The sequence below is a fragment of the Vanessa cardui genome, chromosome 6 (assembly GCF_905220365.1).
Source record: "Vanessa cardui chromosome 6, ilVanCard2.1, whole genome shotgun sequence".
NCBI classification, from domain to species: Eukaryota; Metazoa; Arthropoda; class Insecta; order Lepidoptera; family Nymphalidae; genus Vanessa; species Vanessa cardui.
Window position 1 is genome coordinate 15,335,814 of NC_061128.1, and position 72,089 is coordinate 15,407,902.

General features: G+C 32.8%; 2 protein-coding genes across 9 annotated transcripts; both read left to right on the top strand.

Moving 5' to 3' along the window:
* The first annotated feature begins 9,513 nt into the window (after positions 1–9,513).
* On the top strand, positions 9,514–16,444 carry LOC124530579 (alaserpin-like). Its single transcript, XM_047104799.1, has 9 exons — positions 9,514–9,744; positions 12,477–12,571; positions 12,639–12,782; positions 13,261–13,464; positions 13,920–14,018; positions 14,336–14,476; positions 14,806–15,015; positions 15,460–15,604; positions 16,258–16,444. The coding sequence occupies exons 1-9, from the start codon at positions 9,720–9,722 to the stop codon at positions 16,392–16,394; spliced, it is 1,200 nt and encodes a 399-aa protein (XP_046960755.1). The 5' UTR covers positions 9,514–9,719; the 3' UTR covers positions 16,395–16,444.
* A 9,172-nt stretch (positions 16,445–25,616) lies between these two features.
* On the top strand, positions 25,617–51,243 carry LOC124530580 (alaserpin-like). Of its 8 annotated transcripts, none has more exons than XM_047104807.1 (10): positions 25,617–25,758; positions 36,560–36,651; positions 36,745–36,888; positions 37,232–37,435; positions 37,519–37,617; positions 37,711–37,851; positions 37,932–38,141; positions 38,389–38,533; positions 46,405–46,533; positions 51,038–51,243. In XM_047104807.1, exons 1-9 carry the CDS (start codon positions 25,734–25,736, stop codon positions 46,521–46,523), a joined length of 1,179 nt encoding a protein of 392 aa, XP_046960763.1. In that variant the 5' UTR covers positions 25,617–25,733; the 3' UTR covers positions 46,524–46,533; positions 51,038–51,243. The 8 variants fall into 8 exon arrangements, with proteins under 8 accessions (XP_046960763.1, XP_046960764.1, XP_046960759.1 ...); XM_047104808.1 differs by lacking the exon at positions 51,038–51,243 and adding an exon at positions 49,255–49,460; XM_047104806.1 differs by lacking the exons at positions 46,405–46,533; positions 51,038–51,243 and adding exons at positions 27,813–27,814; positions 45,452–45,717 and having other exon boundaries at positions 25,709–25,758.
* Positions 51,244–72,089: the final 20,846 nt, after the last annotated feature.

Sequence of the window (72,089 nt, forward strand, 5' to 3'; positions counted from 1 at the left end):
CTATTTAGATACCACTATCATTTTCCTAGGAGGCCATCTAAGACAGTCTGGACTATGGCAGACCCGCCATAGGCGGAGGAGTGCTATGACTCGGGATTGGTTCCATGTTTATTGATATATGTTTTGAAGTCGGTGCCACCAAAGTAAATAAATTCCTATATTGAAATCATTTAATTTGTATCAATAGTAAGGTTTGTCTAATGGTGTCATCTATACAATAAATAGATTTAGGTTTGTATGTATGTATTATGTATTATGTACCTATATTAGCAATTTTGGCACCGACTTTGAGAGGTGATTAAAAAATCGTAAATTGGATATGGATGTAACTGATTATTTTTTTCTTTTTAGTTCATTTTTGAAGGCGGTTTTTTTTTATTTATAAAAATTTATATTAATTATGTTTACATTTATTTTATTTCCTACATATAAATCAAAGAATTACGGTTTTATAGTAATCTTTATGTTTATATATGTATATAATGAGGTGACCGCAGCTCGCGAAATTATTCAGCTAATTATATCATTGTTTTGGCATTAATTGTCACATCAGACGAGACATCGGGCGAACAACTGCAAAGCGTAGGAAATCATATAATTAATCACACTAGAATAGTAATTAAATTAATGAACATAACCCGTAATGATAGTAGACAATGTTATGAAAATATCTTAATTTTCCAAATTATATTGTAAAATTATGTGAGCATGTATGGCCACGATTGTCACCTGTTCATTTGAGATACAACAATTCATTTGATAGAACTATGAAGCACGTAGGCTGTTCTTCTCAGGTTGTTTTGAATAAAAGTAATTAAAAACAAAGTATTAGCTTCCATGCTCTACTAATATTGAAATACTATCAGCCGTTTGGAGTCGGATATTTATATTTTGCTTTATGCAATAAGATATATATTTTAATATCGCGCTAATTTATTAAATATGAAGATAATTTCGACCGAATTTTGATGGTGATCATTGATCAAATAACAAGAGAAAATCACGAGAGTTGAAGCAAATATTCATTTAGACTTTATTCTATAATTCTCATAATCCAATGGAACATAAAAAACAATACAAGAAAGTTCAGACGCAAGACGAACGAGGCTACATGCAATCGTGATACGGGAACGTACTCTACGAAGAAAGGATCATTCCTCTTTTCATGATTGTATCTCCGCAGATGTATTGTCCGTCTTTGATGTATCTTATTATTTTATTTTTAAAGATTAGTAGCAATGCCCCATTATCGCATTATCGGGTATTACTAATATTCTATTTATCCCGTCATTTAAGCTTAGAACTTCTTTAAGGAGTGGGGAGAACAATAATCCAAGGTCATCCATACTTTCCACATTACTAAGAGACCCTGAGATGAGAGAATGTGTTTTTTTTTTAATACACAGCATAATAATGCAAATAGGAATATTAATGCCTTCTTCGTATATGAATATATATATATATATATATATATATATATATATATATATATATATATATATACGCTGATAATCAGCACTTTCTTTAGAAGATAAGATTTAAACCCCTGGCCTCTGTTTGCAACTATATATTCTAGTAAAACACTTAAGACATTATTAGCTGTAGCTGTAGCTGTTGTATTTACGTTTTGCGAATGGAAACTTTTTTAGAAAACTTTAATCATATCGTTTTATTAACCTTAGCAAAAACTCTTAGCAATGACTTGTCTGTTTCCTGATCCGACATTCAATCAAGACACGCCAGTCTTGCTTAAATGAGGAAAACTATAAATAACACTATCAATAAAATTCAGCTATTATATTATTTTAGTTATTCTGTTGACCCTTTCGTTAATCCTGGCAGAAAATAAAACAAAATATGTATATATACATTTAAATAAAAGAAAAATGATTTATCTAACCTTATTTATTTCTAGGAATGGACAAAATATCTTAAAAATCTTCCTGTTATGCCTCTAAGTTACAAAACTGAAAATCTCCGCTAATTTTACTTATCAATTTCTTCTAGTTAAAGCCGTCTTTGATAGTCAGCCTGTCAATTAATTGCGTTTTACATATAGTCATACATAAGATAAATAGATATATTGATATTATAAAAAAATATATAATAATATATAGATCCCGCTGAGTTTCTTTCGCCGGTTCTTCTCAGGTCTGAGGTATTATATTCCGAACCGGTAGTAGATTTTCGACTATCAATAAGAAAGTGCAAACACTTCCATTTTGAATAAAGGTTTTTGACTTTGACTTTGAGACAGTATATTTAATGCACTGCAACATTAAGATATGTTCCAAAAAAAATCGTTCATCTGTTGCATCAGACCAGATCCTAACCTCGAGCTATATCTTAACTAACAATACCAAAGGGATAATTAAAATCAAATAACACAGCATCATTACTCTCTAATAATCCATTCGAATCTAAGACTTAAACATTGGACTTGAACGTAACTGCGCTATTAAAACGACCGAAATCACTTTACGGTCAAATGTCTGGAACATTTAATCAAGATGAGCACACTGCATTACTTCCTTTAACAGAGAAGACTTAACCTACTGCTAGGACACTCCTTACCATATTCCTATCAATGTTTTTCTTCGATGTCAAATAGGTGGTAGGGCTTTGTGCAAGCCCGTCTGGGTAGATACCACCCATTCATCAGATATTATACTGCTAAAAAACAATACGCAGTATTGTTGTGTTCCGGTTTGAATGGTGAGTGAGCCAGTGTAACTACAGGCACAAGGGAGATAACATCTTAGTTCCCAAGGTTGATGGCGCATTAAAGATGTAAGGATTAGTTAATATTTCTTACAGCGTCATTGCCTATGGGTGATGTTGACCACTTACCGTCAGGTGGCCCATATTCTCGTCCGTCGCCAAACGAAAAAAATATATACGTACAAGGACTTCAACACATTTTATATTCCAAATTTAATGATAAAGTAAGTAAAATAAGTTTTGTTGTTTTTTTTTTCTTAATTAAAATTAATCAAAATTAAATATAACATCAATTATAAATCTACTTAATATAGTTTAATAGCTTAAATTTACATGACACGATAATTGTGAAATGGTATTGTTGTTTCCAGCAATATATTTCAGACAACTTTTGAAGTGACATGAAGCATAGCTATCTCCTATCTTAAACTTAAACCTTCTCTGAAACGTTGTATTTTCTGATATAAGTTATATATATATATATATGTCACTGTAAGATTACAAAATTCGTTAGATTACAATCTGTCTCTGATTGTAAACTTTCGAACTTTCTTTTACGTATAATCATAATAATCAATGTACATAAAGCACACACAAAACTGAATCAATATATAACACGAAAATCGTATCTGTTGACCAATTTATCTTAACCTTATCTCTCCTCGGCGCACTGAGAGGTCGAATTCCTTTTTAACCTCTTTGAACTCACTCTAAGCCGTTCATTTCAAACCTGTGACTGATACGTAAGACAGTAACGTTGAAAATGTGATATCGACATGAGACAGTAATGTTAAAAATGTGATATCGAACTCAAAATATATTTTATTCCAGTTGGCTTATGAGTCCAAGTCAAGAATTAAAGCAAATGTAGCGCTGCCTCTGTTTTAGAATTTCGTTTCCACTTAGAGCTGATGAAGTTTAGTAGCTGTACTTAAATACATCCTCAAATTCAATATAAAATTATATACATTTTACTTTAGTTATAAAATTTTAAACTCGCCGCAATACACGTGTGATGTCAGAAATTGTGGTGCAACATAGACTTTGATCTTTTTTACAAAATTTAACTTATCCATGCATCTTAATCGATGATTTCGGGTTCAAACCCAGGCAAGCACCTCTATACGTATATATATGTGCTTAACTTGTGTTTACAATTCATCTCGTGTTCAACAGTGAAGGAAAACATCGTGAGAAAACCGTCGTGTGTCTAATTTCATCGAAATTCTGCCACATATGCATTCCACCAGCCCGCATTGGAAGCGTGCTGGAATATGTTCCAAACCCTCTCCTTAACGGGAGAGAAGGCCTTAGCTCAGTAGTGGGTAATTTACAGGCTGTTACTTTACTTTTTTTTACACGCATCCAAATAGCGTAGTATTGTGTGCACGTCAGTTTTCAATTTTTCACGAGTGATTAGAAATCCTCCTCCGCTTTTTATAAACATGCTTGTGTTATCTTTTGCTTTTGACGTAAAATTAACATTTATAATGTTTTGATATAACATTTAATTTTGATAACAAGCAATGTTATTGTGTAATTATAATCTTCCCTGTAATACCCCCAATTAACTTCTTCATTACTCATAGGAAAACATCTTAATATTACGAATAATAGATCATTACACATGTTTTATTAAGACATATTCGGAGCTGATATTCGTTTTTCCTTTTCTTATTTTTTTCATTAAAAAGACCATCCTTTTCATGGTTAATGCGCTGGCCCCTGGCCTTGAGAACTAAGGTGTTATGTAGTTACATTGAACCAATCACACTTTAAACAGGAATACATTTATACCTATGTTTTTGTGGTAGACGAGCGAATATACACATTCGCGTTATATTATTACAGCGTTTTTGGATATTCTTTCCCAAATAGGGTGAAAGTTAGTATTAGAGTTCGCCAGTTTTGAAGTTCCATGCAACTTTATTTTTGGAATACTAATTAGAATGGGTAGATACTAATATAAGTGTTTCTGCATAATCTACCCCTAAAGGGGTGAAATAAGGGTAAAGAGTTAGAATGGAAGTCTAATATGAGTAAAGGTAGATCCATGACAATTTATTTTTGGGATACTTATTAGAAATCATTAGATATATATTCTACCCTAATGGGGGGAAATAAAAACATTACTTTTAGGATGATGATTAAAAATGAGTCAGGCCTTATTTAAGCGTTTCAGAATATTCTACACATAAGTGACTCCAATAAGGGTTGAAATTTAGTATGGAAATCAGTAATTTTTTAAAGATAAAACATAAACCTTTATTTTTGGGATTTATTTATACGTTTCTGGATATTCCATAAAGGGGTGAAATAAGGCTTGAAATTTTTATAGTAGTCAGTATTTTTTTGTGTCGAAAAATAAAACTTTACTTTTTGGATACTTATTAAAAATTCTAAAAAACGTTTTAAGTTTTCTGGCTATTTTAGCCCAAAGGCGTGAAATAGAGGTTGCCATTTCGAAAAAAGGTACATTTGGAAGTCCGGCATTTTGAAGTTAGAAACATGAAACTGTATTTTGGGTACTGGTTAGAATTGAGTAGATATAGTATTTGAGCATTTTTGAGATATTCTACCCCTAAGGGTTGAAGCAGAGGTTAATATTTCATATATTGACGACCTCTGTTGTTGAATAGTGTGTACACCGGTTTTCGGTTCGATTCCCAGCCAAGTCGTTGTAGAAAAAAACATTAGTTTTCTATGTTGTCTTGGGTCTGGGTGTTTGTGGTACTGTTGTTACTTCTGATTTTCCATAACACAAATGCTTTAGCTGTTTACATTGGAATCAGAGTAATGTGTGTGATGTTTTCCAATATTTACTTATAAAAAAAGATCGTATATAAGTTATAATTAAGGTCATTTTTTAAGTTAGAAGATTATCGTATACATAATGTTTTGGGATTTAAGACCTCCAAAATTAAGCAACGATACCAGAATGATGGTTACGGCACTCCATCGTAATATCATAGGGGCTACAGTTATCACGGGATAATGGAGGGATGGATAAGAAACTGTAAATTCAACGAATATATAGATACCTTCAGAAAACCTTTTTAGTTTAAAAGTGTACAGTCTACGCCTAGAGTCAATTAATAAAACACAAGACCAAATCTTTAAAATGGTCGGAGTAAAACTTAGAGAAGAGAGGCTTAGCTTGGAAAATTCCTAATAGCCCGGTCGAGAATGAGCTTTACGTGCAGTCTGGTGGTTCTGGCCCACGAAATTTGAACCACATAATAGGTTGGGGAAAAAGTTTCTTCGTATTTTATATGAAAATTCAAAAAGTTTTTTTTACAGTTTATTTACATTTGACTAAAGTATGTAGGTGCCATTTTGGTCCATAACTTTTTGCCATCTTGTTGGTAGTGACATGATAACATTGCTGTAAAAATTTTGGGGCTTCTGATCGAAAAACTGCGACAAGTGGTTTTGGCAGTCCTCTCGTGATGTTAACCTGACACTGCCTAAGGAATTCTGCCTCTGCAGAAATTCGGTCTCACCGAAACAGATGAAAATCTGAAGGTGCAAGGTCAGGACTATCCGGCGGATGCATTAATACCTCCCAGCCAAACTCACGTAATTTTTGCTGAGTGGCTAAAGATGTGTGAGGTCTAGCGTTGTCATGGTGAAAAACCACACTCCTTCTGTTGATCAATTCTGGCCGCTTTCTCTCAATTTCTTGCTTCAATCTCATCAATTGTTCGCAATACAGTTCTGAATCGATGGTCCTGCCGGGCGGTAACAGCTCATAATGAACGATGCCCTTCCAATCCCACCATACACACAGCATTACCTTGTTGCGAGTTAATCCGGGTTTTGCCACAGTCTGTGAAGCTTGACCGGCCTTTGACCACGATCTTTTTCGCACGTTCTTGCCGTATGTGATCCACTTTTCATCACCAGTTATCAGCTTCTTCAAAAATGGTTCGGTTTCATTACGTCGTAATAAAGAATCACAAATGAGTACACGGTTCATTAGGTTTCTTTCAGTGAGCTCATGAGGCACCCATATATCGAGCTTTTTTGTGTACCCAGCTTTATTCAAATGAGTCAAAACCGTTATGTGGTCAATTGCCAGTTCTTCAGCTACATCGTAACTACTAATATGCCGATCTTACTCCACTTTTTCAAAAATGGCATCAATTTTGTCCGTAACAGGGCGACCAGAGCGAGATGCATCTTTGATATCAAAATTTCCGGCTTGAAAACGCTTAAACCAAACTTGCGCTACTCTCACAGATACTGCATTAGGTCCACAAACATCACAATTTTTTTTCGCGGCTTGAGTTGCATTTTTACCTTTTTTATAGTAAAATTTTAAAATGTATCGAATTTCTTCTTTGGATTCACTCATTTTAACAACAACAAAAACAAATGAAAATAACACAAATTCCTAATTTGAATTTGGAAGTGCCTTCTTTAAAATCAAAACTTTTTAATGATACCAAAACCAGCCAGATACAAATGGTATAGCCAAAGAGATTTTATTACAAGTTCATACATACTATATGCGAAAAGACTTTTTCCCCAACCTAATATTTACTTAAATTGGCGTAATATTTTAAATTAGTCTGTTACCTTATTTATATAATTTCTACGCGAACAAAGGTGCGGGCAACAGTAGTTAATTAATAATATATTCAATATGGTATAGATGGCCCAGTGGTTAGAAAGAGTGCATCTTAACCGATGATCGCGGGTTCAAACCCAGGCAAGCACCACTATATATATGTTTGCTTAATTTGTGTTTATAATTCGTCTCGTGCTCGACGGTGAAGGAAAACATCGTGAGGAAACCTGCATGTGTCTAATTTCATCGAAATTCTGCCACATGTACATTCCACCAACCTGCATTGGAACAGCGTGGTGGATGATCCAAACCTTCTCCTCAAAAAGAGAGGAGGCCTTAGCCCAGCAGTGGGAAATTTACTGAGTGTTACTTTACTTTTTTTTAGGATATTTAAATTTTTAGTTATATTATAATTCACCTTTACAATTTAACAAGGAAAAAACGAACTTATTACGACTAAAATGTAAATCCCCTTAATATATAAATCTATAGAGTTATAAGTGTCAAATTAAAAAAATTAACAAAGTCGATAAGAAGTAACATCACGCCCTGCGCAATAGATAAACTCTTCGACGATATGTCATTAAACATAACAAAAAAAATCAAGATGAAATCATGTTCGGTCCGCAATAAAACATATATATATAATATTACATTAGGATATCTCAATAAGAAAAAAAAGCAATTTTGTCTAAGATCGTATTAGTTCTTTTCTTTAGTCTACAACAATATTGTTACAAAAGTCTGGTCTGGCCGAGTGTATAAAATTTCAGCTCAATTTAGATGGATATATTTTTTATCTGTTTTTTATCAAAATGTGAGTCTGTGGCATCATCGTTTTTAGAACCGAGTTAGCTCAATTGTTAGAACGTGTGCATATTTACCGATCATTGCGGATTCAAACACAAACGTGAAGGAAAATATCTTAAGGATTTCTGTATGTCTAATTTTTAGGGAATTTAGGCCACATATGCGGGTTGATGGGTACACAATTAGCAATCTTCTCCTCAAAGGTAGAGAGAGTCTTAGCTTATCAATGGGACATCCCATTGATTCTTTACATATTTTTGATTGGATCAAAATAGATACTAATATAAAAATAAACGGATCAACAAACACCGTCTATTTATAACTCTTAAGATGTATATTTGTGTGGCGGTTTATTTAAAATTTTAATTATCTACTGAATGTTGCGTCCGCCCTTTTCGAGTTTCCTTTTTGTGTTATACATATTGAATAGTGAGATATTATTACTTCATTACCTTATTTTTGTTGATGAAACTAACATATACTAATCTATATTAATATAATAAATTTGACTGTAACTCTATCTATCTGTCTGTATATTTAAATTACAATCAATATATTATTATATTTACGTTATAATAATATATTGATTGTGATTTATTATTATTATTTTATTACGCCTGACGTATAATATATACGTCAGGCGTAATTTCGAAAACTGATTATCCAAAACAAAAAACAAAGTGCAAAGAGCACTGGTAGAAATGTATTGAGTATTTGAGTGTACAACTGTATAAATCGCACCCATGCGCAGCCGCGGCGTATCGCTAGTATACACATACTACATAGTTTCTCGATGTTAACGATTCCTACTTTGTAATACTGAACCGTTTATTAGTTCACTGGTCAGACGTGTTCCCCGTCGTATCTTTGTTTAGGAAACTTTATTTGTTTAAATATAAACTTGTAATTAAAAACATTGACTCCACATCAAACAAATTGTATTTTATATTTGAAATTTTGAATAAAAACTATGAATTATTTTTATGTCAATGGCGCTGTAAGAAATATTAACCATTCCTTTCATCGCCAATGCACCACCAACCTTGGGAACTAAGATGTTATGTCCCTTGTGCCTGTAGTTACACTGGCTCACTCACCCTTCAAACCGGAACACAACAATACCAAGTACTGTTGTTTGGCGGTAGTATATCTGATAAATGGATGTTAACTACCCAGACGGGCTTGCACAAAGCTCTACCACCAAGCATGTCCCGTCATAATGATAGTGTTACGATAGAATGTTGCAATGGTCTGTGTGTGGTGAAGTTGTTAAAGTACAGAAGTCTTACTTGATAAAAAGTGATTACCACCGCACATTAATAACTGCGTCACCGGAATCCCCCGGTGATGCATATGACTCTCCTACGTTGCCCGCCTTTAAGAAATGTGTACCATCTATTATTGTATTTTTGAAATTAATCAAACAACTTGCATTTATATAAAGTGAGTTTAAATTAGTATGCAATAAAACCTTTTCTAATTCGCATACTAGCTCATTGTAATTCGCGTTTTTGGGTGCGAAAAAAATCGTTGTATGATTTGTTTATAAGATCTTCACTGAGAGACCGCTGATCAGTTAGTGTGTTTGAGGCGGACGCGTGCGACGTGTTACATTATGAAGCTGTATATAATATTATGTTGTGAGTTATACTTTATACAAAAAAATACCGTTGAATAAAAAAGTAATTTTATCTTAATAATTACATACTGTAGATACTGCAATAACACAAAAATAATGTTACATGATTTCAAATAATCAATTATATACTACTTTGTATATAATTGTTAACATAATAATGTTAAGTTAAAAAATGTAAACATTTAAGATTGTATAACGCTAATTTTACTTAGAGTAGTACCTTTATAATAGTATCTTTGTTTTTCTTTCTGAAGGGTGAGTTTGCCTGTGTAAATGCACCCAAATGGGACAGTATATCTTAGCTCCCAAAATTAGTGACGCATGTCAATGGTATGTGGTGACCACTAACCATCAAGTCTATGCGAAATTCCACCTAGCTACGTAATATAAAAATCATTTAATATACTATACTATAACTTATATATTATTAAATTTACCGTACATTATTACTAAACAGAGAAAAATTAAATCTAATCTAAATTATTATTACTTTTTTTTAAATATGATGTACAACCCATTCCACTGATATCTGATGTCCTACTGATGGACCTTTTCTCATCATTGAAAAGTTTTGAAGCTCACCACGCTTATCGGGTGGACACATGTCATATACCTCTTCTCAAGATGTCTTCCACGAAATGAATTATAAACACTAATTAAGCTCGCGTTGTGTTGAATCGGCAATCTTCGGTTAAGATTCGCCTGCCCTAATACCTTACCTTATTTAAAGTATAGCCTCAGAGATTCCAAATTATTTACACGAAAGATTAATTGCATTAAGCGATATCAAATTAAAGCGACATTTTGCTTGAATTTATTTAGACTACTGAAATTAGTCATAACCTTATCTCAGTTCAACATGCGAAATTATTCGGGAGTTTTTTTATAGATAAAATATAAATGAACGTTGGTATATATATTTGAAGTTAATAGTTATCGTTTAACGTTTGACAGTTCACCGTGAAAATTGGGACAAATATGCCTTTGCTTACTTATATACGGTATGAAAAAACCTATATTTTGCCATCGATAAATAAATAATAAAAAAAAGTTGTAGTAAAAATACTTTTATTTTTTTATGAGGCAAACGGGCAAGATTCTTCTCACCTGATGGATAGTTCCTACAGGTAGAAACCATATCATGGTACCATGGACATCTGCAACTAGGGGGCTTGCAGATGCTTTATCGGCCTTTAAAGAAGGTGTACGCTTTTTTCTTGAAAGTTCCACAGTCGTTTCGGTTCGGCAAAACCGAAGGCAAAAGCTGGTTCTACAGAGTACATAATGCGAGGCAGAAAATGTCTTAAAAATCTTGCTGTTGTGGATTTTCAGACATCTAAGTGGTAGTGGTGACATTTACGCGATGTGGTGGTAGGTATTCATTCGTTTGACACTCCCAACTATTTGATGAAGCATATAAACTTCTGCTCAACCGTTTAATATGACTGTAAAGAGGTGTAATTATTTTAGTTAATGACGTCACCACTTTTTGACATTTCACGATCGTGTTGTATTGTAAGCTGTTTCGTAACACATGATTCTAGGAACAAATTTTGGCTGTCAAAATACGATAACTGATTGTACAAATTATCAGGAAACAGATAAGGCCTTCGTAAATAATATTTATATGTAAGTATAAAGATAAGGCATATTAAAGAATTACCATTAATACAATGACGTTATTGTTAAACGATAAACAAACGAGTGTTCCTTTTTTGAATAATTACAGAAATTGAAATGCACTCTGCATGTCATATATTGTGTCATAACATAGTAGTCATACAGTGTAGTGTAGTGTAGTTATTGTTATATGAGATTGGTTTTATTCTATTAGGCGTTGTCTTGGTTAACAGAAAACAACTGTGTATTTGTGTGCTATAAATAAATTACACTTTATTTTACATGAGTACTTTTAAATTAAAAATTTGAACAACGTAAGAACATATGTATGGATAAAGCTATTATATATATATATGTATTTTTGTAATTCTTAGCTTGTTTCATCTTATAACTTTGAATTAAAGTGTGAATGTGTTAAGGAAGAGCGACTTCTTCTGGCACGGGAGCTATTGTACTGTCTTGGTTATTGATGAAATAAACATTTATTTATTTATTTATTTATTATATGAGTACGAGATACTACTGAGTTTATTTTTATTCCAGTTACAATTTTTTTAATGATTTTATTTATTTTTTTAAATTGTTACATTCTAATTTTAAATTAAGAAACCTTTTTGTTTGACTCGACCCAAAGTTTGAGCCTAGAACTTAGTAGATTTAGTTCTGGGTTAGTCTAGGTAGGTCTTTTAACTAGGTCTAGCAATAAAATATACACATATTTTTACTTTATGTAATAAACCGAATACATACACAAATGAAAAACAGAGAATTTACTCTGTTAATAGAAATTCATTATGTCAAAAGTTTTCGTCGCTATATATCCGTCAGTTCAACCCAAGAAAGCAAGTGCATGTTAATCGACGTGTCAAATTGACGAATATAATATATTAGATCATGTGATATTACAAGTTATTACGTTTGTGTTAAGATCATATTCACGTAAGAAATAATTATTTATAATTTGGGATAGCGTACTCAATTCGGATGTGATCGGTTTTACGAATTTTGCCGGTGCTACATCTAAGTTGTGGCGTACTATATGCATATATCATGAGTTTTTTAACACTGAGTTTCATTTTTACAAGTAATTTATATATTTTCTAATTATTTCAGTGTTTTCTCTGTCTATGACAACAATGGCGGACGAAACTAATCTCGACCAAGTACTCTACAATGGCAGCAAACAATTTACCGCGAAAATATTTTACGTGAGTATTTTTAATTTTTAAACTAAGATTTTGTACGATAATAATAAGGACTATGTTTGATTTGCAGGAAGTGGCGAAATCAAATAGAAACCGAAGTATGATCGTGTCAGCTTTTTCTGTGATGCCGCCTCTAGCGCAGCTCGCTCTGGCTTCAGTTGGCGAATCGCACGATGAAATTCTTAATGCTATCGGAATGCCTAATGACGATATTGTAAGCATTTTCTCTACCGTAAATCTCAAAGTAAAAATATATACATAGGCGATGTAAGAATTCTTTACAGCGCCATTCTACCAGTCTATGAGAAAAAAAAAATTCTGTATGAGCGATACCACTTACCATCAGGTGGCTGATATGCTCGTCCGCCCTTCTATAGCATACAAAACAAAATAAAGTGAACCAGAATATATATTATTATCTAGACTTCGATTTCGAGAATTTTGTGACAACAATATTCACTAACAGTGACAATAATTAGTACCTTTTACTGGTTCGTTTTGATTCGACCCCAGATGCTCGAAGCCTCTAGAGCTATACTAAGCCTATATATAACCTCTAAACTATTGAGTTAGTAGACGAGAAAGTAATTGATATAAAAATAACGCTCCTTTGTAGATTAAATCTCAAACCAAACAGGTTTCTCAATTATTTTTATTACTAAGACTATATCATATACATCTCTGTTTTTCAGTCAAAAGCCGCATTTTCATCAATAACTTCGAAATTGCGTTCAGTAAAAGGCGTAACACTGCAGACAGCGAATAAAATATATATTGGAAAAGATCTAGAATTAAACAAAAATTTTGCGGCCGACGCCCGAGAGTCATTTGATTCTGAAACAGAGAACATTGATTTCTCGAAAGGTGAAGAAGCTGCCAAACAAGTCAATGCTTGGGTAAAGTTTCAAAGTTTTTAATAATTATTTAATCTAAGAGCGAGATGGCCCAGTGATAGAACACGTGCATCTTAACCGATTTCGGGTTCAAACCTAGGCAAGCACCACTGATTGTTTATGTGCTTAATTTATGTTTATAATTCATATCGTGATCGGCGGTGAAGGCCTGAACCTGCATATATCTAATTTCATAAGAAATTCTGCCATATGTGTATTCCACCAACCCGCATTGGAATAGCGTCGTGGAATATCTTCCAAACCTCCTCATCAAAGTGAGGCCTTAGCCCAGCAGTTAGAAATTTACAGACTGTTGTTTTTGTTTATCACTTATACCGAATATAAAAAAAATAAGTAATTAAGCATTGCCTTCGAATATGTCTGTTTTTGTGTACATATTTAGAGAACATATTATTTCAAATATTAAACACCTATCAGCTGAATTCTTATTATTGTAGGTGGAAGATCATACAAATCACCGTATAAAGAATTTGGTCGATCCAAAGAAACTTACCATGGACACTCGAGCTCTTTTAGTCAACGCTATTTACTTTAAGGTAAGCACTTTATATAACGTCACACACAGGCTATATGTTTTTAATATTCACTATTACCTTTATTATTGTTGTTACATTACGAAGCACATTTTTTTTCCCGCTGGAAAAACTCGTTACGCGCTTTCCTCACGTATTGGAAAGTGGGGGGATGGTACTGCCCGGTACCTTGGACGCCGAGTGTGTCCACTAAAAACCAGCGGTACCCTCTTATTCTTTTTGGTGGGCGCCACGGGATCACTTTCGCATGCTACCGTGACGACATTACGTCGCACTTAGGCTATATGGTTTTAATATTCACTTTTACTTTTACATTATAGGGTACATGGAAAAAATCTTTTGACAAAAGTGAAACCAGACCAAAACAATTTCATTTATCTAAAGAAGAAAAAGTTTATGTACCAACCATGCATAATAAAGGTCAATACAAATACACAGATAACCAGGATCTTAAGGCTCAAGTAAGTTAACTTATCTTGTATGCAAATTAAAGTTCACACGGAGTAAATCATTACATGGTATAAAACAAAGTCGCTTTTTCTGTCCCCATAACCCTATGTATGCTTTAAACTTGAAAACTACGCAACGGATTTTGATGCGGTATTTTTTAAAATATAGAATGATTCGAGAGGAAGTTTTTTGTTTATAATACATGGACGACGTAGTAAAGAAACACTGATAATTTTAGAAATTTCTAGTGTGATGTCCTAAATAAACAAATTCTGTATTTAGTATTATTTTTGCATCCGTGCGAAGCCGGGGCGGATCACTAGTTATTAATATATTTCAGATCCTCGAAATTTCATACGAAGGAGATGAGTCGTCATTCGTCATCGTATTACCACATGCAATCGATGGCATTCATGAGTTGGAAGAGAAACTCAGTGACCCATCAGCTCTCGACAAAGCCATGAATGATTTGAAAGAGACTGAAGTTGAAGTATACCTACCCAAGTTCAAAATTGAAACGACTACAGATTTAAAGGATGTTTTAGAAAAAGTAAGTTTAAAATAGAAAGCTATTCTGTCCATTACAAATATAAACTAAAGCAAATTTTACAAAGCCGCAATTATTATTTTTTAAGAGCCGCGAAGGCCCAGTGTTTTGTACGCGTGCATCTTAACTGAAGATTGCTAGTTCAAACCCAGGCAAGCATCACTGAATATTCATGTACTCATATTGTGTTTATAATTCATCTCTTGCTCGGTGGTTACGGAACACATCGTGAGCAAACCTGCTTATGTCTAATTTCGTGGAAATTCTGCCACATGTGTTTTTCATCAACCGGCATTGGAACTGCGTGGTGGAATATGATCCAAACCTTCTCCTCAAAGGGTAAGGAGGCCTTAGCCTAGCAGTGGGAAATCTGTTATTGTTGTTAATTTTTACAACAAAACAAAATGTATGCCATTTAATTTACACCTTTACAAATAATTATTACAGATAAATGTTAAAAAGATGTTTATCAAAGGATTGGCTAAATTAGAGAAGCTTATTATAAACCGAGGCGACTTATACATAGATTCAGCTGTACAGAAAGCCTTCATCGAAATTAATGAAGAAGGTGCTGAAGCAGCCGCTGCGAACGGTAAGTGCAAAATTATAAACATATAATAGTCTAAACAATTATTTTCATTTAATTCCACTACAGGTGTTTTGCAAACATTTCAAGGAGAATTTATTGTATATAATGTATGCATGGATTTGAAAATAGAATAGAGACGATCCTAAAAATATTTAGTGAACATTTCAACTAAATTGTACATTATATATATCTATAATGACATGATGATGAGTATCATTAAATATTACTTTAACACTTAAAATTATTTTGGTTTTTTTTCTCTTACACTTAAAGAATGGAATTTTTTCCGAATAATTTCAAGACGATTGAATATTTTCCCAATTATGTTAATACTACTTGTGCTCCAAGATTTTTTTTAAATATCACATACATTACTCTGATCCCAATGTAAGTAGCTGAAGCACTTGTTTTATGGAGATCAGAAGTAACGACGGTACCACAAACACCCAGACCTGAGACAACATAGAAAACTAATTATAATCTACATCGACTCGGCCGGGAATCGAATCCGGGACCTCAGAGTGGCGTACCCATGAAAACCGATGTACACACCACTCGGTTCGGTCGTCAAAAGGAGGTTTTCTATAACATCTAATTGTTAATGTTAAGCTTAGGTATGAAATAAATTGTATAACTATAATTTTCTTATATTTCAGCATTTTACGTCTATGAGATCACAAGTGTTAATCATCACAGAAAGATGACACCTCAGTTCGTCGCGGACAGACCATTCTACTTCGCAGTAAAAACAAAATCATTAACTCTGTTTAACGGAGTATTGCGTAACTTTTGAAACGACATTTATGGTATAAGTTTGGTAAATAAAATTTGATAAAGATATTATTCTTACCTTTTATTTCATGTAATACCTCACACTCGTAAAACACACGTACAGTTTAAAATCGTTTAAAAATGTATCGCAATTAAATTCTATACTAATATTTTAAATGTGGAAGTAAATTTGTCTGTCGTTCTTTCACTAAAAAACCACTGAACCCAATTTGAAGATATATGATATGAAGCAAATTGGAAACCCAAGGAAGGACACAGGCTATTTCTTTTGCCCTAACACAAGACAACCAAACCCCTAAAATGCGAGCCAAACCGGGGGTGACAACAAGTAACATACCCCGCCACTTGTAACAGAAGGCATTTTTATCCAAAGGATTCAAATTTGCCCGCAGTCATTAAACTAATTTTAAACCGTATTTTTTGTTTTTTTTTTATGAAATAGGTGGTAAACGAGCAGGAGGCTCACCTGATGGAAAGTGACTACCACCGCCCAAGGACATCTGCAACACCAGGGGGCTTGCAGGTGCGTTGCCGGCCTTTAAGGAAGGAGTAGGCTCTTTTCTTGAATGTTGTATCGGTTCGGAAAAACCACCGGCGAAAGCTGGTTCCACAAAGTGGTTGTGCGAGGCATCCTTATTTGTACATCGTTAATACCTTAATTTTAATAATTCTTATATTCTTTCCCGTAGTGTATAATTATTTGATCTTATTTCTTTAGTATGTAACAATATTATTCACTTCAAATAAACTAGAGATGTAACATGAAGCTATGAATTATTATAAAGTAATTACTCACACGAGTTTCTTGATTACCTGTTCATAATTTTGCCTCATAGACTCGGGGTTTTACCGGAGCAGACAACACAATGTAATGCTTATCGTTTCAATTCCTGTAATGCATCAATATAAAAATATACTCTATTCAAGTACTCTCTTCTCTTCACTGAGGTACTCTTTGTTATAAATCATTACTATAATAATAAGTTCGTGATGAAGATTTGTCTTAATTAAATTACCAGAAAATTACTTACTTGGTGGTAGCGCTTTGTGCAAACCCGTCTGGGTAGGTACCACCCACTCATCAGATATTCTACCGCTAAACAACAGTACGCAGTATTGTTTTTTTCCGATTTGAAGGGTGAGTGAGCCAGTGTAACTACAGGCACAAGAGACATAGCATCTTAGTTCCCAAGGTTGGTGGCGCATTGACGATGTTAGGAATAGTTAATATTTCTTACAGCGTCATTGTATATGGGTGATGATGACCACTTATCATCAGGTTCGCTAACCTATTTCATAAAATAAATAAATAAATAAACATTAGTGGAATTTGAACCCACAATCATTAGTTAGTGACATTTAAAAAATAAATTAATATATTTTACGTACCCAACTACATCAATGAATGATCAATAAAACTAATTTATATTATTAAGTCTATATATTATGTTAAAGAAAGAAATGATAATATTAATATGTATTAAAAAAATGATTACATTGACTCATAGACATGATCTGTTAGAGTTATATAAATATAATGAAACGACACAAAATCCTACGTCGATTTAATATAAGATAATAATGTAATATTTAATATAATATACAATTTTTCGAAATCCTTTGGTCGTTCTTTTTTTATTTAATGCCAAGCGAAGTGCACAAAAAAATATCTTTCAAATCCATGACAAAACCGCCATTTCAGACACAAAGTATTAACGAAATAGGTCATTATTATTAATTAAAATAAAAGTAATTAAAGATGTAACGAATAACGAAGCTAGACAATTAAGTATTAATATCTACGAAAAAATGTATATCATTAGTATTCATTTAATGTAATAATTAATAATAAAAATAACAACACAAAAAAACCGTTTCGTCCTACGAATCTCTTCGAGAACCCAATTTATTTATATTATGCCTTGAGGCAATATTGCTTATGAACAAATCTTAATTTGTTATATCAGTCTTCTTATGAATAACTAAGAAAAAAATAATCTAAAAGAATATTAAACACTAATTATCAAACGCGGCTTGTTGTCCTACACCAATCCACCAATCAAATGTTTTCCTACACCTCCGAGCACGAGATGAATTACAAATATAAATTAAGCACACACAAAGTAATCAGTGCACACAAACACAGAGTACTTAGTGGTGCTTACCTGGTTTTGAACCCGAAATCATCGGTTAAGATGCATGCGTTCTAACCGCTGGGCCATCTTTGTTCATTAAAAAGATGATAGCGGTAAGTGATTTGTAAGCTATCATTATTATCTCAAATATTATTATAATAATCGCATACACGTTGTCAATGTAAGGGAAAGGTCACGGGATACCTAACGTCTGACCTTGTCCGAAACAACGACCCCTGGAGGGACGCCATGAGCAGAAACTACTTTAATGATATGTTGATGTTTAAGAATTCTTTACAAAATAAATTAAATTGTCTGTTTGTGACGACCAATATAAATATTGTTTTTATTTTTGTCTGTCTGTCCGTTTTTAAAAATTGAATTATTGTAGGACCTCATATGTACCCAATGGCCGTTCGAGCAGAGTGGTGACATACCCTCCAAACTTCCTCCTCACGAGGAGAGGAGGCCATTTCACACTACACTAAAATTTTGTTTACACAATATATGTATATATATATATATATATATATATATTTTAGTGTAGTATAGTATTATAGTAGTGTGTACAAAATTTTAATAGTGTAGTGTGAAAAGGCCTCCTCACGAGGAGAGGAGGCCTTTTCACACTTTGAATATATATAACGCTTAACCCTGCCTGTCCCTATGTATGCTTAGATCTTTAAAATTTCCCAACGAAATTTGATGCGGTTTTTTTAATAGATTGATTGATTCAATAGAAAGGTTTATTTGTATAATACATGCACAATGTAATAGAGTAATGCTGATCATTGGAGGTTTTAAAATGGTATCATAAATACTTTTAGTATATTTAGTATCAGTATTGCACCCGTGCAAAGTCGGGGTGGGTCACAAATAGATAATAAGTCAGATTTAATCATTATTAAAAGTAAGAACAGAACAAAACAGCCCCTTACAATTTATACTACCGACCTTTACATAGTAACTACCTCATATAATAGATAGTTACGTGTAAAACCAAATACTTATTCATAAACACCTATTTCATACATTTATTCTAAGACATCAATAGGAAAACATTGCGTAATAACAATTTTCCAAATGTAATTTCCTTCAGTGGAGGAAAATACGCCAGAAAATACGAGTACACGTAACTTGACCTCCAGTATCAATGGAAGAAAATGATACGTTAAACATTAATTACTAATTAATTGTTTCGTGGTAGTTTGTTTAGCTTGTAAAGACGTATTTCCCTGGGTTCGAGCCCCGGGTCAGGTCAATAAAAGATATGATATTTCTTATGAGGTTATTGCTCCGAGGAAAATTTTAAGTCGTTCGTTATGCTCTATAACGGCTATTCCCTTCCCTTTCTACAGTATGGCAGTGAAGATATGCACCTTTTACTTGGTGATAGCGTGTTGTTCCAGCTCGTCTGGGTAGGTATCACCCATTATCATCATCAGCAGTAGCAGAGCAGCCCATATTTGTCCACTTCTGTACCTCTCAGATGCACGCCACTGTGGACTTTCTTCGTCTATCAGCCCCTCATCAAATATTCTTCCGCCGAACACTAATTTAAATGTGTTCCGATTAAAGGTGTAAGTAAGCTATTTATTACAGCGGTAGTGTCAGTGGTGAGCACTTACCATAAGGCCCATTTTTCTTCCCAAATGTTATAAAATACCTTTTTAGGAACTCCCTTGTAAACTCCCTTGGTAAATTCAACGGAAATCATCAATTATTTTTATTAATGAGTGCCGTCATGTATTTTGGCCGTCTAACAATATCCGATATCAAATGTATTGGCATCGTTAACAAAATGTACTTATTTATTAAAATACAATTTTATAATTGATTCGCAGGAATTAATAAGTATAATTATTGATAATTGATTAATATTAGTTCGTTAGCATATTATTACAATTAACCAAAAAAAGAAGATTGACTTTTATTTTTTTTTACCGTTCCGTAATCGTAACCGCTCCGGTTTCGCACGGGTGCAATACTGATACTAAACAAACTAAAAATTTTTTACAACAACAAATTAGAAACTTCTAAAATAATAATCTTTTTTTTACTCTATTGTCTATATATTATATACAAAAACCTTAAATAAAATCTTAAAAAATATCAAATTCCGTTGCGTAATTTTAAAGATCTAAGCATACATAGGGACAGACAGCGACAAGGGACTTTGATTTATATGTAATGATGATAATGTTGATAATGCAGATCTTTTCTATGGTGTTGACGTATGGAGTTCTTATGTGTGGAGCCGATGCAAATTGAAAAATCGCGTATAGTACAACACAGTTTAAATTTAGCATTGACAAATTTAAAAAAAAACAATAAATCATCAATATGTGAAATAACAAATGATTACGTTTGCATAGAGCTCTTTTTAAAACAAAAAAATATATAGATTTTGAATACGCATTTAATTCGGATGTGATCGGTTATACGAATTTTGCCGAATGTACATCAAAGCTGTATAGAAATATAACTCTTTAAAAATTGCATTGTTATTGGAAATGAACTATCATGTAAAATTCTCATTCCTTAAGATTCTTATTTAGTTTGCAAGATCTGGCTAGTAGTTACTCTTATTGGACATTGTGAAGTTAACATCAAAACATGAAGTTTTTTATAAGACTTACTTGGTGGTAGGGCTTTGTGCAAGCCCGTCTGTGTAGGTACCACCCACTCACCAGTTATTCTACCGCCAAATAACAGTACTCAGTATCGTTGTGGTCCGGTTTGAAGGATGAGTGAGCCAGTGTAACAAAAGTGTAAAGAGTGCCTGTAGGCACAAGGGACATAACATCTTAGTTCCGAAGGTTGGTGGCACATTGACGATGTAAGGAATAGTTAATATTTCTTACAGCGTCATTATCTATGGGTGATGCTGACCACTTACCATCAGGTGGCTCATATGCTCGTTCGCCAACCAATACCATAAAGAAAAGAAACGCCATACATTACTTAAAAGCATTTCGTTAATAAAGCTATAACTCAATAATAGTAAATTATCATAAATATTCGTTAAAAAAATGCCCAAAGGAACATGCTAAACGATTTATGCTAAAAAAATTAAAACGTTGAATAAGAAATAAATATAAATCCTAACAATCAAGCTTATGGACGTTGTTGGTTAGTTTTTGTTTCTCAGTTCAATCAACGTAGTGAACCGGTCCCGGCGTCGATAAACACTTAACACGTTTTTTGTGAACAAACCGGTCAAAGCTTGCCGATATTGAAGGAGCTAAGTGTATCAAATGGAATAAATATTACAATATGCTATCTGCGGGATTGAGTTTATTCAATAACATTATTTAAAAAAAACTGTCATTTAATTTGTGGTTGAAACAATTAGGTATAACTTAATACTAATAATTCCTGTAAAATATTGTCTCGTATCTCACTTTTGTTTGATACGGCCTGGCCTCGTATTACATGGTATTAAAACAAATGTATGGAAATTATACATGTAATAAAAATTGAAGTGTCAAATACATATATATGTTTACACGGTAAATAATATACCAAAATAACATTTTTTCAATTTCTGTTCGGAAAGACTGTCCCATCAAATTCGGTCGAATTTGATGGGACATTCACTCAGCAGAAAGCAAAAAGCAGAAAGCTCGTGTAATAAGGAGTGTCTTAGGCTACAACCATAACTTTTTCGTTAAATTTTGTCGCGCGCGAAGTCGTGGGCACAGCTAGTCTATTTTATTTTAAATGTGAAAGTAGTACTGTTTCTCTACCTGTCAAACGACCACCGAATTTGATAAAATTTGGTGTGAAGCTAACTTAAACTTTAAGAAAGGACATAGGTTACGTTTTTTGCTTAACACATGACAACCAACTCCCAAATCGTGAGCAAAGCCGCAGGTGACAGCTAGTATATTATAAAAAGCATGCCATGAACAGCGAGAACCGGTGACGCGAACCGCGAAGGATGCCCACGGCCGTCTGGCGACGCGACGGGAACACGCGTTGGAAACAAATAGCATTGGATTAATCACTACGGACACGTACTATTAAAGAGCATTGTTTAAGAACAAACTCGTTTAGCTCTAAGTAACAGCCTGTAAATTCCCACTGCTGGGCTAAAGGCCTCCTCTCCCTTTGAGGAGAAGGTTTTGGAACATATTCCACCACGCTGTTCCAATGCGGGTTGGTGGAATACACATGTGGCAGAATTTCTATGAAATTTGTCACATCCAGGTTTCCTCACGATGTTTTGAACCTGCAATCATCGGTTAAGATGCACACGTTCTAACCACTGGGCCATCTCGACTCTTCGTTTAGGTCTAATAATACTAATAATTAATACTGGACGTCAAAACTTTGCTTCTGGAAAACTAGTCAAGCCAGATTTGAATGTCTTTTAAATCTGCCAAACATTGAAAATAATGGATTTAACTTAGGCGTTCATAGATTACCGCGAACATATACACAGACAGAAATTGTGGAGACAGAGGGACATGTTTCTCTAATTAGTATGAAGAAATAAAAAAGTATGTGTAATACAATAATTACTGCTCCGAGCGATGCCGGTCTTCCCAGTGCTATTAATACTTCACCTTTACGACATTTTTATTGCAAGTTCTTTTAGATAAATTTTATTATCTCTAAAACCTACAACTACGTATTCAACTGCAATAAGTATCGAATGTTTTAAAATAGACACAGCCTACTCTGATGAGTGCTGCGATGAACGAAACCTTCGAAGCTTAAATTTTTAGATAAATAAATACATATAAATATGAGACAACATCACATACATTACTCTGATCCCAAAGTAAGTAGCTAAAGCACTTGTGTTATGGAAAATCAAGTAAGGACGGTACCACAAACACCCAGAACCAAGATAACATATGTATAATACAAATGTTAATTTAAAATGTTATATTGTATGAAGCAATCTTGACTTCAAAGAAAGTACATTACTTTTTGTCTAATACATGATAACCAAAACCCTAAAACGCAAGCAAAGCCGCGGGCATCAACTAATATATTACTAATCAGCAACCACTTGATAGTTTTTTGTAAACTAAATATTATATTAGGATAATCGTACGGCCTTAAGTGATACAGGTTTATACAAAAAAACGTAAGTATAATGTACATTACTTTGAGGATTACGCTACTTAACATATGTACGTTCGCAAATACCGAACCTGTTACTTCACTTTAGTTAAAAAAAACGCTAAGCAAATAACAAGCCATAGACAAATACAATCGTATTACACGCAACTGTCATTAATACAAGTGTTATTTTTCTAATTGTATAAATGATTAAACTCGACAATCAAAATATGATAATTAAAATTTTTGGATACAATTATAATATTTGTCTTATAATGTAATAAAATAAATTTTAATTATTTTTACAATTTATGGAAAATATATTTTGTAATCTTCAAACCCTACATGGCAGCAGGTGGCCTATATGGCAGTATACATATATGTAGACTGCCATATAGGCCACCTTATGAAAAATGATCACCACTGTGGAACACCCAGGTACACAACGCCGCTGTAAGAACTTACTAACTTCAGACCATCTCTTAAATCGTCAGAATATCACTGACCTTGAGAAATTAAACATGATATCGCCTATGATACATAGGTATCAAAACAAACACAAAATACCAAGAAGCAGTAGATTATTTCATGGAGAGATGGTACCATGTGTGTATTTTATGATAATCAAAGATATTCAAAAGATAAAGTCATCACAATATCAGGGAGTTCAAAATGTGTTGATAACATGTAAAATTATAATAAAATCATTGAAAAAGTAAAAAATAATAATATGTACATGTACACAGCTGGGCAAAGACCTCCTCTCCCAATGCTAGTTCGTGAATTCACGTATAGGTTTCCTCACGATTTTTTCCCTCACCGCTGAGCTCAAGGTGAATTAATTATAAACAATAATTAAGCAAATGAAAATTCAGTGGTGCTTGCCTGGGTTCGAAGCCGCATTCATCGGTTAAGATGTACGCGTTCTAACCACTGGGCCATGTCAGCTTCCTATTAAGTAATCTAAAAAATATGAAAAATAACGTTGATAGGATATGATAACCAAATAGATTTCGATATCCTTAACGACCATAATGATAACCGCTATTACACTTGATATTAGATGTTTGTAAAAAATCACTAATTGACAAAATAAAAGGAAAAAAGGATGCGCTGAGTTTCGTTTCTTTCGCCGGCTCTTCTCAGGTCAGAGTATAATCTTATATATTTTAATGATTTTATATTGAATAAAATAATTTGATTTGAAAAGTTTTGAGTTTAAGATATTCAAATATAATATAAATAATCATGAAATCTGTCTTAGTGTTAAATACCAAAATTATGATCTTAATTGTAAATCGATCACACATTCAACGTCAAAAATGTTTATTTTATATTTTATTTTATAGAAATACGCAAGAGCATATGTGTCACCTGATGGTAAGTGTTTACCACCGTCGATAGACAATAGCGCTGTAAAAAATAATAACCATTTCTTAAATCGCTAATGTGCCAACTTTGGGAACTAAGATGATATGTCCCTTGTGCCTGTTACACTGGCTGTAACCCTGCAAACCAGAACACAACAACACTGCATACTGCTGTTTGGCGGTAGAATATCTGACGAGTAAGTGGTACTAGCCCAGTTGGGCTAACACAGTAGTCCTACCAAGGAAACATTTCACAGGTCTTCAGTGTTTGTTGTAATTTAAGTATAATAAGTGGATTTGGTTAAAAAATAACTTATTCTTTATTCTCTTAACGCTATTGCAATTACGTTTTATGTAAGTTTGATAACACTTATTTAACGCCACTTCAATGAAGACTTACATATTAAATATCGGTTACACTATTATTCCTTGAGTTGTATTCTTATAATTATATCACATCGTAACTGCATGGCTTAAATAATAACTCATTCTACCTTTAAAATAAATCTAAATAAAAAAAATACAAATTAAAAAAGTCACCGAAGTCAATCAAATAGTAAAATTATTGGGAATAACAAAACATAAACTAAATCGCTTGCAAAGAGGAAAAATACATCAGATCATAACTTCTCCGAAATCTTCGATAACCCGTCGCTTGTTTGCTATGGTAACAGAACACGATCTGTGAAGTATTTAAAAGACCACGACCTTCGTCAAAAGCAGTCAGTGAGTGATCGCCAACCACGCGCGACGTCCACAATGAAGCTACTATTATGTATATCTTGTAAGTATACATATACAAAATTAACATATAAATATATTTTCAAATTATATCACTTTTCATATCAGCTTTCAATTCTAAATATAAAGTAATCACATCATTTGTCAGGAATCTACATTGTATGTTTAAAACTATCATACATAGAGATGTGTAAAACGATCGCCCTTGACCCCGTGTTTTACATTGATATTGTGCTTATAAACATTGTCAACAAATATATTACTTTAATGATGCATAACAATATTTATATTATAATTACATGTAATCTTTACACTTAATAAAATTTGAGTGTCTGTTTGTAATATTAAAATAGCCCTTTTGTACTCAATGCATATACACGGTACATACTCGTATACCAAAATAACATATTTCTACAATATCTTACAATCTTGTCTGTTTGTTTCGGATAATTTCTAAAACGGCTGGACCGATTTTGACGGAACCGTCACTGGCAGTTAACTGATATAATAAGGAGTAACTTAGGCTACAATATTTTTTCTTTATTATTAAATTCAAACGCGTGTAATGTCACAGGCTCAGCTAGTCGTAAAATATAAATGTAATTTAACAATATTATTTATTGGGAGACAAATGTAAGTGCTTATAATATGTATAAAGTATTTACATTTTAAAATACAGGAAAAACCAGCTCAACCGAACGATAGCTTGTTGTTTTGACAATAAAAAAAAAAAAACTCAAATGTCAAAAAAGCGAAATTGGTTTTTAAATTTGACATGACGTGTTTTAAATATGAAAGTAAACTATGAATATTGAATTTTATTCAATACATTGTATTTGTAACGCATGATATTTATATATTAAAGTTTTCTGTGCGGATTACGTTTTAAATTAATGAATGAATAAATGGATATAGAAATTAATTAAAATAACTTTATTCAAACAGTAATTTTAAAATAGTTTTCGTTTATTGTTCTTGTGTTTGAACAAGTAAATTTAAATAGAGTTAATGTGAAATTAACTGCTGTGTTAAGTTAATTTGATTGATAAGGTTTAACATTAGTGATAATAGCAATAATATAAACTCATAAATAATAGTGAGATTGTTTTGGTTATTTACATAAAAACTTATCTATATCTATAATAAAATTGAAGTGTCTGTTTGTAATATTAAAATTACTTTAAGTATATTTATATTTATGTATACACGGTACATATACTAAAATAACATTTTCGTCTGTCTGTTTGTTCCGGCTAATCTACCGACCGGCTAGACCGATTATTAAGGGATTGTCACTGTAACTTAGGTTACTTTTATTTTTAAATTATCCATAAAATTTTAGTTCAAACGCGCAAAAATATTTTGTCAATGTGGTGTCAGCACTTAAGTGTTGTAACGAATGGTACACAGTCTCTCTACTCTCCTACAGTTCCAGTATTAGTGGCAGTGGTCACCACTTACCATAATGCATAACAAAAATATTATATAGCCAATGGAATTAGGGTAGAAGTTAAAAAAACCTTGAATTTTATTTCATGCGATATTATAACTCGACTCTATTTACTGAGATTTTATGATTGTTTAAAATATAACACTATTACACTTAACTACTTATTTCCACTTCAATTTTACTTCCTATAACAATTTCGTTGACGTTCAAAACGTATTTTCGCAAAATCACAGTGATTATTATAAATACTTGGTGGTAGGGCTTTGTGCAAGCCCGTCTGGGTAGGTACCACCCACTCATCAGTTATTCTACCGCCAGATAACAGTACTCAGTATTGTTGTGTTCCGGTTTGAAGGAGGAGTGAGCCAGTATAACTACAGGCACAAGGGACATAATATTTTAGTTCCCAAGGTTGATGGCGCATTGACGATTTAAGGAATGGTTAATATTTCTAACAGCGTCATTGTCTATGGGTGGTGGTGACCACTTACCATCAGGTGGCCCATATGCTCGTCCGCCAACCTATTCCATTCAAAAAATAATAATCAATCGACCAACGATATCGCGTCAATTTGCTGTCAAATATCATTTATTGCCTTTTTTCTATTATGATTGGAATGGAGTGTATAACTTTACTTTTATGACAGTTGTGAGGCTTCTTAACTATCAATAAAAATTTAAACTTTACAATCGCAAAATAAAAATTTAATTTCTTATGCATTTTACATTCGAGATAGCAACAAGAATCAATTCAATATATTACTTACATCATCTAAACAAACACAAACAGTCCGTACGCATGTACACAAAGCCGATGGAAATACCCACACAACGAAACCTTAGGGTTGCCAGTAACAAAAATAAATTTAAATTCGGTCTAAAAAAAATTATCGCAATATTTGTTTAAGCAAATACTTTCAATCAGTTCGCGCTGATATCCATTGTATTTTTATTGTTAATCAGTGCTGATATATACGAACCTGATAAATCTATACGAGTTACATTTTCTTGCAATTTAATGACTGAGCAAGCTTTTGAAGTTTCGATCAATGTTTAATTTTATTAAGTTGATCTGTTGATTTTTTTATAAATGATCATTTATATACATAAATGAACATATTAATTTTGGAGCGATTGTCATCAGATTATATTTTGTCTATTATAAGTTATCTTTGTTTACCTATAGTTTATTTCCATAGTGTGAAAATAAAAATATGTTACTGTAATTGTCACTCCTCTTTTAAGGGTTTGGTTGTCATGTACAAGGCAATAAAGAAGCCTATGTCCTTCCTTGAAGCTCAAATTTGCTTCATACCAAATTTAATCACATTCGGCTCAGTGGTTAATGAGTGAAAGATAGACAGACAGACAAACAGAGTTACTTGCACATTTATAATACTAGTACAGATTATAATGTAATTGACAACCCTACGACACGTTAATATTCTCGTAGAGTTAAAATCAAGTTTTATTATTATATTTCTAAACAGGTTTTACAGCAGCCGGTATAATACAATCGGTCTAATGCACTTCATATATATTTATATGTTGTATGTTTATTTAAGAGCCGGGATGACTCGCGGTCTCAGCCGAAGGTTGCGGGTTGATTTTAAACGAGATAATATGTTTTTTGTGATCATAATTTATCGTACTCGATTGTAAAGTTAGTATATTTGGAATGTTTGCATGTTTACTGTTTGCAAAATAACATGGACTAAGCTCTTGCTATCAGAAGGGTATTTAAGATGTTATTTATTTTCTTTACATCTTTACTAATATTATTTGTTGAAATTTAGAATGACACAACCAAAAGAAAGGACATTGACTATTTTTTAAACCATAAAAATAGGGAAACCGCGTTTGACAACTTGTTTTGAATATGTTTCATCTTTAGAAGAATTCTCATAAATCCAAAAGAATTTAGATTTAAATTAAACTAAATGTAAAACATAAGTTGAATTATAAAATCTACTAATCTATAAGATATTATGTCGTGGAAAAGAATAGAGAATATTATTCTTAAATACCATAAATATCAAATGTTTTTTTAATGTCATGACATCTTAGTTCACTGACCCATCGAGTTTGCATGCATTGCTGATAGGTGCGAGAATATCTTAACATTATTTGCAGTATATACAATGCTATACGTTTTAATTTAAAGATATATTAATGTAGGAGTTTAGTGTTTATTTCATTGTTATTAATATGTATAATGTAAACGCTTATAGTGGTGTCACACTACAAGTATCTGTTTCCTACTTTTACTCAATCATTTGTGAATATGCTGATGGTGTTACAAAAATCTATAAATAAAAAATAAATAAATATCTATGGGCAGTAGTTATCACTATTATTATTACTCGTCATTAAGTGATCCATTTGTCCATCCACCCAGCTATTCCATGCAGAGCATTTAAAAACATAAAATTATTCCTTACAAGTTTATTGTTTATTTACTTTATTTTATATATGTCACCTCTTTGTAGTTTATTTAAAACCGTCTCGTTAACGTAAATTACCGCTAAACTCTGATGTAAATAAATACCACATCGCTGATAAGACAATGGTGTAGTATCTGTTTTACAAACGATAATTGAAGTTAATTAAAGTTATGCTACAATTATCTATAAACCAACAAACATAACGTAAATGAGTCAATGAATTACGAGACTATAATCAATCTCTAACTTCACAACAATCTGTTGTAAGGTTATGTCATTATTTTTGTCATTAATTTATAGCCAAGATGGCCTAGTGGTTAGAACGCGTGCATCTTAACCGATGATTACGGGTTCAAACCCAGGCAAGCACGACTAATTGTGTCTGCTTAATTTGAGTTTATAATACATCTCGTGTTCGACAGTGAAGGAAAATATCGTGACCTGTACGTATCAAATTTCACAGAAATTCTGCCACATGTGTATACCAGCACCCCGTATTGGAACAACGTGGTAGAAACCAAACCTTCTCCTCAAAGGGAGAGGAGGCCTTAGTGGGAAATTTAGAGGCTGTTGTTGCTGTTGTTGAAATTAGTAATAAAACAAAATTGTTTGACAAAGTTAAATTCTTCTCTTTTCCCAATCTTAATCATATCTATCAATAGATAAATTTATTCCAAAAATTTATATTTTGAAAACTAAGATAATATAGTCAGAATCGGTCAAGGCGACTAATCTCATGCGAGACTAATCAGCAGGACACATGCAGCTCTTGTTTGGTGCACATATCTCTCATAAAACAATTGGAACTTACGCGAATTTTTTGACACAAAATCACAATAATTTTCATTGGTCGATCAGAGGTTTGAACCTGGTACCTCGGGATCTGCGGCTTTCATGCTAGACCAACGAGGCATTCGCATGCAGCATTAAAATATTGTAAATAGTGGCATGGATAGATAATTCGATATGCAAATCAAGGTCATAAATTCGTATTAGGACACATTTTCACTCATACTCAGATTCATATTAGGAATAACTTTTTTAACTAAATTCAAACGCATGCGAAGTCGCGGGCATAGATAGTGTACTACTAAAATTTTCTTGTCCTCCATTTGTTTAACAAATCATCTTCCACACTGATAAAGAAAACATCATGAGCCAACATTCTACTCAGGATTGAGTAGTATGTTGGTTGAAGTCCCCACTTATGTTTCTAGGAAGGATTGATCATTGCAAAAGAAATTTCTGAAATGTGATAACTACACAACCGTATGATATAAATCCGTAGCCTTCATCCAATGACAGGAGAGTAAGTTTGATATTGAATTGAAGTAGATTAAGCCGTTATCGGAACATTAAAAGTAAAATGAAAGTGCATATGAGTAATTAAGTGGCACACTTATGTAGTACCTCAATATATATGTATTTATTAAAAAGTGTTTTTAATCTATCATTATACAAAACGTTTAAAAGATGTATAAAATATGATGACACTTGTTCATGAAGGCAACAAAAACGAAACGTTTTACAAATATGGCGCTGCAATGGGGTCGGTGACGTCACTTGCCTGTATTTTAATCTGTTGTCTATATAGTAGGCACGCAAGTGACTTCATCATAAGCCGGCCAATCAAGAGCGTTTTGTGTCACGTGACAAACGTTTAAAAAGTGCATTTTTAAACTCAGTATATATACTGATTAGCATAACTGATAATTTATTTGTCGCATTGTCAAATAGCCTATTTATTTATCTATAAAACAAAATTTAAACCGGTGTATAATATAACTAAAACAACTTAAAAATATTAAAATAGACGTATACACCTTCCGATCATGCAATGGAGGAAAATCAAACTGTAAACTCAATCACTTCCCGATGAAATAAACTGTTTCTTAATAACGAGACGAACCGATTGCTTATTGTGTATTTTACAACCAACAACAAACCAACACAAGTTTTATTCATTGTCTTTTTTAATAAATATTTATTTTATTTACATAATAATTGTTTAGATTCCTACTTCATAATATACAAAATAAATGACCACATGGAATAGTGTAAGAATGCTAACTGTATAGGCCATTAATAATAATAATAATAATAATAATAAAGCCATTTATTCCATATTTCAATATAACATTTCAAATGAAATTAGTAGTTTGTTAGTAAGTTTTCTTAATTTATTGTTAGTGTTGTTAGTCTCCATTGTGTGAAATATGGACCCCTTTTTGGGTAAAGGCCTCCTCCAGTTTTTTCCACGTCTCTCTGTCCTTGCTTACGGTTAGCCAGTCGCTCCCTGTGACATTGGTGATATCATCAGCCCACCGTTTTCTTGGTCTACCAACACTTCTCTTTCCCCCAGGGCCGTTCCATCTTGTGGTTTCAATAGTCCATCTTTTGTCAGTATATCGTGAGATATGTCCAGCCCACTTCCACTTAAGTGTGAGTGCATGTTTCAGAGCATCGTTGATTTTGGTTTTTTGTCTGATAGTTTCGTTCCTCACTTTATGTATTTTTCTGATTTTCAACATACTCCTTTCCATTGCTGTTTGGGTGGATTTGATTTTCTGCTTTGCTTTGTTTGTGAATACCCATGTTTCGCATCCATATAATAAGCATGGCAAGAGGCAAGTATCAAATACGATTTTTTTTAAATGCAATCCATAATGACCTTTTAGAATTTCTTTCTGAGACCAAAATTTTTTCCATGTAATATTAATTCTCCTTGTTATTTCTTCTTCGTTGCTAGTCCTGTTGAATGATACTTGTTTACCCAGATATATATAGTCTTGGACATATTCTATGTAGTCTCCTTTTATTATGATAGGTCGCTCATAACTGTTAGTCATTATCTTTGTTTTATTTAAGTTCATTTCTAAACCAATTTTTGAGCTTTCATGATCCAGTGTCCTCATCATTTCTTCAATGTCCCTTGGAGTTTCGGCAATTATAGCTATGTCATCAGCGAATCTTAGGTGGTTTAGATATTTTCCGTTTACTAGCACCCCTTTGTTCGACCAGTCTAACTTTCGAAATATGGTTTCGAGTACCGCAATAAAGAGTTTCGGCGATAAAGGATCTCCCTGTCTGACACCTCTTTCTATTTTTATTACGTCACCTCTAGTTTCTAGTTTTATTCTACTTGTGCTATTTGTATAGATATTTTTTAAGATGTTGATGTATTTTTGGTGCACATCTGAGCATTGTAATGCATTCCAAATTGAGTAGTGGCTAATGCTATCAAATGCTTTGCTGTAGTCTATGAAGGCCACATACAGGGGTCTATTAAATTCTTGGTGTTTTTCTATTATTTGTTCTAGCGTCTGTATGTGGTCCATTGTGCTGAAGCCTGATCTGAACCCAGCTTGCTCTGTTGGTTGCATTTTATCGATAGTTCCTGTTATTCTCGTTAAAAGTATAGATGAGAACAGCTTGTACATGCTCGAAAGTAGACTTATGGGTCTATAATTTCCCACGTCAGAGGGATTTCCTTTTTTAAAAATTAGAATTATGTCAGATGTGCGCCATTGTTCTGGTACGGTTTCAGTATCCATTATCATGTTAAATAATCTTGTTAGATGGTCGATCAAAATGGGTGCAGCTGATTTGAGAACTTCATTGTATATTCCATCTGGACCGGGACTCTTCTCATCCTTTAACTTCTTGATATGTTCGTACACTTCTATGTCTTTGATTGGTTCTATGTACGATTTATTATTTTCGTTAGAATTGTTGGCTTCTATCTCGATATCATTTTTATTTCTTTTCCGGTATAGTTCCTTATAGAAGTTAGTTGCGTGTTTTAGAACATCTTTCCTTGAGTTGGTTTCTACTGAGTTTTGTTCTAGCTTATGAATCCATGCTTTGTGTGTGGAGAGCTCCTTGAAGGCTCTTTTTGTACTTCTAAATTTTTTTATATTTCTTGTGATAACTTCATGTCTATAGTTACTGTAGTCCTTCTTGATGGATCTGCTGGTTTCTTTGTATATTCTAGTAAGTTCAATTTTCATGTCTTTTGTTTTGTGTTTGTTGTGTATTAACTCGGTGCGTCTATTAATTAATTCAATTGTACTTCTACTGAATATTTTATGTCCTTCTGCTTGAGTTTTATTTTTCAACTTCAGACTTTCTGCTATACTTTTTTCTAGGAAATCGTAGTATATTTGAGTATCATCTGAGTTCATTTTATTGTTTCCTAGTTTTGTTTTTAGGCATGTTTTGTAACTTTCTATTTCTGCTTTTGATTTCGGTATCTTAGGTGGTGTTGTGTAGTTCCTTCTGCTCTTTGGTGGATGTTTTTGTAGTACCGTTGCTCTCACTAGTCTGTGATCAGAGGGAAAAGGAATATTACTTATTGTCTCCACGTTTAGTACTAGCTTGGGATTGTTTGTCATTATGTAATCGATTTCATTCTTTGTTTTTTGGTCAGGTGACATCCAAGTCCATCTGCGATTTTGTTTTTTCTTAAAAAATGTATTCATTATAGATAATTTATGTTCGAAAGCGTAGTTAATAAGGCGGTCACCTCTTGCGTTTCGTTCTCCAAAACCATGTTGACCTATGATGGGATATTCATTTGCTTTTGAGCAACCTATTTTCGCGTTGAAATCTCCCATTACTATGACTTGGTCATTAAATGCTAGTTCATGCGCTGATTCCATTTCTTTGTAGAATTGTTCAATTTTTTCTTCTGATGCTGTTTCGGTAGGTGCATATGCTTGGATTATTGATAAAGTAAAATTTTCAAATTTTAGTTGTAAAAATGCTACTCTTTCCGAAATTCCTATGAAGTTAGTAATATTTTTCTTATATTTTTTCTTAATAAGAAATCCTACTCCGTGCAGACCTTTCGTTTGACCAATGTAGCAAAAAATATAATTTTGGTGCTCTTCTATATTACATCCCAATCTTCTGACTTCTGAGATTCCTAAGATATCGCAATTGACGTTTTTTAGGGCATAGTTTAGTTCAAGGTATCTTTCTGTTGATAATAAGGATCTTACATTAAATGTGCACACTTTTAGAGTTGATGCTTTGCATGTATCTTTTGCATTTGATGGAGGGTAGTGGTCTAATTCCCCACGAGGACCAGTCGGCTTGGGGAATGTTTTTTTACTAATTTTATTTGGTACTTTATTGGTAGTTTTACTGTTCCGGCGGCTGATGATTTTATCCTATGCTTCTGGTTCGGACGGGTGATTACCAATAGGAAGGGAGTTGCTTCTATTCCTCATCAAATCGAATGCATTGCGTCTGTTTGCTTTGGTTGTTTGTTGTTTACGGGGTTGTTCAGATATGCTTGGCGAGGCGGGGGAGTCTCTTTTGCGTTTCACGTTTCCTGATTTGCCGTCTTTGACGATAAGCCTATCGTAATTTATTGTTGCATAGTTCCCTTTCTTCCTCTCCTCTTCAAGTTTTGGTAGTAGTTCCCTTCTCCTATTAAGCACCTCCCTCGGATAATCTTCAGAAGCATAGACATTGTTATTTAATTTGTTTTTGTTCTTCATAATTTCGCTTTTTTTCCAGTTGTTGACAAATGATATGAGTATTGGCCTCCCTTTTTCTTTTTGCTTGTCTCTTTTACCGATTCTGTATATCGTATTAATGTCTCTGTCTTCCACTAAAATATTCAAGTCGTCTTTAAATTTCTTTTTAACAAGTTGAATAAGTGTTTTAATTGAATTTTCGCTTTCATGTAGTCCGTATAAAATGATATTGTTAACTCTTTTATGTTTTTCAAGGTAGTATATTTTTTCTTTCAATGTTTCATTTTCCAATCTCAATTCTTGAATTTCTCGTGTTAATGGTACTAACTTCTCGTCTAACTGTGCTACAATTTCCTTTGTTTGTTTTGACATTTCAAGTTTTACTTGTTCGAATAATTTTTGTAGGCTATCCATTTCCATACAAAATGTTTTGCTTAACGCGGAACGTAATTGTGTGAACGCAGCTATAAGGTTGTTAGGTTGGTACTAGCTTGAGATATTTAATATGGTAACACTGCACTGGTACAGTCAACTTGTATTGTCTTGACAGTTGACACAAGTAGTAATGACAGCTAACCTTAAATGTCCTTTGATGTTTATCTCTCAAAAGGTTTTAATAGTTCAGTTTTCACTTAGTTTATCGTTTGTTAATGCACTTTGGCGCGTTATGTTTGTAGTTTGAGTGTTTTTGTGTTGCACCTGATGCTATTTACACGGTATTCGAATTAAAAACACAGACCACTAATCATTACGTCTTTACGTTTACACCACCGGAACCGGAAAAACCTATAGGCCATTAATATCAACCATTTTTATACGCCTTATATCTTTATAATCAGAATAGCGACTAAACAGTCGCAATTCTGATTATAAAGGTGTAAATAAATCAGCCCTCAAACCCCGCTATATCCAATAAGGTGTCATACATTTGATGAGGAATATGTGTTTTAAAAAAGTTGCAATTGATGTAAAACTCAATTGAACAACATATACAAATGACCATTTGACCCGTGGGTCGGTCTGTCTAATTAGTTTCTGACAAATACAAACAATCAAATAGTCAAAAAAAAAACAATAAGTATTTCAAAAGAAGTAGTACAATTCGTTATACCTAAACCAGTATCAAGTAATAGTTAGTAAGTCATTATCGGGAAACACTCATAAACCTAATATAAATATTCTGATAACCCATATCGTTCGATGTATTATCAAACTCGTTTAAATGTTATTTATTTAAATATTTTAAATACTCCGAAATCAAATTAAAAAATATTATTGTTTATATATCACAAATATAATTCGATATATTACTGGCTCATCACATAGAATAACAGATATAATTTTTTTTTTTCGTTTACCAAACTATTGTAAAGGTGAAAAATATAATATACTACATTATTTTTAATATAAGCAAAATTCTACTTGAATTGAATTGTTTATTTAACTTACTTTAATAACTTTCAGTTTTAACAATCGCTGCCTTAGCGATGGCAGAGCAGGATCTGGAACAGATCCTTCAAGATGGCAACAATAAATTTACAGCGAAAATGTTCAATGTGAGTTTAGCACAAAACATTAAATTAAATTCGCCTTAAGATTTCCATTTTATGATAAATAATGAAAGCTTACTACATTTTTTTGTTATTCAGGAGGTAGCAAAGGCAAATAAAGAGAAAAGCATTGTTCTATCAGCGTATTCTGTGATGCCGCCTCTTGCACAGCTGGCCCTCGCATCAGTCGGTGAATCTCACGATGAACTACTTAATGCCATCGGAATGCCCAATGATAACGTGGTAAGTAAAGCAGTACAGCTTTAAACATTTTTAATAGGGAAGTAACAAAATATTTTATAAATAAAGTTTCGATTCGTATTTGAAACACAAATATTGCCACACAATTTAAGGTACCTAATCAAACTTATTTGTAATACGATCTTGATCATACTAAATATTTGATCTTTTAGTACATTGATTTCACCAAAAAAGTGTTTTGGATTTCTTTTAAGTGACTTTTTCTTTAAATTAAAATTGGAATATTGTTTACTCTAAAAAGAGAAAATAAAAATAATATACACAACGAAAAAAAGAAGGAAATAATTCAATTAACCATTTTATTAACATACATTTTATGTTTTAGACAAAAGCTGCCTTTTCTTTCGCGAATTCAAAACTAAGGTCAACGAAAGGAGTAACACTGCAAACAGCTAGTAAAATTTACGTCGCTAAAAATTATGAATTAAATAATGAGTTTGCTGCTGTCTCTAGAGATACTTTCGGTTCTGAAGTCAAAAATGTCGACTTTGAGAAGAACGTAGCAGTAGCTGACGAAGTCAACGCTTGGGTATATTTTGGAATTATATTATAGCAATGGTTGACAAAACTTGAATACGTCACTAAATTAAATCAATTATATTATAATTTTAGGTAGAAGATCAAACAAATCATCGGATCAAAAACTTGGTAGACCCAGACTCCTTAACACCTGACACAAGAGCTCTTTTAGTCAACGCCATTTACTTCAAGGTATACCATTTCACTAATTCCAATTACGACGACGACATTGGCCTGTATTGTATACTTTTGCTAACGGTTGCTTTAATAACATTTTCATTTTAGGGTACATGGAAAATTCCCTTCCAAAAATACGCAACTAGGGATAAAGATTTCCATGTAACCAAAGACAAAGTGATCCAGGTACCTACCATGTACAACAAAGATAGTTACAAATACACAGAAAGCAAGGAGCTGAACGCACAAGTAGGTTCAATATTTCCATTGTTTTTATAGCAACATGGCAAGTTTTTACAGATTTTTGACTAAATATTATTAAATTACAGATTCTTGAAATTCCTTATGAAGGAGATGAAGCATCTTGCGTTTTTGTATTACCTCGTGAAATAGACGGCATTAACGAGTTGGAAGAAAAGCTAAAAGACCCAACAGTACTCGACAAAGCCATGAGCGACATGCACGAAACAGACGTCGAAGTTTACCTGCCTAAATTTAAGATCGAAACCACGACGAATCTCAAAGACGTTCTTCTAAAGGTCAGTAAAAATTATATCGATGAATAAGGAGTAATTTTCATTGTTATAATCCCCTATAATAGTAGTCTTCTGAATGCGTCAGGATTGTTTTGATTAAACACAATGAAAGGTTTGTGCAAGTACCACCCCAGGAGAGGGGAAAAACTCGTTCCATCCTAAGTTCACAACCGATCTTGATTCACTCACACCAAATTTTCGGTGTTTAAGAGATTCAGTACAAATATAAATTTAAAGTTTTTTTTTTCAGATGGATATTCAGAGATTATTCTCTCCAAAAGATGCCAGATTAGACAACCTTTTGAAACACACCAGTAATCTGTACATAGATTCAGCTCTACAAAAAGCTTTTATTGAAATTAACGAAGAAGGTGCTGAAGCAGCCGCTGCAAATGGTAAGTGATACTACATTTTTCTTTCCTAAAACATTAACTGGTTATCGACGATTAAGCCGATTTGAGGTAAAACGCTAACACTACGTGTGTTCAACTACAGTCTTAAGAATGTGATTGTTTTACATTAGCAGGAAACAGAAATGATAAATTAGTTAGGAGTAAAAAGAGATCTAATTTAAATACTAACAAGCACCTAATTGTTTGTGATTTTTAAAAGATTATTAAAGACAAAAATCAAAGAATCTACTTTAAATAAATCATGATGTAGAAGGTACTGGGTGCACGGTACTTATATCATCAACATCATAAAATTTAGTTAGTTCAAACGAAAAAGACTTTATAAAAAATTGTATCAGACACAAGGGATATTACATCTTAGTTTCCAGGGTTAGTAATAAATTGGCGATCTAAAGATTGTTTAATATTTCTTACAGCGCCAATTTCTATATGTTGGTAACCAATCATTAATTATCATCATGTAACCCATTTGCCATTCGATCTACCTATCTTCACTAACAATATGTCGAATATCTTTATTGGAAAAAATGCCATCCATATGGTTTGGTGTCGAGATGGCCCAGTGGTTAGAACGCGTGCATCTTAACCGATGATTGCGGGTTCAAACCCAGGCAAGCACCGCTGACTCATGTGCTTAATTTGTCATTATAATTCATCTCGTGCTCAGCGGTGAAGGAAAACATCGTGAGGAAACCTGCATGTGACAAATTTCATAGAAATTCTGCCACATGTGTATTCCACCAACCCGCATTGGAACAGCGTGGTGGAATATGTTCCAAACCTTCTCCTCAAAGGGAGAGGAGGCCTTTAGCCCAGCAGTGGGAATTTACAGGCTGTTGTTGTTGTGTTGTTGTTGTATGGTTTGGTGTAGAATTCCAACAATACCTTCGTAAGGACATTCAATAAAAACAACATAAAAGTTATGAATCAATTGAAATATTGATTTATTTAAAGGAATGAAGTAAAGTGTTAGGTTTATTACTTCGTTTAAATCTTGTAATGAATCTATTGTTACAAAACAATAAAAATAAGTCGTAAATAATGCTTCGATGAATTACGTGTATTGAAAACTTCCTTATATTATTATAAGGTATTATAATAAACATATTCTACGTACTGTTCAGAATGTTGATTCAATTTGACTTCTACTGTATCAACAAAATTACCAAGCATCTTGATATGACTGTTATGAAATGAGCCTTGATTAGCATTAAAATACTTGTGATGTCATTTTCTTTTGTTTGGTGTTAATCAAAAATGAAAATGAAAATAAACTTTATTCAAATAAGGTTTTACAAGCACTTTTGAATCGTCATTTAACAATTAAGCGAAGCTACCACCAGTTCGAAAAGTAAATTCTACCGAGAAGAACGGGCAAGAAACTCAGTACTCTTTTTCAACATTTAAAAAATACAGTCACATTAGTTAAATACAATGATATATGTATGTAATGTATCCTGCCTGGAAGTCAACAGGTATTATAAAATCAAGTCATCAGAAGTAAAAACGGTTACAATAAATTTTTTACTTAAATAAACTCTTGACCTTTATATCCGTATTATATATTATTAATTACAATTTCAAATTGTAGCGTTCAATTCTCATTAAAACGAGCCTACAGTACTAACACTTTGTATTAAAAACCCTATGCTGTGTTTATCTAATCTACATCGTAATAAACACCTATTCTGATTATTAAAATAAAGGTTTCTTTTTAATATTTCATAAAGATATTAAGCAGATCTTATGGCTTAATACATAAAACTAATTAACTCAACTTAATTTTCATAATGGCAATTAAATTTTGCGAAACTATGCTAAAAATAGTTTAGCTGAATGGATCAATATTAGGTCATTTTCTATTTTAGATAAACACAGGCAAATGATTACCACAAATAGAGAACCATTTGTGGTAAAGGTATTTTCATTATTGTACTGTAAACATTATTAAACATAACTACTCATTAAATCTATCAGAAAACAACTAATTATGATGATTTAACATTATTAGTATTAAAATATCATTAACGGAAAATATATTTTGTTTAAAAAAACATTTGAAGATTTTTTGTATAACTAAAATTAATAATTTACTTAGTAGAAGGGCTTTGCGCAAGCACGTATTACTGACATTACGATATTCTACCGCCAAACAGCCATACTTAGTATCGTTGTGTTCCAGCTTAACGAATCGGTGGGCCAGTGTAACTACCGGCTTAGGAGACATAAAAAAAGTAACAGCCTGTAAATTTTCCACTGCTGGGCTGGGCCTCTTCTCCCATTAAGGAGAGGGATTCAAATATATTCCACCACGCTGTTCCAATGCGAGTTGGTGGAATGAACATGCGGTAGAATTTCAATGAAATTAGACACATGCAGGTTTCCCCACGATGTAACACAATGAACACAAATTAAGCACATTTATATAGTGGTGCTTGCCTGGGTTTGAACCCGAAAACATCGGTTATGATGCACGTGTTCTAACCACTGGGCCATCTCAGCTCATAGCAGCATAGGAGACATAACATAGCTGTATATGTGTTATAAGTGCTGAAGTTTACAGAGTTAATATTTATAGGCAGTGTTCCCCACCTAATAGCAGGTGGCTCATTTTACTGTCTATATAACTATTAAATATAATAAAAATAAACGTGACGATTGAAAACACCAAACTTGAGTCAAAAACATTCCTTTCTTAATAAAGAGCACGTTCTACATTTCCGTTAGCAAATTACTAATATATAATTATATTTCGATTTACTTGATGAATTTGCCACGGGTTTCTTTTAAATATAATATTAATAATACAATTAAACATAAATTCGTCTGATTTCCAAATATACCTTAGAAGATAGGATTTTAAATGATTAAAAAGTTCAGAATTATTAACCGCGTAGTGACTAAGAACTTCAAGAAATAAGTCATATACTGACTAACTATTTGGGCAAATATAATTTGTCCTCTCCGAATTTATCTTGTTCTAAATTGTCTAATATTGTGCTTTCTGATATTCTTTACAGTGTTCGGCATAAGCTACGCTTCTGCCCCAATTATCGCTCAATATCAACTTTTCAAGGCCGATAGGCCGTTTTACTTTGCAGTGAAATCCAAATCTTTAACTCTATTCAACGGAGTACTGGTCAACTTATAAGTCGCTATGATTTTAGTATTAATCTTGTTGAAATGAAAATAATAAAAATAATATTAATAAAATAAAAATTAATAATTTATTGAAATAATAATGCACTTGTGGTGTACATATTCTTAAATCTTTCCACTGTCATTTATGTGTGTTAATGATTATTAAATAAAGGGTTTATTATCGATAGCTTTTTTATTTTAACTGTCATATATTTGAGAGTCGAGATGATTTAGTCATTACGGGAATTGTAGCCGAAGATTCCGAATTCGAAACCGTTAAAGCCCGAATGATTTTTTATATTTATTTCAACTTATGGGTTTTATAGATTTCAGTCTCGGTATTGATAGAAAACATCGTGAACAAATCTGCATAGCCATGCATGCTGGTATTTATATAGGCGACGACACTTTAGCCCAACAAGCAATTGATTTAAGTTTATACGTTATTATTTTATTTGATTTCTTGTCTCATTTCAGCGTTTTACGTCGTCGTTGAGAGTATCAGTGAGGAATTTGCTTTAGTTTTTGACGCCAACAGACCGTTCTACTTCGCAATCAAAGCGAAGTATTTCACCTTATTTAATGGAGTACTGTACCAAGCTTAAATAAATTCGTTCTAAACATTGTTTACTTTCCATGTAATTTTTAAATTAAAATATTATATATAATAAAAATATTTTTTAAATTGGCAATATATGTAGATAAAATAAATTTAACGTTTTAATCAAGATCCCATCTCTTGCTAATTAATTTATTATACATGAAAAAAAATATCAGTATTTTTGAAAGTAACGTTTTTAAACAGCCGTGATATTTAATTAGCTGTAATCTCTTTTCTTTTCCCTTGGTTCCCCAAAGGGATACCTGACATCGAAAAGAAACCGGATTATCAAGAATTTTTGACAGCTAAATCCCCATGTGATCCCGTAGCTCCGGTCTGTTTGTTTGTTTTGATATAAGACATCCGCAGTCCGCATTCCATGTCATGTCATATCATGTCATGAGGAGACTGGTCTCCATTCACATTTTTAATTAATTATAACAAATTCATCGAGCTTTCATCTCGATAGATTATAATCTCCAATCAAACGAATGAATATGACCCGTGCACGTCTATATAGATATATATCGTAACGCTCCACTCCCTTTATCAAAAGGCTCTTACGTATTATAATGTTCATATGGATTAAGCCTTAATTAAAGTCAACATGAAAATTTCTACTCAATCTTTTAATTGATTTATTTTTCCAAGATGGCCGAAGTGGCCGAATGGATTGGAATATTATCCAAACCTACTGACCAGACCTCCAGATAAAGATAAATAAATAAATTTGACCTTGAACTGATATGACACGGCGTTATGGTCTAAAAAATATGATATTATGAATTCATAAAAATATGGCGTTAATGTTATTTGTAAAATTATTATTTAAATTAATATTTAGGAGTTATTTTGGATAGGGTTAAATAAATAAATAATAAAATATATTTAAAAAGTATTCAATACACAATTAAGTCTTAAAAAAAAGGTTGTATGATTTGCGTCAATAACCTTTTCCTGTCCAAACAATATAATAAAAAGGTCACAAATAGAATAAAGTATCTCAAACAATTCAAAAGAGATCGTGAAGTTTTATATTGTTATATTAAAAACAATATTTATACAAAACAAAAATATTGATTTGCCAAGCAATTAGGTTAGAAAGATTTCATAAAAAACAACATAAAAGTTATCAACTAACTCTGTATTCCTCTTGAGTGAGGTGTTATATCGTGCCAGTGCAACAGGCACGATATAACACCTAAATCATGATATATAATAACACCGGTTTCATGGGTACGCCACTCCGAGTTCCCGGGTTAGATTCCCAGCCGAGTCGATATAGAAAAAATCATTAATTTTCTATGTTGTCTTGGGTGTGGGTATTTATGGTACCGTCGTTACGTCTGATTTTCCATAACACAAGTGTTTTAGCCACTTACATTGGGATCAGAGTAATGTATGTGATGTTGTTGTCTCACCTTATAAATTAACCCACAAAAATCAAAATCAAAATCAAAATAAACTTTATTCAAGTAGGCTTTTATAAGCACTTTTGAATCGTCATTTTACAATTAGGTGAAGATACCACCGGTTCGGAAAGTAGATTCTACCGAGAAAAACCGGCAAGAAACTCAGTAGTTACTCTTTTTTAACATTTAAAAAATACAGCGTCATGTTAATTAAATACAATTATTTCAATTAATGTATCCTGCTTGGAAGTCAACAGGTATTAACTCCACGCTTTTTTATCATCTACAAAATCTTGTATCGAATAGTATGCTTTTTCTACCAATGTATTTTTAACAAACGATTTGAATTTACTAAACGGCAAAGTTAAAAATTTCTGCGGAATTTTATTATAGAAACGGATACCTTGCCCCAAGAAGGATCCATTGACTTTGCGGAGTCGGAAACTTGGCGTTATAAGTTTATCCTTACTTCTAGTGCATATACAATGATTATCACTGATTTTATCAAAGTGATCAATGTTACTGTGAATATACATGATATTGTTGTAAATATATTGCGACGCAACAGTAAGTATTCCTACTCTGTTAAAAACATCCCGAAGAGAGTCTCTAGCTCCAAGATTATAAATAAACCGAATTGCTCTCTTTTGTAAAATAAAGACAGATTCAATATCTGCAGCGTTACCCCAAAGTAATATGCCATATGACATAATACTGTGAAAATAACCAAAATAAACTAAACGAGCGGTATCAATATCAGTTAGTTGTCTAACTTTTCTAACCGCGTATGTTGCGGAGCTGAGTCTTCCTGTTAGGGATGATAAATGAGAAGTCCACTGAAGTCTGGAATCCAATTCTATTCCTAAAAACACCGTAGTATCAGCTACTTCAAGACGGTCACCATTTAAAGATATATTATAATTTTGCTTGCTAACATTGGGTAGGGTAAAAACTACACATTTTGTTTTTTGAGCATTCAAAACTAAATTATTTACCGTAAACCAATTGTGTATCTGTGATAATGCACCGTTCACATCGTCATAGTCATTTTTTTTTCCTGTCAACCTTAAAAATCAGCGAAGTATCGTCAGCAAACAACACTATATCACAAATACCCTTAACATAGAAAGGAAGATCATTTATATATACTAGGAATAGAAAGGGACCCAAAATTGAACCTTGTGGAACTCCCATTTTTAACGTAGATCCAGAAGACTTTATTCCATTAATGAAAACTTGCTGGATTCTTTGACTTAAATATGAAGCGATGAGATCAAGAGCTTTACCTTTAACACCGTAATATTTGAGCTTATAAAGAAGCGTTTCGTGTTCTACACAATCGAATGCTTTAGATAAATCACAGAATACTCCAATAGCGTTCTGTGATTTCTCCCAATCATCGTAAATATGTTTGAGAAGCGCAATTCCCGCATCAGTTGTCGAGCGACCTCTTCTAAAACCGAATTGCTCACCATGAAAAATAGCATTTGTACCGAAATGTAATTACCATAGCCGTTTCGAATAAAAAATAACAGTTTCATAAATAACAATAACAGTTTTATAAATAACAATATTAATTTCATAAAGAACAATAACAGTTTCATAAATAACAATAACAGTTTTATAAATAACAATAACAATTTCATAAATAACAATAACAGTTTTATAAATCAGCAATTATAACAGAACCTCTTTGTCGTGAACATATACATTGCTAATTACGTAATTCTTATTTATTTATTTCAGTATTTGGAATTGTTGCCACAAGCTTAGTGATTGACCAGATCGCTCCTCCAGTGTTTAAAGCTGACAGACCGTTTTACTTTGCTATTAAAACTAATTCGGTGACTCTATTTAACGGAATAAAACGAGAAGAATAAATACATCGTAATAAATTACTGTCCATGAAATATACATATTAAATAAAATAAAATTAATTTTAGTTCTTTTATAAAATATTGTTTTATTTTACGTCATCTTTGGAATAAATTATACGATGTTGAAAACTGAAATAAATCTTTCATTTCCAAATTCCGTTTCAATATATCAAAATATTTCGATATAAATACATAAATAACAACTAATTTAATGTTTCAATAATGGACAAATATATTGTGGAAATTTTTAGTCTTAATTAACGGAAATCATATTAATGACCTAGCTAATATTAAACATTATAAAGAACTATTTATTTTGCTCAAGTATAGAATAACGTATATTATGATATTCGATTTTTTTTTGGTCTGAGAGAGACATGATTGAAAAGCCTCAGCAAGAAGGTATACATTAATCGTTACATAATAACGATCGGTTATATAGAAAGCGGGTTTTTGATCACTCATAAGATTATTTTCATTGATATTGATATGACAGGTAAACAGTAACAGTACAGTACAGGCATAAAATTGACTTACCAAACAACCGAAGTCTTGTGGAAAAAGATATAAACAATGCTACGTTTCCCATGCCTGTAATTTCACTGGCTCACTCTCCGGAGCACAACAATACTAATTATTGTTCATTGATAGAATATCTGATAAGTGGTTAGTATTTATCACACATAAACTAATGCCCTACTGAGTAAAATAAGGGAGAATACTTTCACAAAAGAAAAAAAAGCTTAATCGTCGATTTTCTTGTGTTTTACGATTATAAGACTAATCAGCAATGTAATTCATTTAATGTTATTAACGTTGCAGTATTCGGCGTTACATATTTGGCAGCCATTATAACTCCAAACTTTATAGCGGACCATCCATTCGCATTCTACTTATACAGAGGGAAAAATATCTTATTCAGTGGAATTTATCATCCTTAATAATAAAAAGGTACAAATCATGAAACAGAATTATGTATCATAACACCTTTTGCTCTTAACTTGTTTAAAGAACCATTCTAACTTTGACCCTGGGTGAGCGGGAAACTAAACCGGGATAAAATTAACTTTTCACCATGTTGTAACCGCTTTATTGCTACAATAGGTCGCTAAATGTAGCCGATCCTGTTTAAATGATAATGTATAATTATGTAAACATGTTTGTGGCGCCGTTTCACTGTTGAAACTAGTAAACTTTACTTCTGATAATTATGTTCGAATTTTTTAGTATCCTAAAGATTTTTATTACCATCAAATTTTCAACAACAACTTTAAAAAAAATAAGTGGGCATGAAAATGGTGCACTTCATAATAAGTGGTTTCACCCACCTAAAAACATATAGATTATAGGCAATAAAATCTTACCAACCTTATGAACCAAGATGTTATATCAAATATACCTATTTACACAAGCTCAATCATTCTCAAACCGTAACTCAAAAGACGTAAACTGTTTGGCGTTATAATATGACTCGTTATTAATTATTTATGTAGTTTTTATTTACGGGGTCTTTCTTCAAATTAACAAAAGTATAAGTAGAAAGTTTTTAGTATTTTCGGATAATTATCATTGTATAAATCCATCAGTTTTCTGAAAACTTTTAAGTTGATTCAAAATATAATCTAGACAAAATATGCATTTGATGCGAGGCTTTACTGTAGTATCTAAATAATCAATAATATGCAAATACACAGATTTATACACAACTACGGAATCTGCCCGCTACTGAAGTTATTAGCTCAATTCCTATTTTGTATATGAAGTATTAAAGTATTTACAACAATGATATGTATTTGATAATGATTCCTCTGCTAGTAGAGTCGTCAGGATATAAATCGTTAACATGTTTGATAAATGAAAGCGCCTTATTGGACTTAAGCCAAAATACGCTTCAGCTTAATCAAAAACTGAATCAAAATACCCTTCATTCGAGGAGGCTCTTAATTCCATATCATGGTACAGGATCGAATTTAATATCTACCAAGCATCGAGAAGAACCTCAGTAGATACTCTTTTGTTCATATACTATATAGAATACAATTTCCATGTCCTATATGAAAACCAACGTATATTCAAGCTTTTATTATCATGTTAATATTATGGCACATGGCTTCACACTAGACAATACAGTACAGCTTTTATATAGAAGAGCAAACATCAAAAGAAAAATATTGTTTTTTTGGGTTAAATAAATAAAATTGTCAGTTTCTCTCTAATATGATATATTTCTAACCTTTCCAATAAGCCTTCTTAAATCGCTATATTTGTTGATGAAAACCGCATTAAAATCTATTGTCCAAAGCTTATTTTAAGAGAGAATATGTATATGTTTAATATATGTTGTTAAAATTATTTAAAAAAATAGCTTGACCTGTTTCACCAATATATATGGCTGATCCTATCAAAATTATCATTGAGTATATTATTCTTAATATTAATCTTATACCGTAAAGCTGAACGTTTATATAATAATGATATTAAATTAAATTCACATATTGTGTCGCAGTATATAAAACATAGAGCTTTATATTATTTCCACGATCTATAGAAATACTTAATTAAATTTCGCGTCGGGGTAGGTCGACAGCGATGTCGCTTTTCATATTTGTGGGCGCGTATAGCCAAGCATCGTGGGTGGTGGAAAAATGGCAAGCACGCTTTAACTTTGAAAACAATTTAATTCTTTGTAAATTCAATATTGCTTCAATTATTGAAATATTGGAAACAGACAAGTCCCTTGCTCGTCTTGCGACTATATTCTCCGAAATATACTGCCTGAAATTACAATCGACTTCGACAAAGGCTTTGTCCAGCCTCACTGAAAGTGATGGCAACGCCTGTGTTTCATACACAACTAATGTTTTAAATATAAAAGCAGTACAGAATGGCAGCTTCATTTACAGAAATAACAAACTGCATATACATCAAAACACTGAAAATAAATCAAGTGAATATCTTAACAAACGCTTCATTGTGAAGTTTACTTGAATAAAATTGATTTGATTTGATTTGAAATCGCAACATAAACATAGTATCATAAATCATTTGACTTAATTCAAATAAAATTAAAAAACAATTAACATCTGATTTCCGTTATATTCATACGGCCTTTAGGCATAAGTAAAGTGAGTTTAATACACTTTAATAAATCTTTCGAATCTCCAATTCCTCTATTCTTATTTCTATTTCCTCTATTCTTATTTTATTTTTATGTGACTACGTGTTAATTAAGTTAGTTACTAAAACAATATTAGTATGTGTATGTAACATATTGCAACTATGTTATAAAAATTCCTAATAACCGCTTTAGAATATCAAGGCTAGTATTAATATAATATGACAAAGTTTCGGCGGATAGTAAAGCAATTCTTACTAAAGACAACTCTTTCGAGAGTCGAGATGGCCCAGTAGTTAGAACGCGTGCATCTTAACCGATGATTGCGGGTTCATACCCGGGCGAACACCACCGAATATTAATGTGCTTAATTTGTGTTTATAATACATCTGTGCTCAGCGGTGAAGGGAAACATCGTGAGGAAACCTGCAAGTGCATTCAAATATTCCAAAACTCCTCCTCAAAGGGAGAGGAGGCCTTAGCCCAGCACTGGGAAATTTACAGGCTGTTGCTGTTGTTGTTGTTAACAAATCTTTCAATTTCCGGTCGTATTTCAGTGTTCTACTTCGAAAGTGCGATGTTAATTGAGGAATCCCCAAAAGTTTTCAACGCCAACAGACCATTTTACTTCGCAATCAAAACCAATTCGATGATTCTGTTTAACGGGGTAAAGCGAGAAAAATAATACCTAACATAATCTTGATAGTATCGCTTATTTTTATAATGTTATAAAAAAAATTAAAAACCAATTATGAATATGAAATGTTATTTTTTCTTTCGTATTTCCTTTTCAGAATTATAATAAATCGAACGTTGGGTTTTCGTAAATATTATAAATTTATTGCTCAGGGGAGAAAAAATACAAATGTTGTGTATTACCAGTTAACGAACCTGTGATAAGCTTTAAATCGGTTACAATCTCCTAAAATAGACAAGACCTTTCCCCTGTATTGGGACATGAGTTTACTTTTTACTCATTAACAAAAAAAAATCAATATTTACTTATTTTAATTTTACATTCTTACAAATATACATTTAAGTATCAAGCACATTTTATAAAGCTTATTAAAAAATAGTTAAATACAGCACTGTATATATTTTATTGGGAATCCGTTAGAGTTTTAAAATATAAATAAAATGCATTCGAATATACAATTCATGTGTCATTTTTCTATCTAATCAAGACTAGCTGTCTTGGCAAATATATCAGAATATTCTGATTTCAAAGTATTATACTCTACAAACTGTTAAGACACAGTACACACACGTAACTAAGTAGTGTAAGTAAACACAGTAAAGGTATGTTTTATTGGAAAATCCTACTTAAGGCACCATATTTCGATAACTACATTTGATAATCAATTATAAGCTAGAATAATTCGTCAGTATTACAGGAGAATGATTAATTCTATAAAACAATCTAACACCATCTGCAATAACAAATGCAATTCCCCGCCAATATTTGCGCAGACATAACTATCAATCCCCACTTATTCTATGCGAGTGAGACAGCGTACAGTTACAAGGGGATTAACATCTTAGTTGAAAAGGTTAGCGAATGCAAGAAATAGTCATCATTTACGTGACCACTCGTCCATCAGTCATTTGCTCACCCCCGCACCAATAATTATAAACAATAGCTATTATTATTATAATACATAGGCCTATTCCAAACAAGTTCTAAAGGTTGGACTATAAGAATATGATACCACACATTATGGGGTGTCATAGTGTTACACTGCTGACTAGACTAGTTCATTAAAATTGCTAATTTATAAGAGTTGTTTAATAGGGAGATTGCTAAAAGTTCTATTGTTGTTACTTATACTTCTCTCTCTTTGATTGTTTCATTAACATTCAAAAAAGACGAAAATGTTTAAAATTTTTTTTTTAAAAAAACAAATGAACTGTGATACCCTTATACCATTTTCAAGGAACCAACTATCTCCGTAGAATATTACGTAGTCTACGAGTGTCATATTATAATCGACCTCCAGACTTGAAATAAAAGTTTCATAATTATTTTATTGTCTTTACCACCCAGGACCTCGGTATATACGACCTTTTGGTAGGACACATTGGACTTTAACAAATCACAACCTAACCACTTTTTAAAAATATGTAATTAAAACAAATAAATATGATCATATAGGTTTTGGATTACTAAACGATTTGACCTAAAACGCACTAATAATAATAATAATCATTTAACACACATTTTTATTTATTAAAACGATATTTTAGCTTTGTGGTATACAAAGCTGATTGTTGTAAAGACTTAATCATCAATGGTATATTATTTTAATTTATAAGTATATAATTAATTATTTTTGTTTGCAGAATTTGGCATCAGAGTGCTTTCAGGGATGCACAACGTGCTCAAATTCGAAGCTGACCATCCATTCATATTTTACTTGTATAATGGAAACAATATCTTGTTCAACGGAGTTTATTATGCCTGAGTAATAAGGAAGTATCCCAGTGAAGAAATCTACGATCCTTTTCATTCTAAAGCAACATTTGAATAAAAAATTAAACATTTAAAAGTGTTTTTCATTTTATATAAAGTGAAGCTTTGTTCCAATAGCAAGCATTAAAATTACTTCTTGATTGTCAAACATCCAGAGAAGAACCAGCACAAGTCAATTAACTATTGCACTTTGAACCATTGTCACGAGCACGTATTTATCGATGCTCTTAAGGTAACTATAATATATTTTTAACTTTAATTTCCTGCAATCTTTGTCATTATATCTCCAATCCTATTTTAAAATCAAATCAAATTAAAATAAACTTTATTCCAGTAGGTTTTTACAAGCACTTTTGAATCGTCATTTTACAATTAAGTGAAGCTACCACCGATTCGGAAAGTAGATTCTACCGACAAGAACCGGAAAGAAACTCAGTAGTTACTCTTTTTTAACATTAAAAAAATATACATATATATAATATATATATATATATATATATATATATATATATATATATTAAAGGGATTAATATCCCATTGCTGTGTTATGGATCTTCAAACAGATGATTACATGTAGAAGATTGTTTTCGGTACGTCACTTCTTCACTACGTTTTCCTATATCGCCAAACATGACATAAAAGACAAACATAGACCGAGCACGTGATATTTCAGTGAAACTTGTCCGGAGTTGAACCCGCAATAACCGGTTAAGAGTTATCATTTGGGCCAGTTCGACTCAAATAAACTTAAAGTGTATTAATTGGTAAATGTAAAAGTTTCCGCAAGTTTTATTATACGAACGCAATAACTTCACTCGGGAAAATGTATTGATTTTGCAGGCACTCGGAGTAGTCCTAACGACTAAACCGTATTTAAACATTAACATTAAAACTTTGTCAATTATTACCTTTATAGTCCACCATATTATTAGTCATGAAGCTGGTGACCACAATTTCTAAAACATTTATTTATATGGAGCACATTATTAATGGTAAGCATCGTATATGTATCATAGGTCTTAAGTGTTCTCTAACTTTGTAATACCTTTTTTGAAAACTCATCTCTAGAAACAATAAAAAATAAGTACATATTAATAGACATTTAATATATATATATATGGATTAAAGAAATACCAATACACAATACCATGCGTTTGACACACGTACTAAAATATAATGTCTACGTTTATCTGTATTAATATTATTAATGTGAAAGGAACTCTGCATGTCTGTTTGCAAAGCTTGAGCACCAAGAAAGGACAGAGGCTGCTTTTTTGACAACCAACACCCTGAAACGCGAGCGAAGCCGCGGACGACCACTAGGACAGTATATTTCAATCAAAGAGATAAAGCAAGGAAACCTTAGATTAATGTATTTCATGCGTTTTTCTACTGCCTCAACTATATTGTACAACAACAACAACAACACAAAAATATTCCACCGCGCTGTTCCAATGCGGGTTGGTGGAATACACATGTGGCAGAAATTCTTTAAAAATTGTCACATGCAGGTTTCCTCACCAGGTTTTCCTTCACCGCTGAGCACGAGATGAATTAAGACAAATTAAGCACATGAATCTTGCCTGGGTTTGACCCCGCAGTCATCGGTTAAGATGCACGCGTTCTAACCACTGGGCCATCTCGACGTTCAATTTTTTCGAAAACCCACAATGAACGTCATAGATTATTCAAGCACTAGGCCAACGATAACGCGTCAATCTTATGACAAATGTTGCTCATTAGGCTTTTGTCCTCTTGTGGTTGGAATAGACCATAGTTCCACTCATCCTGCCAATGACAATACGTCAGCTCAAGAATCAATGTCACTTTTTGATATTAGTTTTTTTTTAAATTAAAACAATGACAAGGTATCATCCAGCACACTAATTATTTTAGCATTCGAATTAACGTATCTTACACTTTTGTTAGCGTGAATTACCACCACTGCCTGACCACCAATAATATTAAATTAGTATGTTCATAACATTAGCAAAATATCATCAGATTATTTAGTTTGAAAATTAAAATATTGTATTCTAATCCGATTCAAATTATAATAAGTGATTTAGGGTAATTGCATAATTATGAATACTGTTTATTTCGATAATTATCATATATTTAACCATTAATTTGGTCAGAATTTAAGTAAATACTGTAATACTATATTATTAATACTGGTCGTTCGTCCTCACTTCGTACGAGTAAATATATTTAATTAAAAAATATTCGTTCTTGGTGAGCGTCGACGTCGCAAGTTAAGTGGAACTATAGTATCGGAGATCGTTGCAACAATTTTGCCTGTTAACACAAAGATATTACTAGAATGTTGAAATTGTTGTTAACTAGTAGAAGGATAATTGAGAATGTGTAAAGTACGACATAACTTAGATGTAGCATCGACAAAATTCGTAAAACCGACTACCGATTCATACAACCAATATAAATAGCTCCCTATCGCGCCATTTGACGCTATGAGTATCAGTTCAACCCGAGAAAGCCAGTGCATGTAAATCAACCTGTCAAATTGACGCATATTTAAGGTCATACGATATTACAAGTTATTACGTTTTTGTAAAGATCATATTCACATAAGAAATAAATATTGATAACTTGGGATCGCATACTTAATTCGATGTGATCGGTTTTACGAATTTTGCCGATGCTACATCTAATTTATGTCATACTAAACATTATTTTAAAAAAATTCTTGAACAAATAAATAACTGACATGAAGAAATAAATTAACAATTTTGAATAATTAGATGACTTGTTAGTACGATTCCCACGAAAACAAATAACAAAGAAAAAGAGGGAGATGGGGCAAAACGCGTTTCCTTTACGTCTCTTTCTGCCACTTCCCCACTAAAATCCATGTATCTTAATAGATTCAAAAAATAGAATACTCAATACTAAAAATCTTAACTCTTGTTCGTGTACGGCTTGCTTGGTTTCCATGGAGATACAGAGAATCATCGTGTTCGAAGCGACTAAACCACGAAGGTAAATACCCGAACAGCCACGTAGGCCAAGTTACACATAATCACGTTACTGCCGTACATCTTGTATATAACCGCTTAAAGACGACTTCATCAACGCTAGAAGACGGACCATTGTACATTATATGAAGCCTGTCTCACTCGTGACTCGTGAACAAGACATTCGTAGATAATGTCGAAATATCGAGCTCCACCGAACAAAAATAAAATAAGGTAAATATCCCGAAATGAATAACTTTGATAATAAAAAGAACCATTTTAATTTAAAATCTTTGTAATATTTATAATTTGATATTGATTTCCAACGTTCTGTCAACAATGATTTTAACTATTCTATTGATATTCGTGATGACTTTCCTGACCCTTCGTGGGCTGACTTTCGTATGTTAAATGTTAGAACTTAACTTCTTTAAAATTTACTACTTTATTATATTACATGGGTCGGCATTAGAAATTCGCATCCCGAATTTGATGATAGTAGGGGTTGTTTCTTAAAGGGGTTGTTCCCCTCTCTCGAAATTTACCACTCCCAACCCGCGGAAACCCATAGTTTTTTTTTAATGTGCGTTTAAAGTTACGTGTAACGGATCGATATTTTACATTATAATTAACCTTAAATCATTATTTTTATGTTTATTAGCTTTTTTCTGTATTATATTTTAACAAATACTATATTAATTTATAGTAAAAAAAAGTGTAAAAGTTTAATTTAATTTTGTAGTGAAGCGATTCTTTTGTAAAGAAAATAATAATCACCCAGAAGATTTTACGAACATGATAATAGAATACAATATAACATAAAATATAAAAAAGATCCATTTATCGCATTATTAAATTTAGTCAAGTATATTTACAGATAAATGGTTCTTATAAATTTCTAAAATATACCTATTGTTGTTTCTATTTTTCACCCAAAATTAACAGCTGTGAGGGGCACAGGAGTGGCGAAGCCACTCCGGCAACAAAAATAGTAGATAGTTATAGTAGCTAAGGATAGGTTAGGTTAGATTTTATGACCAAACGCTGCGCAAGCCGAGCGAGCGAAGCGAGCGTGCCGCGGCAGCGGCCGGCGCAGCGCCAGAAATCACATTGTATTCCAATAATTGGAATTTTATATCTCTCCCCTTCCAAAATTTAACTAACAGTACGAATTTTGATGATTTTAGTATTGAAATTTAAAAATTGAAAAAAAAAAACTAATGATTTCCGCGCGGGGGGAGTGGTGGTGTAGGTACTACACCACCCCCCCTTACCCCCCACCCCTTCCCCAACCTTAAATTTGGGATGCGAATTTCTAATACAATCCCTATTACATAATATTTAAAATAAAAAATAGTGTATTCTATTTAAGTTGAAATATAATGTAAAGTATTAGTGAGAAACCTTATTATATGTTTTATTTACTTTTTTCGACCCGCCCCGGCTTCGCACAGCTGCAATGCTGATTTAGTATACTACAGATTGTCTTTTGTTTCTTTACTATATGATAAACTAAAAAATGAAGAAGTTGAATATATGTCGGGTAATCGCGATCATTTTGTAAAGATAATTCAAAGTGATGTCTCAAATCATAGATATATAATCTAACTTTTTTAACACTAAGTAAAGCAAACAATTAACAAAAACCTCCATTCCCTAGGGAACCCTAAAGTCTTCAATGCAATGAAATTTTCCATCAACGTTTTTTTCTTAAACGTTTCATACCTTCAAGGGAAAACTACGCCACAAAAAAATATGTGTTAATGATGAACATTTAATTATACTATGCGTTTTCCTCTTCGAACATTCACATAAATATTGAAGCTTTTGTATTTCCAATGAACAATTACTATCGATAATGTACAAATTAAAGTATTTACACTATTTCGAATACTCACCGGAAAACGTTAACAGCGGCCGCTTAGGTGACACACTTGCACTCACAGCACTACACTTTCCACAGTCTAGGAATACTCGTACTTAACGAAAAATTAATTGATAAATCCATATTTAACACAAAACAATTATTATTTAAAATTACACGAGACTAGCCAGGGAACAAGATTTATATTCAATTCAAACTAAAACTTTGTAACTCGACAGCGTTATAACACGACGCGTCCGATCTATATTGTGCGGTTGCGCATCTACCGACAATATCACAAAATATGAGGGTACTTTGAAAAAATATCACTACATAGTATAAAACAAAGTCGCTTTCTGTCTCTATGTCCATATGTATGCCTAAATCTTTAAAACTACGCAACGGAATTATTACGGATTTTTTAATAAATAGTATTATTAAAGAAGGTTTTTATATATAAGACGTGGACACTGAGATGTCATATTATTATACCCGTAGTCGGGGCGCATCGTTAGTTTTTATATAAAACAACTAAACTCTTTTTACAGTGCAAAAAATACACAATGAATATAAATTATGCAATGGTCTAAAGCGAAAACACTTTTTATATTCGCGTTATAACTATAATAAGCTAACTTGAACAGGGTATACCCTGTTCAAGTTAGCTTGATCTCTTTGACAGACGGGTGGACGGACAGAAGTGATGAGTAACAGAGAATATAACATATATAAATCAATCAACAAGGATTTTTGTAACAGTTACTACCTATTATTATTTTCGACCCTATCGTCTGTCCGATAGAACATCGTACAAAGGTTTATTATTTTCAGTGTTTCTATTTTACTTTGAAGAAATAATATATACTAGTAGTGGTAGCTTCACTTACGAGTAATTGTAAAATGACGATTCAAAAGTGCTTGTAAAAGCCTACTTGAATAAAGTTTATTTTGATTCAAAAAGAAAAAGTCTTAAAATTTTCGGACAATGCGTGAATCTTTAGGAACTTTTGTATTATATGTATTTTTTAATAATTTTACAATTGTTTTAAAGTAATTATATTGATGTATAACATTTTGAAATACTTATTGATGTCATGCAATGAAAAACTAAAATTTTAAAAGAGAGTAAAAACTTTTTGGTCTAATAAGAGAACAATAAAATATATAAAGAAAATATTATTAGTAACGACGTTTGCTTCTAATTATCACTTTAATTGAAGGCATTCGCAAACCGCGGCTCATGCCAGCGTTCAACAAGGACAAGATCAATTAAGGAACAATATAGAGAATTCTTAACAATATTTTCTTGTAAGTTGCACTATAAAGGGAAGCAATTAGCCGGTGAAGAGTGCTGTTCAGACAGCGGCGACGACACCCACTTGCAGAAATTAAAATTGATAGTTGTAAATTGATTTTAATTTATACCGATAAAGTTTGACGACCTCCGTGGTCGAGTGGCGTGTACACTGGTTTTCATGGGTAAGCCCCTCCGAGGTAACGGGTTCGATTCCCGGCCGAAATGTAGAAGGTTTATTAGTTTTCTATGTTGTCTACACCACCAAACCTTTGATACCACAAAACACCCAGAGTGTTTTGTGGTATCTACGTCACCTCTGATTTTCCATAACACAAGTGCTTTAGCTATTTACAGGATCAGAGTGATGTATCTGATATTGTCCAATATTTATTATTATTTATTTATTTATTATAAGTTTGAGCTTCTGATTTAAAAAATAATATGGCTTTTATTTCTAGTATGCTTTACAGGGACTGATGACTAATTTCCTAGAATTAAATTGAACTACAAAGATTGTCAATGTATATTGACAAAATACTCTTACTCTTAAAAAATTATGTAACTTTTTTATATAATAAATAGTTGTTCCCGCGGCTTCGCTCTCTTTCTAGGTGTTGGTTAGGCAAAAAAAGTAGCCTATGTCTTTCCTCGGAGTTCAAGTTTGCTTCATAACAAATTCGGTTCATTGGTTCAGTAGTGAAAGAGGGACAGATAGACAGACAGGCAGACAGAGTCACTTTCACATTAATAATATTATTATAAAAGTATAGATAGGGCAGAGATTCAACAAGTCCAGCGGGGTTTGATATCATGACATAAATAAAAAAGAAACATATATGTATGCCTAAGAAATTTTGTGATAGAAGATTCAAATAACGTGATATGAATGTCATGTAAATGCGATATTTAATATATATTTACCCTTAGCCGTCTGGAAGCGGCAATTTGCAATGGAATTGTGCGCCTGAGATGTAACGTCCTTTGTGAATTTACAATATTACTCTTCGTGCTCCCGTGATCAGGACAATATACCATATCGTTACGTGGCGTTTAAAGAGCCGAGGTGTCCCAGTGGATAGAACGCGTGCATCTTAACCGATGATTGCGGATTCAAAACCAGGCATCACTGAATGTTCATGTGTTTAATTTGTGTTTATAATTCTCCTGCTCCATAGTGAAGGAATACCCGCACGTGTCGAATTTCAAAGAAGTTCTGCCACATGGGTATTCCACCGACCCGCATTGGAACAGCGTGGTGGAATTGTGTTCCTAACCTTTTCCTTAAAAGGAAGAGACAATAGTGGGAAAATTACAGGCTGTTGTTGTTGTTTAAATATCAATGAATATATGAATGGGACAGCTAACCCAAAGGACGAAGACTTGCTTCAAAATATTGCTTTAATTTAGTAATGGACTACTTTTGTGGGTAGTTTTGAAACAACGAAAAACTAAAAAAAACGAAAAGATTTAAGAAAACATTTCTTTTAGTAAATAAATATAATTATTATGACATGTTTACGTTTAATTTGTCAATTTTTGTTAACAATGACGTCTGTCTTCTTTTCAATACGTTCCGAACAACTAACTTAAAAAAAAATATTGCTTTAATTTTTTAAATATTTGTATTAATTCGAGTATATTACGTTTTTTTCGATAGCCCTTATAAATATACAAGTTTTCGTAGTATATTATGCTAAAATATATGTCTTTAGATCAATAAAAATCAATAAATTTACGTAGAAAAAAACCGTTAAAATTTTATAAAGATAGACAAGATAACGGAAATGAATTGGAATGTACTTTGTGAAATCTCTCGAAAAAGCATAGACAATTTCTCTTATGGCATACAGAATACCATTTTAAGAAAACAAAACTCGGTGTGTTAAGAAAACACGTTTGCGTTTCTTAATTTGTTATTATGTCACTCATTTTGACTCGTTACGAATTGCGGCATACAGAATCAGGGCCCAGTTTGTTAATACGTCAACAATTAATAATCAAAAGCAGTTTTGTGGCTTCAATTTAAAGTACCGCGTACTTCATATGTCTTTTGTTTTCAAATCTCAGATTATGAGTGTCATTTACCTTACTTGAAACCGTAAAATATAGACTGAGTGTAGTTGGAAGAATACATACATCAATGCAGCTTATTTTCAAGGTAATTGTATCGGCTTTTTAATCCAGACGTCTGCGAACCAGGGAAACATATTGACTCAGTATTTTTTATTACTCTTCTTTGATGGAATATTATATTATCAGGATAACTCAATAATGTCAATACATTTTTTTCTCCTTAAAATATATAATAGTCGCTCAAGATATACTGTATGTATATACTGATATCTTATAATGAAAAATAAACTTGATCTTAGTACAGAAAATTTTCACTTTAACTGTTAAAAATCTCTTATTTCTGAGTGCGCTATGCTGTAAATTATCATGTTAATTTTATTTATCATTAAATTGAAGCCTTGGTTCACTAGTTCATTTACGTAACATAAACTTAAAAAATATGAATTAGTTGCTTGATTTCTACTGCTAGGATAGGTTAGAGACTAATTTGTACTTAATTATAAAAGTATGTCGTGTCTACGTCAAGAGAAATATATGTGTTTTTATATTTTCATTTTGGTTTGTAGACCCATGAACATAAAATCAAATAAAAATAAGAAACAGCTATTAACATTATTTGGTTTTATGCAGCAGTACAATATAAGGCTGATGGGTTATTAAATATTTAGAATTTACACCGCCATGCTAATTCAATGTGAGCTCGTAATGCAGACGTAAGCAATCCCGTGGCGTTCTCTGATGCTTTCATCAGAGGGTACTACTGATTTTAATGAGTAGTATGGCACGCGGCCAGGAATCACCCAGGCCCCTTTCGGTTACGTGAGCGAACGTATAAATGTATTTTGTAGTGAAAACCACTAGATCACACGAATATAAATTAAAACACGAATTTTATTTTCACTACTTATTATAAAAAAGTCCCCCCCCTCCCAACTGTCTGTATGTTCGCGATAAAGTCCGACTCTACTGAACGGATTTTCATGCGATTTTCACTTATAGTCAGAAGAATTCATAAGGAAGGTTTAAGTATATAATTTACTAAGGTTTTGTGCAATAAGTTGAAATAGGACAATAGCTAAGTATGTTGAGATAAATAAAATTTTAACAAAAAGAAAAACCGACTTCAAACAAAACACTATTTTAAAACAAATGAATATGCACGAAAAAGTAATAAAAATAATTGCGTATTCAACATATTTTTTAGAGTCTTCCTAAGTTAAATGAAATGAAAAATATTAGACTACTTAAAAGTCGATTAACGACTATATCATGTAGTTATAGTTATTGGTATATTTGGAGTCGGTGTCAGCCAATAAAACCCTACAGTATATCTTCAGGTATTCACCTATTTGTCGCGCATATACATAATGCAAATTTAAGACTTATGTCGTTTCACATGGATACCATCATCGGAAAAAAAAATAAAAAAATGGGACCCCACGGGAAGTACTACCTTTCAAACAAAAAAAAATTATCAAAATCGGTCCACCCAGTGAAAAGTTATGAGGTAACAAACATAAAAAAAAAAATACAGACGAATTGATAACCTCCTCCTTTTGGAAGTCGGTTGAAAAGCAACAAAATATTACAAAAGACTTATGTCAACCCGTGAGAAACCGGGTGGGTCGCTAGTATATCCTAAAAACGTCTCAGAATTTGAATCCGATCTTAGGTAAAGATTATAACCACGTTATCTTTGTTGAGTGATATCGACTCAGTATTATAAGGAACGCTCAATGAAGCTACTAATTGCGATATAATCCGACAATAGCGGTATAATATCACCATAATCCGTCTGAAATACGCACTGAGCCCGGCTGAAGCAGGCAAACGAATAAGTTATAAAAGCGGAGACAATTCGAAGCCGCAAATTGATTAAGCCATTCTCCGTTTGCAGAATTAAGTTATCACAGCGCGTTCGAGGAACTCCTATGAATACGTAAGCCTTCTGTTAGCAATTAACTACATTTCCATGCACGTTCAAGACGCTCCCTCTGATTTGTGTGAATTGAGAATCTTATTTTCTTATCGCTAATTTATGGTATTAATATTTGTTGACTTTCAGGCAGGATATATTACATACGAGTATAATTGTAATTGTATAAACGTGATTGGTTTTAAAGTGTTGAAAAAGGGCAACTACTGTTTCTTGCCAGTTCTTCTCGGTTGAATCTACATTCCAAAACGGGGACATCTTCACTTAATATAAAAATGACGATTCAACAGTGCATATAAAAGCCTACTTGAATGAAGTATATTTTGATTTGATTTCATTACGAACTTGTATATTGGACTATGTATAAAAGTAAAGTCTCTGTGTGTCTATTTCGATGTCACACACTGATTAGCCCTTACTAACCTTGCGTTCTTGTGTTCTTGTTTGAACAGAGGCATTAACTAGCTCAATATTAATACATTAATTGTAAAATTTGCTGACGATACATTGACGGTCTAAGAAGTAAATTAAGGCAATCTTTATTAATATTATAAATTTGAAAGCAACTGTTTGTCTGTCAAGCAAACTTGAACTCCAAGACACATAGGCTACTAACACTCTAAAACACGAGTGAAGTCGCAGGCGACTACTAGTATTTATATAACCATAACCATACCGTGTTTACATAGAAATTAATAACATGTTTTTATACAGTTAATTTATTATATCCTTTTTATGTTACGTTTCTGATACAATGTTTTTTTTTATATCATTGGAGTAATAAATCAATATATTTTTATTGAAATAATTTTCGATACATATTTAAAAGGAAATTCTATTAAAGATTGTAACAATACTGATAGTCGACCCAGAGGCGAGCCTACGGGCGCTGTCCCCGAATCAGACAGTTGACATTACAAAATTATTCGTGGACTAGCTGTGCCCGCAACCTTGCACACATTTGAATTTAACAAAAAAAAATTACTTTAGCCTAAGTTATTCCTTATTATATCAGTTATCTGCCAGTGAAATTCCCGTCAAAACAGCTGTTCCAGAGATTAGCCGGAACAAACAGACAGACAGACAGACAGACAGACAAAATTGTAAAAAATGTTATTTTGGTATATGCACCGTGTATACACTTACTTGGTGGTAGGACTTTGTGCAAGCCCGTCTGGGTTGGTACTACCCACCCATCAGTTATTCTACCGCCAAATAACAATACTCAGTTTTGTTGTGTTCCGGTTTGAAGGGTCAGTGAGCCAGTGTAACTACAGGCACTAGGGACTTAACATATTAGTTCCTAAGGTTGGTGGCACATTGGCGATGTAAGGAATAGTAAATATTTCTTACAGCGTCATTGTCTATGGGTGATGATGGTGACCACTTACCAGCAGGTGGCCCATATGCTCGTCCGCCAACCTATACCATAAACAAATACATACATATTATGCATTGAGTAAATAGGCTATTTTAATATAATACAAACAGACACTTCAATTTTATTATATGTGTGTATAGATATAATTCATCAACAAATTCACTTTGCTTAATGTAATTACTAAAGGCATTATGTACGCAATACGTACGTAATACATACGCCATCGTAGTTATTAGCTAGCGTCCGACGGATATAAAGTGATCAGATCAGTAATTTTTCGGGATTCACATGAATCAACTGATTGGTTTGAATTTTTAACAAATTAGTTATACATTTAAAAAGATTAAAATAGCCATATACTTGCCACAGTTCGAAAAGGAAAAAGGTTTTATTAGAGACTTTTCCAGACTTGGACCTTTTCTTTTATGCGAACGAGCAGGATCATCACATGATGGAAAGTCATTGCCATCCCCCATGGACATCTGCAACACCCGGGGGCGTGCAAGTGCGTTGCCGGACCTACCTTATTCCACTTCGCTAGTTAAAAGCTGAAAATTTTAACCATCTTCTGCTCCATCCATCCCCTATGAGTTTATAAATAGTTAGACTTCCGTCATATTGGTGTCCTCTCGACGTTAATAAATTATAAATGAGGTTTCATTTATGAAAACTGGGAAAACTCATTATTCAAATATTTTAAATCAAAGTTATAATCTAAACAAATTACTAGAAACGATCGACTCTTGAATTTAAATTTATCGCACATGTTCATAATAAATTGATTTTAAAACAATTCCAACGCGCTCTGTAACGAATCAATCATGACTGGATTGAGTATAAAATGTAAAAATATTTTTTGTTTTCATTTAAACAGTTTTACAATTGTAGATAAAAAAGTAATATAACATCCCTGTTTCTCTTCTCCTTCTCTGCGATAGTTGTCTTGTTAGTGAATATATACCTTATTGTCTGCTACTGTAGTGGAGAGTAAAGTACAATGGACAGGTTGGGATATCTGTTTAAAATAATAAAATAGAATAAATTAAAGAAATATAAAGGCAAATCACTTATTTTCACAAATCTATCAAATGAAAAAAATATCTAGTTTGTATAAATTGGATCCGAGATGACCCAGTAGTTAAAATACATGCATCTTAATCGAACCCTGAGTTGAAACCCAGACAAGCACCACTGAATTATCATATCCTGTAATCCTTTAAACTCTAGTCTGTATTCATCTCTAGTTCAGGAAAATAAAACAACGTTAACAACTTGGTGTAAACAGGGTATCTACCATTCATCAGATATTCTACCACCAAACAACAATACTTGGTATTGTTGTGTTCCGGTTTGAAGGGTGAGTGAGCCGGGACATAACATCTTAGTTACCAAAGTTGGTGGCGTATAGGCGATTAAAAGAATAGTTAAAGTTTCTTACAGCGCCATTGTCTAAAGAAACCTGCATTGGTGGATGATAATAGGCCGTGTGTCTCTTGACTCACACAGTGTACAACTTGTATATTAAATTATTCTGGTTGTAATAATTTCACATAGTACCCAATACAGTAAGATGTTATGAATGTTATATATGATATATATAAATATGTTATCGGTCGATCGTGCGGGACAAAGCATGTATTATTAAATATAACTTACTTAAATGACATAATTATATACATTACAAGTTTTCACCTTATTATTATTTTTTATTTATAATCAAAATCCCTTAGTAATATCGTAAATATTAATTATCGTGTGACAGCTAAGGAATTAAAACAGGAATATCTTAACTGAAGGACACTACTTCAATCTGTGACTGCACTAAAAAGATTTTATACATTAATATTTGTTAATGATTTATTATCTTAGCAGTGAAGCAAGTCAGAGAACTGCATTTATATCAGATGACAGTTTGCCTCGTGAGTCGTGTGTCAACATCAATCAGCATGGGAATAGCATGGTAGATGAAGCTCCAAAATACTTCTTCAAGAGAAACATAAAACCTCAAACCCTCAAACACGTTGTCACTTCACGTCGATTTCAAACATATATTTTAAATAATCAAATAAACGTAAGCAAGGTTATTCAAGGAAAACTTTGACTGGAACGCTGTCGTTCGGAGACGGAAAGAAAGTCTTGTTGACTTTCTTCTTCACAGGGCATATTATAATCTACAAGTATTTATATTTTATCACTCTCATAATCCTGGTCGGGTTAAGTTTGCGATATGTCAATGTATTTACTTGCTTTCCAACTTCCAAACACTGGAGCTGCTACTGAATTCTTTTTTCGTAACAAAATCCCTATAATTTTTCATGGAACTGACTCGGGACTTAAACCTGTGTTCTCGAGATCTCCAGACAGATATGGATCTGGGACTGGACCCTTCATGGGAAGGGAAACCCAATCCAGCCAGAATAATATAATTTGTAAATCAATTCATCCATTTTGATAGTGAATTGAAAATCTATTTGAAACACTAAATTTGACCAACTCATTATTTAGCAATTTATAGCGTAACGACAATAGATAGTCAGCATATTTTGTGGTTTATTCTAATGAACAATTTACGCATCATTAAATAATTATATGAAACGACCCAGTGGCTTCTATCCGCGTGGATCTTAGACTATATCGCGAGTTGGACACACTACTGAATTTTCTATTATCTGAAGACATAACTTTTTTTTTTCAAAAAATTGCAGTCATATTTCCTCTAATTTTTATTATTATTTTTATATATTTTTTTATTATTCAGCGCTAAGATGTTATACAACAAAAACAACATCCACAACAGCTTGTAAATTCCCACTGCTGCTTTGATGAGAAGGTTTGGAACATATTCTGCCACGCTGTTCCAATGCGGGTTGGTGGAATACGCATGTGGAATAATTTCTATGAAATTTTACCTCGCGGTGTTTTCCTTCACCGCTGAGCACGAGATGAATTATAAAGACAAATTAAGCACATGAATCATCGGTGCTTGCGTGGGTTTGAACCCGCAAGCATCGGTTAAGATGCACGCATTCTAACCACTGGGCCATCTCGACTCAAGATGTTATAGCCTTCGTTATACTGCCTCACTCACCCTTCAAACTGGAATAAAATAATTACTATATATTTCAGTTTATCGGTGGTATATACATGTAATGAGTTGTTGACACCTATCCAGACTAACACATATCCCTCCCAATTTCGATAAAAAGTACTCGACTCGAATCTTAATAAATGAGTAACCAGTATAAAATAGCTCTAAATACATATTTTAAGTGTAGATTGGAATCTCCAACGCTACGCGATAATTTGTCCCGAGTTGTGTATGTAATAAAACTAGTCGTTCGTTCATCGCGTAGCTTCTAACATTGGTTAGCGCTCGTACCTTTTCAAACGAGCTGTCTGTCCAACATTACGGCGCCAATTTGTTAAACCATAGCACCGCGGAAACTAACCGATAGACTCCGCTTTGTGTCCTAATGAATACTGTCAGACGAACAAACGCTCTGCTACGAGATTAATACGACCCACCTTCACCGAGCCAGTTATCTTCATGGCCATATTGTTTTAGTAATGTCATGATTTACATTGTACACAAATTGAATGAAACAGCGTTTTATTGTTATATCTTGAAGACAATGGGAGAGAAGATGGTTCATTGTCTTCGCATAAAGCAATTATCTTCTACCACCTAACTAACCTAAAAACCTACCTTATAGTGACGATTAATAGCCGATTCGTGTCCCACAACTGGCCAAATGCCTTCTGACCTGTGGACTCATGTAGGTCTCCTCTCGTTGTTGTAATCCGGGATTAATTATAAACATAGATTGTGCCCATAAAAACCGTATTGCTCGGACTAATCTGGAGCCGAGTTCTTCGATTAGAGCCAGACGCTCTAGCCAGTTCAGCTCTGCTCTGCTTAGCCTTATTTAATAAAACTATTTGAATTCATTCATAAAAATATGTATTTAATATTAATCAATTACATATACCATGCTATTTGTTACAAATTGTTGCCATCTTTTATGGTGAAATAATAATGACTCACCGGCTAAATGAATATTACTTGCTTAATTAAAATATGACAGAACTTTCCCTCCAACCTTACATTTGACGGACTTGTAAGACCACCTGCCTGATACCAACTCCCTTTGAAAATGACCTTGATTGTGAGCTAATTACTCACTACCATATGAGTTGTTAAGATACTTAGAAGCTTGATTGTTGAACTTAAAAAATGTTATGTTATCCATCATTAGAAATTTAATATGACATTATACAAAATATAAGAACACCGCTTTATTTTAAATATCGTTTTTATCGTTTTATTGATAAGTGTTTCACTGACCGCGTGCTATCGTTGAACAAGAACACGGTCTATTAAGGAACAATAGAGAGAATTCTTAACTATATTTTCTTGTACGTTGCACTATAAAGGGAAGCAATTAGCCGGCGAAGAGTGCTGTACAGACAGCGGCGACGACACCCACTTACAAGACTGTTAATACAAGAACTGGGTCTGATAAACCGAACGCACACAAGTCATACCACCAAATAATTATGACAATCTATATTCATATTATAAATGTGAAAGTGACTCTATTTGTCTCTTTGTCGCTATTTCACAACCAAACCGAATTTTATAAAATTTGGTATGAAGCAACTTGAATTCTAAGAAAGGACATACTACTTTTCTGCCTGACTACTAGTAAAAATATAAATATGAATATTGCTCATTGGGTCCTTGTGTTCACATAATAGAATTCGTTATTTCGTTTAATTCATTGCGTTTTTGCTACTTCTTTCAGTTCTCTAAACTTAATTTAATCTTGTAGATTTAAACATACTCCTAAGAGCCTAGATAAGAAATATGTTTTAATTTTGTAAAAATCGATATTATAGAGTAGGAGTCTGTTCGGTAAATCGTGATAACCCATCAACTGGGCCAAATAATTCTGCGTCTAAATAGTCGTTTATTGAGAAAGCCTTAACACTTGTACCCGAAGGTTTATGGCAATATCAATAAACGTAAAACAATATGGCGAACTATATGGAACGGACGTGTTAAAGTAAATTATGAATTTGAATATAATTCAAAGCCACAAATTGATTAAGGCCTCCGTTTGCAAAATTAATTTATCACAGTGTGGTCAAGGAGTTCTCCCTGCCTTCTCTCCTTCTGTTAGCCATTAACTATATTTGCACACACGAGCCGAACACATAACGTCTATAACTTATCTGCGCAACTTATTGAACTTAGTTATTCATGGTTGCTTTACAATAACTCAACTAGTTCAATCCAAATTAAGTACGATACTTTATTTTGAAATAGAGGAATGTATTACCGACGTTTCTATTTAAATGAATATTGATAATTTGGGGTAGCGTACTTAATTCAGATGTGATCGGTTTTACGAATTTTGCCGATGCTACACCTAAGTTGTGTCGTACTATACTTGATTACTATTACTGAAACGTTAGATAATACTTTTAAGTGTGCACCGTCTGTAGTCTTTTTCCTTTAAGTGGTTGCCATTGTCTTAGGGTAAGTATTAAAAATATCCCAGACTTTTAAAATGTATTTCCCGTGCAATATTTCCAGCTGCAATTCAGTCTATCTACCGGCGAGCTATTGAGACCCAGGAAAGTCATTTATAACAATTTTTGCTCTCGTACGGACAAAGTCCTGTCAGTTATTTTTAGGGATCCGTTGCGAATATAGTTTTCAAAGGCAAGTTTGTCTTTACACCTGTTTTTTCGACGAACTTCATTTAATTAGTATAACAAATATTTAATGGTAATTCAGAATTTATTCGTTTATCTTTCAAGTGTATCTAAAATAAAAATAAAAACATACTTTATGTTTTATTAACAACTAAAAAAACTATACGTCATCCATTAATTCTGTTAAAGTATGTGTAATGTTTTATCTTTTAATTACAAGCTTTATTTTATTTCTACAATAAAAATTGCATAAGAAGGATTATAGTCATGTGATGAGTGATAGAATCCACTCTCCAAGCGGTGTAGCGCTTGACGATACAAACGTACTCGATAAAATATATCTGAATAAAAATATTTTCATTTGATTTGATTTTATACAATTTCTACTTTCAATCCCTAGAACATACTGACAACCAATGTCCTTATAAAGTTAATTCTTACAAATAATATTCTATGTAGTTAGACCGAACCTCTTTATTCTATATTATCTATATTTATTGATTTATATCTATATTTATTTCAAACTTATTTATTCATAAAATCATCAATAATGCTTATAACCAGCTGAGCCCACAAATAGTAAAGTAACAGTCTGTAAATTTTCCAAAGCAAAGGCATCCCGTTTAGGAGAGGGTTTGGAAGATATTCCACCACGCTGTTCCAATGCGGGTTGTTGGAATGCACATGTGGCAGATTTCGATGAAGTTAGCCACATTCAGGTTTTCCTTCACCGCCGAGCACGAAATGAATTGTAAACACAAATTAAACTCTTATATAGTGGTGCTTGTCTGGGTTTGAACCCGAAATTATGGGTTAAGATGCACGTATTCTAAGACAGTTCTAAGACATTCAGTCGAGACAGACAGTCTGACATAAAATTGAAAACAACGTTATTTTGGTTTATGTACCGTGCGTTTATTGAAAGCTATTACATTAATATTACAAACAGACACCCCATTTTTATTACATGTACGGATATATGAATAATCTTTATGGGACCTTTATCAAGTAATAAGTTTGTTCACGACAAACTGTAAGACTACATCTTTACATAGTATAAAACAAAGTCGCTTTTTCTGTCCCTATGCCCCTTTGTACGCTTAAATCTTTGAAACTACGAAACGGATATTGATGTGGTTTTTTTTAATAGATAGAGTGATTCAAGAGGAAGGTTTTTGCACATAATACATAGACAATATAGTTAAGTAGCACTGATAATTTTAGAAGTTTGTAATGTGATGTCGTTAATAAACAAATTCTGTAGTATATTTAGTATCAGTATTGCGCCCGTGCATAGCCGGGGCGAGTCGCTAGTCTAAATTATAATTACGAACGATATGTATTACAGACAAATTATAATTAATACGAATAATATATTGCAACATACACAAAATACCTTTGTCAAAGTTTAACAATAATCAAACTAGAAATGCTTTTGAGTATCTTAATAAGTATGAAATACTTAAAACGGATTTATCGTCACAAAATACATACAAAGATGTATTTAAATTAGATATTGGACAATTTTTAAAGTGTATTCGTCTCACAAGATCAGAATTTTCATTTACCTTTCCCACCACACTAACGGACAGACAGTTTTTCGTAGAAAATCAAACGGAAAACGTTATTCGTGTTAAAACACGGCGCCGTCCAATGGCGCTATTTCATTGGTAGTCGGTGATGTACTATTAGTGAGCCGGTCCGGTCCGGTCCGCTTGTAAAAGCGTACACACTTTTTAACACAAAAACCGACTGCTGTTTTCTGTTGGTCATTGTCTACGGTCTGTTTTCACAGTTTCCGTGCAGACACTTACTTTTATTGTGTCCGTACTTGTATCACGCAATACTCGCGTGGGCTTTGAACACGACGTGATGTTTGAAGTATTTAGTCTATATTCGCTTTTATATACAGAATACATACACCATTTCATTAATAAAACTTTAGAAGATTTATTTCTGAAATGAGAACGTGTAACTTATTATTGTTATTAATTGTTTTTAAGACATTACTTATGTAGATATATTTAACCAACTTGAAAATCATTTGTACTTATGCGTATATTTTTAAGTATTTAAATTTGTAACGGCAAAGAGTCATCCACACAACAAGTTTGTGATTATAAGTCTTTAATAATAAATTTTAACAGAAAAAGACCAACTGAATTTCTACAAGGGCAGCGCGTATTTCGTTTTCCAAACTGGTAATTTTTAATTGGTCTATTAATAAGTAAGTAATGCTTCTATATTGAATAAAGAAATGTGAGTTTGACTTTGAACCATTGAACATAGACATTAACGCTGTGAGATATATTATCTATATATATATATATATATATAGCTAACTTTGTTACTAAGATGTTATGCCACTTGCTTCTATTACACTGGGTCACTCAAACAGGAACACATAGTAAGGTATTACTGTTCGAAGATAGAATATGTGTTAAGTGGATACCCAGATGGGATAATAAGCCTTAGCAAAAAGTCAAGTTTGGTATAAAAATATTAAAAAAACAACACGCCAGAACGAAATACTGTTGACGTTTAATTCGTCTGCTGAAGTAACGCTCGCGGAACGTCATGAATATCGGAGGCGATTATACTAAGCCATCGCCGCGAAAGCTGATGAAAATTTCATAAGTGCAAACAGAGCTCGCATCCGAAGGCCGCAACACTTCCTCTAAAATCAAGTTTTGACGAAACACACATTCAACAGTGTACTTCTGTTTTAACCCATCATTCTAGCAATTGTTCATTTGTAATTTATATCATTAGTAATATTTTTTTTATTTTTTGTTTTATATTGTTACACGTCACATAGATTACTCTGATCCCAATGTAAGTAGCTAAAGCACTTGTGTTATGGAAAATCAGAAGTAACGACGGTACCTCAAACACACAGCTCCAAGACAACATAGAAAACGAATTAAATATTTCTACATTGTTTCGGCCGGGAATCGAAGCCTCAGAAAAACATCAGAGTAGCGTATCTATTATGAAAACTGGTGTACGCACTAACTAACCTCGTGGTCGTCAAATAATATACGGCATACATTATAATAATTTTCCTCAATTGCTAAAATGCTTGTAAAAAACTTACCATATTCTCATTCCAAATACTTTAACTAATATCATGTGCGATCCGTTTATTATTTAGGTTTTAGGATATGGCGTTTGTCATGCATATGATATCATTTTGACAGCGTTAAAAATTCCGTGCTTTGAATATCACGTAAAGCCGTCGGTTCTGAGCTTGAAGCCTCCGATGGTATCTAATTGAAGGAATTGAGAGTTTATAAATATTGTTATATAAGCTTACACAAGTAATTATGTACTCTTTTTTATTTCCGCACATATGAATATTACCGTTGGTAATAGTGACTAGGACAGTTCAAACACTTCTTCATTCCCAATACGACAATTTCAATTAAATTAAAAATGAACTTTAGTAAAGGATACTAAAAAGCTTTTGAATCATCAATTAACAAGATGAGAGTAAATATACCTACTACCGGGACAGAATGTAGTTTCTACCGAGCAGTGGGTGTGTGTGTGAGCCTTGTATGTGCCCGGAAGGAATATTAGGAAATACCACCCATTGGAAAGTACTCATCATATGTATATTCTACTGCCGAACAGGAATACTCAATATTGTTATTTTACCAAGGTTGTATCGTC

What these genes read in the sequence shown, in the direction of transcription:
- LOC124530579 (XM_047104799.1), top strand. Translation starts at nt 9,720, where the DNA reads ATGAAGCTGTATATAATATTATGTT. An exon ending in TAAAGGATGTTTTAGAAAAA is followed by an intron (nt 15,016 to 15,459) that starts GTAAGTTTAAAA and finishes TAATTATTACAG; the next exon opens with ATAAATGTTAAAAAGATGTT. An exon ending in TGAAGCAGCCGCTGCGAACG is followed by an intron (nt 15,605 to 16,257) that starts GTAAGTGCAAAA and finishes CTTATATTTCAG; the next exon opens with CATTTTACGTCTATGAGATC.
- LOC124530580 (XM_047104800.1), top strand. Translation starts at nt 25,734, where the DNA reads ATGAAGCTACTATTATGTATATCTT. An exon ending in TTACAGCGAAAATGTTCAAT is followed by an intron (nt 36,652 to 36,744) that starts GTGAGTTTAGCA and finishes TTTGTTATTCAG; the next exon opens with GAGGTAGCAAAGGCAAATAA. An exon ending in TCAAAGACGTTCTTCTAAAG is followed by an intron (nt 38,142 to 38,388) that starts GTCAGTAAAAAT and finishes TTTTTTTTTCAG; the next exon opens with ATGGATATTCAGAGATTATT.